At 56.7% G+C, this 65,756-nt stretch overlaps 1 protein-coding gene across 1 annotated transcript; it reads left to right on the forward strand.

The window, feature by feature from the left end:
* Window positions 1-20,515: 20,515 nt before the first annotated feature.
* On the forward strand, window positions 20,516-59,963 carry LOC144609655 (B-cell CLL/lymphoma 6 member B protein-like). The gene is given in 11 exon segments (XM_078428156.1): window positions 20,516-20,573; window positions 36,388-36,455; window positions 39,147-39,201; window positions 39,203-39,327; window positions 41,419-41,640; window positions 43,211-43,756; window positions 45,625-45,770; window positions 48,291-48,461; window positions 49,271-49,401; window positions 51,508-51,645; window positions 55,303-59,963. Coding segments are annotated over 9 exon segments (1,653 nt in total). The 5' UTR covers window positions 20,516-20,573; window positions 36,388-36,455; window positions 39,147-39,162; the 3' UTR covers window positions 55,438-59,963.
* The last annotated feature ends 5,793 nt before the right edge of the window (window positions 59,964-65,756 follow it).

Genomic DNA, 65,756 nt, shown 5'->3' on the forward strand with positions numbered 1-65,756 from the left:
ATTCCTCCTCATCTCTTTTGAAAGGTACGTCCTTTTATTCTGAGGCTGTGCCCTCTGGTACTAGACTCTCCCACTAGTGGAAACATCCTCTCCACATCCACTCTATCCAGGCCTTTCACTATTCTGTAAGTTTCAATGTGGTCTTCCATCATCCTTCTAAACTCCAGCGAGTTCAGGTCCAGTGCCGTCAAATGCTCATCATACATTTCTTGCTCAACCCGCATTGCCCAGTGTGGGGGTAGGGGAGTTGGAAGGTTCGGTTGGGGAGGGGGTTAGCAGGGAAGGGATTAGCAGGGGAAGGGAGGGCAGGGCAGTGGAGGGAGGGGAAGGCGGTAAGGCGTATGACAGGTGGGCAGGGAGTGGGGAATGGAAAGAGTGGCGGGAGAGGGAGGAGTGGGGGGGGGGGGTGAGGAATGAGGGGGTGAGAGGTGAAGGTGGGGGAGGGAGAGATGTGAGGGTGGAGTGGGGTGAGAGAGGTGGGGGAGGGTAAGGATGTGAGGAGTGGGGATGTTTTGTTTAGAGGGGGAGAGGAGGTGGGGCAGGAGAGTGATGGATGGTGTGCGGGTGAAGAGGTGTGAGGTAGGAGGCGAGCCTTGTGGGAGGGGTTGTGAGGGCGAGGGTAAAAGTGGGGGTAAGGATGGAGGGTTTGGGTGAGGGGGGGATTGAGCCTGTGAGGGGGAGGTGAAGGTGAGGGAGGGGAGGTATGGGAGGGCGAATCCTGTGGGGGGGGGGGGGGGGGAGAGTGAGGATGAGGGTGGGGGGTGAGGGTAAAAGGGTGGGAACGAGTCCTGTGAGGGGGAGATTGAGTCCTGTGAGGGGGGGGGTGAGGGTGAGGTTAAGGTGGGTGGGGGGTTGAGTCCTTTGAGGGGAGGGGGGTTGGGGGTTGTGGGGAGGGCGAGTCCTGTGGGTGGGGAGGGGGGTTGAGAGGAGGGTGAGGGGTGGGGGTGAGGATGGGGGGTGTGGGGGATTGAGTCCTGTGAGGGGGGTGAGGGTGAGGTTAAGGTGGGTGGGGGGTTGAGTTCTTTGAGATGGGTGGGGGGGAGGGGTGAGCGGGGTGGGGGGAGGGGTGGTGAGCGGGGTGGGGTGAGGGAGTGCGGTTGAGTGTGGGGGGATTGAGTCCTGTGTGAGGTGTGGGGGTGCGGTTGAGGGTGGGGGGGGGGTGTGGGGAGGCGAGTCCTGTGGGTGGGGAGGGAGAGGGGGGTCGAGGATGGGGGGATTGAGTCCTGTGTGAGGGTGCGGTTGAGGGAGGGGGGCGATGGATTAAGTCCTGTGTGAGGGGTGGGGGGTGAGGATGGGGTGTGGGGATTGAGTCCTGTGTGAGGGGTGGGGGTACGGTTGAGGGTAGGCGGTGTGGGAAGGGCGAGTCCTGTGGGTGAAGAGGGGCGGGGGTGAGTGAGGGAGAGGGGGTGAGGGAGTGAGGATGGGGGGGGGGTGAGGATGGGGGGGGGTGAGGATGGGGGGGGTGAGGATGGGGGGGTGGGGGGATTAAGTCCTGTGTGAGGGTGGGGGTGCGGTTGAGGGTGGGGGGTGTGGGAGGGCTAGTCCTGTGGGTGGGGGGATTGAGTCCTGTGTGAGGTGTGGGGGTGCGGTTGAGGGGGGGTGGGAGGGCGAGTCCTGTTGTGGGTGGGGAGGGGTGGGTGAGGGAGAGGGGGGGCGAGGATGGGGGAATTGAGTCCTGTGTGAGGGGTGGGGGTGCGGTTGAGGGTGGGCGGTGTGGGAAGGGCGAGTCCTGTGGGTGAAGAGGGGTGGGGGGTGAGGGAGAGGGGGTGAGGGGGGGGGGGAGGGGGTGAGGAGGGGGGAGGGGGGGGAGAGGATGGGGGGGTGAGGGGCGAGGATGGGGGGGTGAGGGGTGAGGATGGGGGGATTGAGTCCTGTGTGATGTGTGGGGGTGCGGTTGAGGGGGGGTGGAGGGCGAGTCCTGTTGTGGGTGGTGAGGGGTGGGGTGAGGGAGAGGGGGGGTCGCGGATGGGGGAATTGAGTCCTGTGTGAGGGGTGGGGGTGTGGTTGAGGGTGTTTGGAGGGGGGGGGGGAAGGACGAGTCCTGTGGGTGAAGAGGGGTGGGGGTGAGGGAGAGGGAGGGGGGTGAGGGGCGAGGATGGGGGGGGTGGGAGGATTGAGTCCTGTGTGAGGGTGGGGGTGCGGTTGAGGGTGTTTGGAGGGGGGGGAAGGGCGAGTCCTGTGGGTGAAGAGGGGTGGGGGTGAGGGAGGGGGGTGAGGGAGGGGGGTGAGGGAGGGGGGTGAGGAGGGGGGTGAGGGGGGGGGTGAGGGGGGGGGGTGAGGGAGGGGGGTGAGGGAGGGGGGTGAGGAGGGGGGTGAGGGAGGGGGGTGAGGGAGGGGGTGAGGGAGGGGGGTGAGGGAGGAGGGAGTGAGGGAGAGGGAGTGAGGGAGGGGGGTGAGGGGCGAGGATGGGGGGGTGTGGGGGATTGAGTCCTGTGTGAGGGGTGGGGGGGGGTGAGGGGTGGGGGGAGGGGGGTGAGGGAGGGGGGTGAGGGGTGGGGTTGAGGGAGAGGGAGTGAGGGTGGGGGGGTGAGGGAGAGGGAGTGAGGGAGGGGGGGAGTGAGGGAGAGGGAGTGAGGGAGGGGGGGGTGAGGGAGGGGGGGTGAGGGAGGGGGGGTGAGGAGGTGGGGTGAGGGAGGGGGAGTGAGGGAGGGGGGGGTGAGGGAGGGGGAGTGAGGGAGGGGGGGTGAGGGAGGGGAGTGAGGGAGGGAGGGGGGGTGAGGGAGAGGGAGTGAGGGAGGGGGGGGTGAGGGAGGGGGGTGAGGGGTGGGGGTGAGGGGAGGGGAGTGAGGGAGAGGGAGTGAGGGAGAGGGAGTGAGGGAGAGGGAGTGAGTGAGAGGGGGTGAGGGAGAGGGAGTGAGGGAGGGGGGTGAGGGAGGGGGGGTGAGGGAGGGGGGGTGAGGGAGAGGGAGTGAGGGAGGGGGGTGAGGGAGGGGGGGTGAGGGAGAGGGAGTGAGGGAGGGGGGGTGAGGGAGGGTGGGGGTGAGGAGAGGGAGTGAGGGAGAGGGAGTGAGGGAGAGGGAGTGAGGGGTGGGGTGAGGGAGAGGAGTGAGGGAGGGGGGTGAGGGAGGGGGGTGAGGGAGGGGGGGTGAAGGAGAGGGAGTGAGGGAGGGGGGTGAGGGAGGGGGGTGAGGGAGAGGGAGTGAGGGAGGGGGTGAGGGAGGGGGGGTGAGGGAGAGGGAGTGAGGGAGGGGGTGAGGGAGGGGGGGTGAGGGAGGGGGGAGTGGGAGGGAGGGAGTGAGGGAGGGGGGGTGAGGGAGAGGGAGTGAGGAGGGGGGGTGAGGGAGGGGGGTGAGGGAGGGGGGGTGAGGAGGGGGGGTGAGGGAGAGGGAGTGAGGGAGGGGGTGAGGGAGGGGGGGTGAGGGAGAGGGAGTGAGGGAGGGGGGGTGAGGGAGGGGGGTGAGGGAGGGGGGGTGAGGAGGGGGGTGAGGGAGGGGGGGTGAGGGAGAGGGAGTGAGGGAGGGGGGTGAGGGAGGGGGGGTGAGGGAGGGGGGGTGAGGAGGGGGGTGAGGGAGGGGGGTGAGGGAGGGGGGTGAGGGAGGGGGGTGAGGGAGGGGGGTGAGGGAGGGGGGTGAGGGAGGGGGGGTGAGGGAGGGGGGTGAGGGGAGGGGGGTGAGGGAGGGGGGTGAGGGAGGGGGGTGAGGGAGAGGGAGTGAGGGAGGGGGGGGTGAGGGAGGGGGGGTGAGGGAGGGGGGGTGAGGGAGGGGGGTGAGGGAGGGGGGTGAGGGAGGGGGGTGAGGGAGGGGGGTGAGGAGAGGGAGTGAGGGAGGGGGGTGAGGGAGGGGGGGTGAGGGAGGGGGGGTGAGGGAGAGGGAGTGAGGGAGAGGGAGTGAGGGGTGGGGGTGAGGGAGAGGGAGTGAGGGAGGGGGGTGAGGGGTGGGGGTGAGGGAGAGGGAGTGAGGGAGAGGGAGTGAGGGTGGGGGTGAGGGAGAGGGTGTGCGGGAGGGGGGTGAGGGAGGGGGGGTGAGGGAGAGGGAGTGAGGGAGGGGGGGGGAGGGGGGGTGAGGGAGGGGGGGTGAGGGAGGGGGGGGTGAGGGAGGGGGTGAGGGAGGGGGGTGAGGGAGGGGGGTGAGGGGCGAGGATGGGGGGGGTGGGGGGGATTGAGTCCTGTGTGAGGGGTGGGGGTGCGGTTGAGGGTGGGCGGTGTGGGAAGGCGAGTCCAGTGGGGTGAAGAGGGGTGGGGGTGAGGGAGGGGGGTGAGGGAGGGGGGTGAGGGAGGGGGGGTGAGGGAGGGGGGTGAGGGAGGGGGGTGAGGGAGGGGGAGTGAGGGAGGGGGGGTGAGGGAGGGGGGGTGAGGGAGGGGGGGGTGAGGGAGGGAGTGAGGGAGGGGGGGGTGGGGAGAGGGGTGAGGGAGGGGGGTGAGGGAGGGGGAGTGAGGGAGGGGGGTGAGGGGAGAGGATGGGGGGGTGGGGGGATTGAGTCCTGTGTGAGGGGTAGGGGGGGGGTGAGGGAGGGGGTGAGGGATAGGGAGTGAGGAGGGGGGGTGAGGGAGGGGGGTGAGGGAGGGGGGTGAGGGAGGGGGAGTGAGGAGGGGGGGTGAGGGAGGGGGGGTGAGGGAGGGGGGGTGAGGGAGGGGGGGTGAGGGAGGGGGGTGAGGGAGAGGGAGTGAGGGAGGGGGGGTGAGGGAGGGGGAGTGAGGGAGGGGGGGTGAGGGAGAGGGAGTGAGGGAGGGGGGGTGAGGGAGAGGGAGTGAGGGAGGGGGGGTGAGGGAGGGGGAGTGAGGGAGAGGGAGTGAGGGAGGGGGGGTGAGGGAGGGGGGGTGAGGGAGAGGGAGTGAGGAGGGGGGGTGAGGAGGGGGGGTGAGGGGGGGGGTGAGGGAGGGGGGTGAGGAGAGGGAGTGAGGGAGGGGGGGTGAGGGAGGGGGGTGAGGGAGGGGGGAGTGAGGGAGGGGGGTGAGGAGAGGGAGTGAGGGGGGGGGGGTGAGGGAGGGGGGGTGAGGGAGAGGGGTGAGGGAGGGGGGGGTGAGGGAGGGGGTGGGGAGGGGGGGGTGAGGAGAGGGAGTGAGGGAGAGGGAGTGAGGGAGGGGGGGTGAGGGAGGGGGGGTGAGGGAGAGGGGTGAGGGAGAGGGAGTGAGGGGTGGGGGTGAGGGAGAGGGAGTGTGGGGTGGGGGGTGAGGGAGAGGGAGTGAGGGAGGGGGGGTGAGGGAGGGGGGGTGAGGAGGGGGGGTGAGGGAGAGGAGTGAGGGAGGGGGGTGAGGGAGGGGAGGTGAGGGAGGGGGGGTGAGGGAGGGAGGGAGTGAGGAGGGGGGGGTGAGGGAGGGGGGTGAGGGGAGAGGGAGTGAGGGAGGGGGGGTGAGGGAGAGGGAGTGAGGGAGGGGGGTGAGGGGCGAGGATGGGGGGGGGTGGGGGGGATTGAGTCCTGTGTGAGGGGTGGGGGTGCGGTTGAGGGTGGGCGGTGTGGGAAGGGCGAGTCCAGTGTGGTGAAGAGGGGTGAGGGAGAGGGGGTGAGGGGGGGGGGGTTAAGTCCTGTGTGGGGGGGTGGGGGGTGCGGTTGAGGTGGGGGGGGGGGGGGTCCCTGAGCCCTGTGAGTGCGGGGCCCGGGGCCCGGGGCCGGGTGAAGCCGCTCCTCGCGCCCGCAGTGGACCGTTGGCCGTTGGCCGTTGGCCGTTGACCGTTGGCCGCTCCTCGCGCCCGCTGCCGGTTCCCGCCGTTGCCGCTGCCCGCGCCCCGCGCTCGTGCCCGCGGTGACCGTTGGCCGTTGGCCGTTGGCCGCTCCTCGCGCCCGCGCCTCCAACCGCCGCCCGGTTACCCGTCGCTCGCTGCCGCCCGCTCGATCCCCGCCCGCCCGCCCGCGGTTACCGGTCGCCGTTCGCCGCCTCCACGTCCCGGTTCCCCGCGGTTACCGGTCACCGTCGCCGCGCCGCCGCCGCCGCCGCCGGGAAAAAGTTTTTTTTTTCCGCTGGAACTTTTCTTCTGGTTGAGGAGAAGCGGCCGGTGACGTCATCGGATTCCATTGAGGTGACGCGCGGGAACTCGGCCAGCAGCTGGAGTGGGATAGCAGGGAGAGAGAGGGAGAGAGGGAGAGAGAGGGAGAGAGGGAGAGAGGAGAGAGGAGAGAGGAGAGGAGAGAGGGAGAGAGGAGAGAGGGAGAGAGGAGAGAGGGAGAGAGGGAGAGAGGAGAAGGGAGAGAGGGAGAGAGGAGAGAGGAGAGAGGGAGAGAGGAGAGAGGGAGAGAGGAGAGAGAGGAGAGAGGGAGAGAGGAGAGAGGAGAGAGGGAGAGAGGAGAGAGGGAGAGAGGAGAGAGGGAGAGAGGAGAGAGGGAGAGAGGAGAGAGGAGAGAGGGAGAGGGGGGGAGAGGGGAGAGGGGAGAGGGGAGAGGGAGAGAGGGAGAGGGGAGAGAGGAGAGAGGGAGAGAGGGGAGAGGGGAGAGGGGAGGGGAGAGGGAGAGAGGAGAGAGGGAGAGAGGGAGAGAGGAGAGAGGGAGAGAGGAGAGAGGGAGAGAGGAGAGAGGGAGAGAGGAGAGAGGGAGAGAGGAGAGAGGGAGAAGGGAGAGAGGAGAGAGGAGAGAGGAGAGAGGGAGAGAGGAGAGAGGGAGAGAGGAGAGAGAGGAGAGAGGGAGAGAGGAGAGAGGGAGAGAGGAGAGAGGGAGAGAGGAGAGAGGGAGAGAGGAGAGAGGAGAGAGGGAGAGAGGAGAGAGGAGAGAGGGAGAGGGAGAGGGGAGAGGGGAGAGGGGAGAGGGGAGAGAGGGGAGAGGGGAGAGAGGAGAGAGGGAGAGAGGGGAGAGGGGAGAGGGGGAGAGAGGAGAGAGGGAGAGAGGAGAGAGGAGAGAGGAGAGAGGAGAGAGGAGAGAGGAGAGAGGGAGAGAGGAGAGAGGAGAGAGGGAGAGGGGAGAGAGGAGAGAGGGAGAGAGGGAGAGGGGAGAGAGGAGAGAGGGAGAGAGAGAGAGTGGGAGAGAGGAGAGAGGGAGAGAGGGAGAGAGGAGAGGAGAGAGGGAGAGAGGAGAAGGGAGAGAGGAGAGAGGGAGAGAGGGAGAGAGGGAGAGAGGAGAGAGGGAGAGAGGGAGAGAGGGGAGAAGAGGAGAGAGGGAGAGGGGAGAGAGAGGAGAGAGGGAGAGAGGAGAGAGGAGAGGAGGGGAGAGGAGAGGGGGGAGGGAGAGAGGAGAGAGAGGGAGAGAGGAGGAGAGGGAGAGAGAGGATAGAGGAGAGGGAGGGAGAGGAGAGGGAGGGAGAGAGATAGAGGAGGGAGAGAGGAGAGAGGAGAGAGGGAGAGGGGAGAGGGGAGAGGAGAGGGGGAGGGAGAGAGGAGAGAGGGAGAGAGGAGAGAGGGAGAGAGGAAGAGAGGGAGAGAGGGAGAGAGGAGAGAGGAGAGAGGGAGAGGGGAGAGGGGAGAGGAGAGGGGGAGGGAGAGAGAGATTGAGGGAGGGGGAGGGAGAGGAGAGAGGAGAGAGGAGAGAGGGAGAGAGGAGAGAAGGAGAGAGGAGAGAGGAGAGAGGGAGAGAGGGAGAGAGGGGAGAGGAGAGAAGAGAGAGGGAGAGAAGAGAGAGGGGAGAGAGGGAGAGAGGGGAGAGAGGAGAGAGGGAGAGAGGGAGAGATGGGAGAGGGAGAGAGAGAGGGAGAGAGGGAGAGAGGAGAGAGAGGAGAGAGGAGAGAGGGACGAGAGGAGAGAGGAGAGAGGAAGGAGAGGAGAGGGAGAGGGGAGAGAAGAGAGAGGGAGAGAGGGAGAGAGGAGAGAGGGAGAGAGGGAGAGAGGAGAGGGAGAGAGGGAGAGAGGAGAGAGGGTGGAGAGAGAGGGGAGGGAGGGGGGGAGGGAGAAAGGGGGAGGGTGAGGGAGAGGAGAGGGGGAAGGTGTGAGAGAGGGAGAGGAGAGGGGGAGGGAGAGAGGAGAGTGGAGAGAGGGAGAGAGGGAGAGAGGAGAGAGGGAGAGAGGAGAAGGAGAGAGGGAGAGAGGGAGAGAGGGAGAGAGGAGAGAGGGAGAGAGGGAGAGAGGGAGAGAGGGAGAGAGGAGAAGGGAGAGAGGAGAGAGGGAGAGAGGGGAGAGAGGAGAGGAGGAGAGGGGGAGGGAGAGAGAGATTGAGGGAGGAGAGGAGAGAGGAGAGAGGGAGAGAGGAGAGAGGGAGAGAAGAGAGAGTGAGAGAGGGAGAGAGGAGAGAGGGAGAGAAGAGAGAGGGAGAGAAGAGAGAGGGGAGAGAGGAGAGAGGAGAGAGGAGAGAGGGAGAGAGGAGAGAGGAGAGAGGGAGAGAGGAGAGAGGGTGGGAGAGAGAGGGGAGGGAGGGAGGGAGAAAGGGGGAGGGTGAGGGAGAGGAGAGGGGGAGGGGGTGAGAGAGGGAGAGGAGAGGGGGAGGGAGAGAGAGATTGAGGAGGGGGAGGGGGGGAGAGGGTAGGGAGAGGGAAAACGGGGGGAGGGAGGGAGAAGGAGAGGAGGGGGGGAGAGGGAGAAAGGAAGGGAGAAAGAGAGAGGCAGGGAGGGTGGGAGAGAGAGGGAGGGGTTGTGGAGGTGGAGGGAGAGGATGTGAGAGGGCGGGAGAGGTATTTAGAGGGAGAGAGGGTGGGAGAGGGAAAAGGGGGGGGGAGAGGGAGGGAGAGAGGGTGGGAGAGGGAAAAGGGGGGGGGAGAGGGAGGGAGAGAGGGTGGGAGAGGGAAAAAGGGGAGGGAGAGGGAGGGAGAGAGAGAGGGAGGGAGTGAGAGGGAGGGAGAGAGGGGGAGAGGGAGGGAGAGAGAAGAGGGAGGGAAGAGGGAGGGAGGGAGAGAGAGGAGAGAGAGAGAGGGAGGGAGAGGAAGGGAGGGGAAGGAGGGAGGGGGGAGGGGGGAGGGAGAGAGGGTGGGAGAGGGAGGGGAGGGGGGGAGAGAGGGGGAGGGAGGAAGGGGAGAGAGGGAGGGGAGGAGAGAGGAGAGAGAGAGGAAGGGAGGGAGGGAGGGAGGGAGAGAGAGGGGGAGAGAGAGAGGGAGGGAGTGAGAAGGAGGGAGAGAGAGGGGGAGAGGGAGGGAGAGAGAAGAGGAGGAGAGAGGGAGGGAGAGAGAGGGAGAGGGAGGGGGAGAGAGAGAGGGAGGGAGTGAGAGGAAGGGAGGGGGAAGGAGGGAGGGGGAGGGAAAGGGAGGGAGAAGGGGAGAGGGAGGGGAGGGGGGAGAGAGAGGGAGAGGGAGAGAGGGGGGAGGGCGAAAAGGAGGGATGGGGAGAAGGAGAGGGAGAGAGGAGAGAGGAGAGAGGGAGAGACAGAGAAAGGGGGGAGAGAGGGGGAGAGAGGGAGGGGAGGAGAGAGGGAGGGGAGGAGAGAGGGAGGGGAGGAGAAAGAGAGGGGGAAGGAGGGGAGAGAGGGGGAAAGAGGGAGAGAGGGAGGGGGGAGGGAGAGGGGGGAGGGCGAAAGGGAGGGAGGGGGAGAAGGAGAGGGAGAGAGAGGGAGGGAGAGAGAGAGAGAGAGAGAGGGGGGGAGAGAGGGAGGGAGGGAGAGAGGGAGGGAGAGGAGAGGGAGGGGAGGAGAGAGGAGAGAGAGGGGGGAGAGAGAGGGGGAGAGGGAGGGAGAGTGAGAGGAGGAGGGAGGGAGAGAGAGAGGGGGAGGGAGAGAGGGGAGGTGGAGAGAGAGGGAGGGAGGATAGCAGGGAGGAGAGGGAGGGAGCGAGTGAAGAAAGGGGGAGAGAGGGTGGGAGAGAGAGAGAGAGTGGTAGGGAGAGGAGAGGAGGGGAGAGGGTGGGAGAGAGCGGTCGGAGAGAGAGGGAGTGAGGATAGCAGGGAGGGAGGGGAGGAGAGAGAGAGAGAGAGAGAGGGGGAGAGAGGGAGGGGAGAGAGGGAGGGGAGGAGAGAGGAGAGAGAGAGGGGGGGAAAGAGGGGGGGAAGGAGGGAGAGAGGGAGGGGAGGGCGAAGGAGTGAGGGGGAGAAGGAGAGAGGGAGAGGAGAGGGGAGGGAGAGAGGGAGGAGAGGAGAGGAGAGGGGGAGAGGGAGAGAGGGAGGAGAGGACGGGGAGAGAGAGGAGAGGAGAGAGAGAGGCAGAGAGGGAGAGGGAGAGAGAGGAGAGGGGGAGAGAGAGAGAGAGGAGAGGGGAGAGAGGAAGGTGGAGAGAGAGGGGGGAGAAAAAGAGCAGGGGGAGGAGAGAGTGGGAGGGAGAGGAGAGGGGGAGAGAGCAAGGAGGGGAGAGAAAGAGGAGGGAAGAGAGAGAGGGGAGGGAGAGAAAGAGAAGGGAGGGGAATGTGGGGAGAGAGGGGAAATAGTAAGGAGCAAGAGGGGGAGAGGAAGAGAGGATGGAGGGAGGAGAGGATAGGAGAAGAGAGGGGGAGAAAGAGAGGGAGGGAGAGAAAGAGGAGGGAGGGGAGAGGGGAAGAGAGTTCGGAGGATGGAGAGAAAGAGGAGGGAGGGGAGAGGATAGGAGAGGAGAGAGGGAGGAGAGGATGGAGGGAGGAGAGAGGATAGAGCGGGAGCGAGGGAGGGATAGAAAGAGGAGGGAGGGGAGAGGGGGAAGGTGGGGAGAGAGGAGGGAAGGGAAATAGAGGGGGGAGGGAAAGAAAGAGGGAGGGGATGGGGGAAGAGAGGATGGAGGGAGGATAGGAGAGGGGAGAGGGGAAAGAGAGGATGGAGAGAGGAGAGGAGTAGGCGAGAGAGTGGGAAGGTGGGGAGAGAGGAGGGGGAAGAGGAAGTAGTAGGGGAGAGGGTGGGGAGAGGAGAGGGAGAATGTGGGGAGAGGGGAAAGAGTAGCCTTCCTGATGAGTTTGTTGATCCTATTGGCGTCTGCTGCCCCAGCACAGTGAGGAGCGAGGAAGATGGCACAGGCTACCACCGATTGGTGGAACATCTGCAGCATCTTACTGCAGACATTGAAGGAGCGGAGCCTTCTCACAAAGTGCAGCCCGCTCTGTCCCTTGTACATGGCCTCTGTGCTCCTGGACCAGTCCAGCTCACTGCCCAGGCAAGGCACACTCCAAGGTATTTGTACGAGACTGCTCTTCTTTCTGTCTATAAGGGCAGTCGGTAGGGGAAAGTGGGCATGAACTATATGTCTCCATCCCCTGCACCAACTAAAGCACCCCCGGAATAACCGGCTGGGAGGTTTTTTAAAGCCTTTCACCATCTACGAGGTGGCGCAGCGGTAGAGTTGCTGCCTCACAGCACGAAAGACCCGGGTTCGATCCTGACTTGTCTTTACGGAGTTTGTCCATTCTCCCTGTGACCGGCGCAGGTTTTCACCTAGATCTTCGGTTTCCTGCCACACTCCCAAAAACGTACAGGTCTGTACGATAATTGGGCTTGGTGTAAATGTAAAGTATCCCTATTGTGCGTAGGATAGTGTGAGTGTGCAGCGATCGCTGGTTGGAGAGGACTCGGAGGGCCGATTGGCCTGTTTCCCCGCTGCATCTTCAGTTCTGGGCACCATGTTATAGGAAAGATATTGTCACGCTTGAAAGGATTCACAGAAGATTTACGAGAATGTTGCCAGGACTAGAGGGTGTGAGCTATAAGGAGAGGTTGAGTCGGCTGGGTCTCTATTCCTTGGAGCGCTGGAAGATGAGGGATGATCTAATAGAGGTATGTAAAATCATGAGCGGAATAGATCGGGTAGATGCACAGAATCTCTTGCCCAGAGTAGGGGTATTGAGGACCAGAGGACATACTGTAGGTTCAAGGTGAAGGGGAAAAGATTTAATAGGATTCTAAGGGGTAACTTTTTCACATAGAGGGTGGTGGGTGTATAGAACGAGCTGCCGGAGGAGGTACTTGAGGCTAAATGTTTAAGAAACAGTTGAACTGGTACATGGATAGGACAGGTTTGGAAGGATATGGACCAAACGCAGGCAGGCGGGACTAGTGTCAAGTCAAGTCAAGTCAAGTCAATTTTATTTGTATAGCACATTTAAAAACAACCCACGTTGACCAAAGTGCTGTACATCACTTCAGGTACTAAGAACGAACATACAATGACACACAAACATAACAACACATACATAAACAGTTCACAGCGCCCCCTCAGAGGGCCTCAAACGCTAGGGAGTAGAAATAGGTTTTGAGCCTGGACTTAAAGGAGTCGATGGAGGGGGCAGTTCTGATGGGGAGAGGGATGCTGTTCCACAGTCTAGTAGCTGCAACCGCAAAAGCGCGGTCACCCCTGAGCTTAAGCCGAGACCGCGGGATAGTCAGTAGCCTCAAGTCGGCTGACCTGAGGGACCTGGAGATAGAGAGGGGGGTTAGAAGATTTTTGATATGGGGGGGGGGGGGGGGGCAAGCCCGTTTAGGGCTTTGTATGTAAATAGGAGCTTGAAGTTGATTCTGTACTGTACTGGGAGCCAGTGGAGAGAGGCCAGAGAGGGCATGTTGGCCAGTGTGGGCATGTTGGGCCAAATAGCCTGTTTCCATGCTGTATCACTATGACTCTCTGACCAAAGTCCAAAGTGAAGGTCTTTCACCGAGTCGCTGATCCTCCAGCAACACTTGACTTCGGTCTCCTAATGTGTCCCTGGGAACAGCCCCGTAGGTCGTCTGGTCGGTGAAAAGCAGAAGTGAGAGGTGGTGAGTCAGAGGGTGTGTGGGAATCAGACTTGTTCAAACACCCACCAGCTTCCCCACACACTCTTTCATTTGTCACACCGACTTCCAGTAAATGGCAAACCCTGCTGATTACTAAAGACTTACTGGATGTGGCCACAGTGATACCAACTGGGTCACGTTCAGCTCCATGGACATTTTAGAGGGGAAAAAATTTCAGCGCCCTTGCCATTATTGTCCCTCCAATCCTCTGCCCCACTGTCCATTGCCCCATGAACGGGAAGCCTCCTGTTGCTCCTGTTGTGTATCAGGCTCTTGACTTAGCCTCACAGAGTCAAACAGCACAGAAACAGACCCTTCGGCCCAACAGGTCCGTGCCTAGCAATTCCCAGTGTACTATTGGGGCGGCAGGGTGGCGCAGCGTTAGAGTTGCTGCCTTACAGTGCTTGCAGCGCCGGGTTTGATCCCGGCCACGGGCGCTTGTCTGTACAGAGGTTGTACGTTCTCCCCGTGACCGCGTGGGTTTTCTCCGAGATCTTCGGTTTCCTCCCACACTCCAAAGACGTACTGGTTTGTAGGTTAATTGGCTTGGTAGAAGTGTAAATTGTCCCAAGTGTGTGTGGGGGAGTGTTAATGAGCGGGGATCGCTGGTTGGTGCAGACTCAGTGGGCATAAGGGCCTGTTTCCGTGATGTATCTCTAAACTAAACTACTGCTATACACATGTACTGTATCTGAATGTGTATCTAATATGTATCTGAGTGCTTATGTATAGTGATACTTGTACTGAACTGTATACAAAAATGAATTTCACTATACTTCGAAGATAGACACAAAAAGTTGGAGTAACTCAGCGGGTCAGACAACATCTCTGGAGAGAAGGAATAGGTGGCATTTTGGGTCGAGGCCCTTCAGTTATTGAACCTCGGTACATATGATTAAAAAAAAGTAGCATACCATACCATATCACCAGCAACTTGTCCTGGACCAGCCACATCGAAGCAATGGTCAAGAAAGCACACCAACGCCTCTACTTCCTTAGAAGGCTTAGGAAGTTCGGCATGTCCCCATTACTCTCACCAACTTCTACAGATGCGCCGTAGAAAGCATTTTATCGGGATGTATCGCAGCTTGGTTTGGGAACAGCTCCAGCCAAGACGGCAAGTAATTGCAGAGAGTTGTGGATGCAGCCAAGACCATCAGACATAAACCAACCTCCCTTCCACTGACTCCATCTACACCTCACGCTGCCTCGGCAAGGCCAGCAACATAATCAGGGACGAGTCTCACCCCGGTCACTCCCTCTTCTCCGCTCTCCCACCGGGCAAGAGGCACGGAAGTGTGAAAACGCACACCACCGGATTCAGGGACAGTTTCTCCCCGGCTGTTATCAGGCAACTGAATCATCCTACCACAACCTTTGGAGTGTGGGAGGAAACCGAAGATCTCGGAGAAAACCCACGGGGAGAACGTACAAACTCCGTCCAGGCAGCACCCGCGGTCGAGACCGAACCCGGGTCTCCGGCGCTGCAAGCGCTTTAAGGCAGTCACTCTACCGCTGCGCCACCGTGCGGCAGGCGTTGCCTTTTTGTTCGGGATTGCAGCATCTGCGGCATCCCGTGCCTTGGTTCAGACGGCATGGGTTCCCGGGCGGCTCGTGGCTCCGTTGCGCAATCACCAAACTTTGCCGAGTCAGCATGTTGGAGAGGGCCGCTGCTGAGGGAGGAAGTGACCACCGCCACAGTCCTCCCGAAATTAGTCACAGTCGACACTCTAGGTTCATAAGTTCTAGCAGTAGAATTAGGCCATTGGGCCCATCAAGTCTATTCAGCCCTTCAATCATGGCTGGAATACTGCAACAGCCTCCTGTATGGTTCACCCTCAAAAATCATCAACAAACTCCAACACATCCAGAACTCCGCTGCCCGTCTACTCACCCACTCCCCGATCCGTGACCATATCCCGTCCTTTACAAGCTCCACTGGCTCCCCATCCCCCAGAGAATCCAGTACAAAATCCTCCTCATGACATACAAAGCCCTCCATAACCTGGCCCCATCCTACCTGACTGACCTCCTCCACAGACACACTCCCACCCGTACCCTCCGCTCTGCTGCTGCTAACCTCCTGTCCCCCCCCCCCCCCCCCATCCGTACCAAACTCAGATCCTGGGGGGACAGGGCTTTCTCCATCGCTGCTCCCACCCTCTGGAACTCACTACCCCAAACCGTCAGAGACTCCTCCTCACTCACCACATTCAAAACATCACTGAAGTCTCATCTGTTCAGCACTGCCTTCAATCACTGACCGTTACCTCACCTTCTTTTTCCTTTTCTCTTCGTTTACTCATTTATCTATTTATTTTCTTTTATGTTTTAGTAAACCTTGTAAAGTGTCTTTGAGTGTTAGAAAAGCGCTATATAAATGTAATGCATTATTATTATTATTATCTATCTTTCCCTCTCAACCCCTTTCCCCTGCCTTCTCCCCATAATCCCTGACATCCGTACTGATCTAGAATCTATCAATCTCTGCCTTAAAAATATCAATTGATTTTTAGATTTTTTTAGATTTAGAGATACAGCGCGGAAACAGGCCCTTCGGCCCACCGAGTCCGCGCCGCCCAGTGATCCCCGCACATTAACACTATCCTACCCACACTAGGGACAATTAAAAAAATGTTTTTTTTAAAACATTTACCCAGTCAATTAACCTACATACCTGTACGTACATACCTGTACGTCTTTGGAGTGTGGGAGGAAACCGAAGAACTCGGAGAAAACCCACGCAGGTTTCTGTGGTAATGAATTCCACCCTATGACTTAAGAAATTCCTCCTCATCTCCTTTCTAAAGGTAAGTCCTTTTATTCTGAGGCTGTGCCCTCTGGTCCTAAATCCTCCTACTAGTGGAAACATCCTCAGAACTCCACAGATTCACCACCCTCTGAATAAACAAATTCCTCCTCATCTCTTGCCTAAAGGCAAGTACTTTTATTCTGGGGCTATGACTTCTGGTTCTAGACTCTCCCACTAGTCTTCTTGAGTATGGCGTGCACAGCCTAAAGTTGTAGGTCAAGGGTAGACAATCTCCCACTAGTGGAAGCATCCATTCCATTCAGGAGCTTCTAGTTTGTGGAGAAAGATTGTGAGCGTTCACTTGTATCCACGCTGATCTTGTGCACGCCACTAAATTCTTCCCTCATGGTCATAGTGATACAACGTGGAAACAGGCCCTTCGGCCCAACATGCCCACACCAGCCCACATGTCCCAGTTACACTAGTCCCACCTGCCTGTGTTTGGTCCATATCCCTCCAAACCTGTCCTATCTAACTGTTTCTTAAACATTGGGATAGTCCCTGCCTCAACTACCTCCTCTGGCAGCTCGTCCCATACACCCACCACTCTTTGCGTGAAAACACTACCCCTCAGATTCCTATTAAATCTTTTCCCCTTCCCTTTAAACCTATGCCCTCTGGTCCTCGATTCCCCTACTCTGGGCAAGAGATTCTGTGCGTCTACCCGATCTATTCCTCATGATTCTATCCACCTCAGCTCCAAAGAAAACAGTCCTGATGTACGCAAGAGAGAGTTGGATATAGCTCTTGGGGCTAACGGAATCAAGAGATTTGGGGAGAAAGCAGGAACAGAGCACTGATTCTGGATGATCAGAAGGGCCGATTCTGGCTCAAAGGGCCGATTGACCTATTCCTGCACCTACAGTACGTTTAACCTCTCCCTACAGAGCAAGCCCAGGCAACATCCCGGTGTGTCTCATCCGCACCCTTTCCATCTGAATGATGTCCTTCATGCACAGCTGGGCGAACAGAACTTGCACACAGTGCTCCGTGTGTGGTGTTGACTAATCCACAGCTGACTCAGACACTTGCTCCAAACTCACCCATGTACGTGGTCGTTGCACATTCAGTGAGGCACAACATCCCACGACACAGGATAGAGTGGATGTGGAGAGCATGTTTCAACTAGTGGGAGAGTCTAGGGCCACAGATTCAAAACGATAATTTGCAAGTCAAATCGTTAGCAAGGAAGGCAAATTCAACGCTGGCATTTATATCAAGAGAACCGGAATACAAAACCAGAGATGCAATGCTGAGGCTCTGTAAGGTGCTGGACAGGCTGCGTTTGGAGTAGTGTGAAGAATTTGGGCCCCGTATCTGAGGAAGAGTGTGCTGGCTCTGGAGAGGGTCCAGAGGAGGTCTACAAGAATGATTCCAAGAATGAGTGGGTTAGCGTATGATGAGCGTTTGACGGCACTGGGCCTGCTCGCTGGAGTTTAGAAGGATGAGGTGGGACCTCATTGAAACTTACAGAATAATGAAAGGCCTGGATAGAGTGGATGTGGAAAGAATGTTTTCCCCTAGTGGGAGAGTCTGGGACCAGAGGTCACAACCTCATAATTAAAGGTTGTTCCATTAGGAAGGAGATGAAGAGGCTTTTCTTTAGTTAGAGGGTGGTGAATCTGTGGAATTCATTTCCACAGAAGGGAGAGAGAGAATTGGGGGGGGCAGAGTGGGGATGCAAAGTTACGTGAAGTTAGAGAAATCAAAATTCCCCACTCCCCTGACTCTAATTCTGAAGTGTCCCGACCTGAAACGTCACCTATCCATGCTCTCCAGAGATGCTGCCTGACCTGCTGAGTTACTCCAGCACTCTGAAACGTCACCTATCTATGTTCTCCACATATGCTGCCTGACCCGCTGAGTTACTCCAGCACTCTGTGAAACGTCACCTATCCATGTTCTCCAGAGATGTTGCCGACCCGCTGAGTTACTCCAGCTATATGTGCCTATCTTGAAGTTTACTTGAGCTACCGACATTGTACATCAATGTTGTTGTACATCAATGTTGTTGTACACAAATGTTGTTGTACATCAATGTTGTACATCAATGTTGCTGTACATCAATGTTGTTGTACATCAATGTTGTTGTACATTGTAGGGACATACGGATTAGCGGGGGGGTCTCGAACCCTCGGTTGGGCTAACGAGTCACGGGATGCGGGAGCGCGAGGTATAGTTGTGTCTGGCGCCAAACTCAAAAGATTAGATTAGATTATGTAAGCAGTTAAGTAGTGGTGTCCAAAGTAAGTGCGCAGCTTGTTACGATTTTTGCTATGAATAAAGACCTTTGGATAATAACGCTCATTTTGGACTCACTACATTGGTGACCCCGACGTGATACGAACACGCAGCCTTCTGACAAACCGGGCGTCCATCAGGGCGACTTCGGCCATGGTGGCCGCGCGGTTTGTCTGGCATGGCCTGCGGAAGCAGGTGGCGGCCTTGGCACGGGCCTGTATTCCGTGCCAAACCTCCAAAGTTCATCGCCATGTCCAGCCCCCATACCAGAGATTCGATGTTCCCCCAGTCCGTTTTTTCCACATCCACGTGGATTTGGTGGGTCCATTGCCTTATTCCCGGGGTTATACTCATCTCCTGACGTGGTGGATCGGTTTACACGTTGGCCGGAGGCGCTCCTATTGTCGGACACCTCGGCGGCCTCCTGTGCACGGGCCCTGGCGTTGCATTGGGCGGCCCGTTTCGGCGTACCGGCTATCATCACCACAGATCGGGGAGCCCAGTTCACCTCCTCCCTCTGGGCCGTGCTGGCACAGTTGTATGGGTCTCGTTTACAGCAGACCACCGCCTACCATCCCCAATCCAACGGGATGGTTGAGCGCTTCCATCGGCAGCTGAAGGCGTCCCTCTGTGCCCGACTGACCGGCCACGATTGGGCTGACCAGCTGCCTTGGGTCCTCCTCGGCATTCGTACGGCCCCAAAGGCCGAGCTAGGCACGTCCTCGGCCGAGCTCGTCTACGGTTCGCCCCTGCGGGTACCAGGTGACATCCTCCCTTCCGCCCCCGCTTTGCCGCCGCCCGTTACGTCGGTGTTGGGTTCCCTCCGGGCACGGGTGGGTTCTCTGGCTCCAGTCCCGACCTCCTGGCACGGAAGCACGGCGGTCCACGTCCCGTCGGACTTGCGGGACTGTGATTTCGTGTTCCTGCGGAAAGATTCCCACCGCCCTCCTCTTCAGCCGGTTTATCACGGCCCGTTTCAGGTACTTAAGAGAGGGGCTGTCACTTTTACCTTACAGGTGGGTAATCGCCAGGAGCTCGTTTCAGTATCCCGGCTCAAGCCGGCCCATTTGGACCAGGACCTCCCTGTGTCGGTGGCCCAGCCACCGCGCAGTGGCCGGCCAATGGCCGCCCCCCTGGTGCCGCCAGCGGCGCCTTGTTTGCCACCTCTCAGCCCCCCGCTGCCTATGGTTGGGCCCGGGCCCCCGTTCCCGATCAAGCGCTCTCCGTCGCCTACGCCCTCCGCTTCTGCGGCCCCTCCATCGCCTCTGGCGGCGGCGGCCTCCCCGCCTCCCGTCACATTGGCGGTATCGGTTTCCCCCCTCCGTACGCGTTCCGGGAGGGAGGTCCGGGCACCCGTGAGGTATGGTTACGAGGGTTCTGGGGGGGGGGGTCATGTAGGGACATACGGATTAGCGGGGGGGTCTCGAACCCTCGGTTGGGCTAACGAGTCACGGGATGCGGGAGCGCGAGGTATAGTTGTGTCTGGCGCCAAACTCAAAAGATTAGATTAGATTATGTAAGCAGTTAAGTAGTGGTGTCCAAAGTAAGTGCGCAGCTTGTTACGGTTTTTGCTATGAATAAAAACCTTTGGATAATAACGCTCGTTTTCGACTCACTACAACATCAATGTTATTGTACATCAGTGTTGTACATCAGTGTTGTTGTACATCAGTGTTGTACATCAGGGTTGTACATCAGTGTTGTACATCAATGTTGTACATCAATTTATTCACAAAATGCTGGAGTAACTCAGCAGTCCACTGGAGATAAATGGGTCTATTGTGGATAGGATGAGCAGTTTTAAATACTTGGGAGTCCGCATCGCAGAGGATCTGACGTGGGCAACGCACATTGCCGCACTGGTGGGTAAGGCTAAGCAGCGCCTTTACCACCTTAGACAACTGAGGAAATTCAGAGTGTCTCTGAGGATCCTTCATTGCTTCTACTCTGGGGCTGTAGAGAGCATCCTGTCCGGCAACATTACAGTCTGGTTTGGGAACAGCTCTGCCCAGGACAGGATGGCCCTGCAGAGAGTAGTGCGTTCGGAACTACACTCGTCCCCCTGCAGGACCTATACATCAGGAGGTGCAGATCCAGAGCAAGCAAGATCATGAGGGACCCCTGCCACCCCAGTAACGGACTGTTCCAGATGCTACGATCAGGCAAACGCCTCCGCTGTCACGCTGTGAAAACGGAGAGGATGAGACGGAGCTTCTTCCCACAGGCCATCAGGACTGTCAACTTTTATAACCCCAGAGACTAAATTTTTGTCGACACTAATAGTAACTTACTAACTTTATTTATATGCTGTAACTGTAATTCTTCTTGTGCACAACCCGCAGGCATTGCCACTTTCATTTCACTGCACATCGTGTATGTGTATGTGACAAATAAATTTGACTTGACTTGACTTGACTAACTCAGCAGGTCAGGCAGCATCTCGGGACCCTTCTTCAGACTCAATGTTGTACATCGATGTTGTTACCTCTTGCCTGGCCACGCCTCCTACTTAACACCATGGCCTGCCTCACCTGGCGCCAAGCCCCGCCCCACGTAGCGCCAAGCCCCGCCCCACGTAAGAGCACCCGCCCTCTTAGCGCCAAGCCCCGCCCCACGTAACGCCCCTACGTCGCGTCAGGTCCGGCCCCCCTTGACGTCACTAGTGGCCCCGCCCATTCTCGACAAAGCCTTCGAAGAATTTCTGAGAATCGGCGCCGAGGGGGGCGTGGCCGCAGGTTTGTGACGTCACGCTCTCTCCCCGCCCCCTGCACGTGACCCCGGCGGGCGGACTCCACCACTCTGTCCGAGGAATAGGGGGGGATGACAGAAGTAAATAAACGGCAGTGGGAAAAGAAGGGAAATGGACGGTGGAGGAGACGGGCTCTGGTGGATTATCGGTAGCTGGCCGGTGCATTGACGAGGGGGTGTGGACGGAGAGAGGTGGGGGGTTGGGGATGGGGAAGCGTGGGGTGCATCCCCCCCCCCCGCGGGCGGCGCCAGTGGATTGGTCCGGCCCCAGTTCTAAGAAAAGCGGCTCCGGGAACGCGGCTTCCGCGAATCGCCGCCGGGCAAAGCCACAGGTGAGGGGCCGAGCGGCCGCACAGTGGGGGAGGGACTGGACAGGGAGTGGGAGTGGGAGTGGACAGGGAGTGGGAGAAGGAGTGGACAGGGAGAGAGAATGGGAGTGGACAGGGAATGGGAAGGGAGTGGGAGAGAGGGACTGGACAGGGAGTGGGGGAGAGGGACTGGACAGGGAATGGGGGAGAGAGGGAGTGGACAGGGAGTGGGAAGGGAGTGGGAGAGAGGGACTGGACAGGGAGTGGGGAGAGAGAGGGACTGGACAGGGAGTGGGGGAGAGGGACTGGACAGGGAATGGGGGAGAGAGGGAGTGGACAGGGAGTGGGAAGGGAGTGGGAGAGAGGGACTGGACAGGGAGTGGGGAGAGAGAGGGACTGGACAGGGAGTGGGGGAGAGGGACTGGACAGGGAATGGGGGAGAGAGGGAGTGGACAGGGAGTGGGAAGGGAGTGGGAAGGGAGTGGGAGAGAGGGACTGGACAGGGAGTGGGGAGAGAGAGGGACTGGACAGAGAATGGGGGAGAGAGAGGGAGTGGACAGGGAGTGGGAAGGGAGTGGGAGAGAGGGACTGGACAGGGAGTGGGGAGAGAGAGGGACTGGACAGGGAGTGGGAAGGGAGTGGGAGTGGGAGAGGGACTGGACAGGGAGTGGGGAGAGAGGGAGTGGACAGGGAGTGGGAAGGGAGTGGGAGAGAGGGACTGGACAGGGAGTGGGAAGGGAGTGGGAGTGGGAGAGGGACTGGACAGGGAGTGGGGAGAGAGGGAGTGGACAGGGAGTGGGAGAGGGACTGGACAGGGAGTGGGGAGAGAGAGGGACTGGACAGGGAGTGGGATGGGAGTGGGAGAGAGGGACTGGACAGGGAGTGGGGAGAGAGAGGGACTGGACAGGGAGTGGGAAGGGAGTGGGAGTGGGAGAGGGACTGGACAGGGAGTGGGGAGAGAGAGGGAGTGAGGGGAGAGAGTGAGGAGGGAGAGGGGAGAGTGAGGGGAGACGAGGAGGAGAGTATGGGGAGAGTGAGGGGGGAGGGAGACATTGGGAGAGAGGGAGTGCGAGAGGGAAAGAGTGAGAAGAGGATGGGGAGAGTAGGGGGTGAGAGAGTGGGGGGAGAGTAGGGGGTGAGAGAGTGGGGGGAGAGAGAGTGGGGGACAGAGAGAATGAGGAGAGAGAAGCAGAAAGAAGCAGAGGGCTAGGGGAGAAAAGGAGAGGGTTGGAGAGTGGGGAGGGGATTGAGGGGAGAGAGAGATTGAGGGGAGAGGGGGAGTGAAGGAGAGGGCTGGGGAAGAGAGAGAGAGAGGGAGGGAGGGAGCTCTGTGCCGGGGAGAGAGGGAGCTTGAGGCCGGGACAGGCGGTGGGAGACGGGGAGCTGGGTCAGGGAGGAGGGGACCGGGACGGTACAGAAGACGGGGAGAGGGCGATCTGTCACCTGGGGACGAGGGAGGGAGGGAGGGAGGGAGCGCGGCGGCCGGGGGATGGGGTCGTGGAGGAGGGAGGGGATGGGAGGGAGTGATCTAGGGATGTCCCCGCTGCTCTGTGGGGTTTGAGGCTGGGGCTAGTCGGGCTGGGGGGCTGCCGTGTATGGGCTCTTCAGGGCTGGGACTCGGCTACTTCGCGGGTTGGGATGGGGGTGGGGGGGGGGGGGGTCTGCTGGGATGTGTGTGTTGGGATTCCCATCCTCTGAGGATCTACTGCAGGGGTTGATGAAGACCTGTGTGGGAATCTGCTGGGGCGGTTGGTGGAGATATGCGGGAATCTTCCGGGGTGGTTCGAGATCTGCAGGGGTCGAACGGAGATCTGAGGGGATGTGCTGGAGGGGTTGATGGAGACCTGTTGGTACCTAGTGGGACAGTTGGAAACCTGTAGGGATCAATTGGGACGGTTGGTGACCTGTAGCGATCTACTGGAGTAGTTGATGACCTGTTGGGATCTACTGGGACAGTTGGAGATATGTAGATATGTAGGGATCAATTTGGGTGGTTGGTGACCTGTGGTGATCTACTGGAGCAGGTGATGGCCTGTTTTGATCTACGGTTGCAGTTGATGACCTGTTGGGATCAACTGGGACAGTTGGAAGCCTGTAGGGATCAATTTGGGAAGTTGGTGACCTGTGGCGATCTACTGGGACAGTTGGTGACCTGTTGGGATCTACTGGAACAGTTGATGACCTATTGGGATCTACTGGACCAGTTGGTGACCTGTTGGGCTTTACTGGGCAGTTGGTGGTGTGTGGGATCTGCTGGGGTGACCATGGGGTGATGAGAGACATTGCCATCAGTGTGATGGGGGAGTGTGCAGTGGCTGGTTTGCCTCGATGGAGATGGTGCCAGGGTTACACCTGATGTTCCACACTCCTATCTGGAACCCCTCCTCCCCTCAGCCTGCAAACTTGGTTTCCAAACACCCCCCCCCCCCCAGGACTAACGTGATACGATATCGCCCAGACGCAAATTGAAACCAGCTTTTCCGGAATGAGTCAAAATGAATGCAAAATAATTTTTTTCGATTAAACCAAAGCTCGGGTTCTTGCTCGCAGGGGAAAGTTTCACGGTTTTGGTTCCTTCCTGCCCGTCGCAAACTCTGAAAGAGGTCTGAAGTATGGGCCTCGACCCGAAACGTCACCCATTCCCTCTCGCCAGAGACGCGGCCCTTCCCGCTGAGTTACTCCAGCTTTTTTAGACGTCTATCTTGGGTTTAAACCAGGTATCACAAAATGCTGGAGTAACTCAGCGGGTCAGGCAGCATCGATGGAGAGAAGGAATGGGTGACGTTTCGGGTCGAGACTCTTCTTCAAACCAGGTTTAAACCAGCATCTGCAGTTCCTTCCTACGCACTTGTTCGGACTTTGCAGGCTTTACCTTGCACTAAACATTATTACCATATCAAATGTACCTATACACTGTAAATGACTCGATTGTAATCACATATTGTCTTGGATCGCACGCAACAAAAGGTTTTCACTGTACCTCGCTCGGTACACGCGACAATAATCTCAACTGAGTGGGTGGGTGTGAGGTGTTGTGGGTCCTTTTTCTGGTGCCTGGTCCCTGCTTCTGAAACAGAAGCTAGACACCAAAAGATGGAGTAACTCAGCGGGACAAGCCACATCTCTGGAGAGAAGGAATGGGTGACGTTTCGGGTCGAGACCCTTCTTCAGACTGAAGTCCAGATTTCTTAAGACAGTTTGTAAAGTATTGACAGCTGCAGCCACACACATTTCACGAGCGCTACACCACCTAGGTCTCTTTCAGTAAATAGTCTTGTGTTTATCAGAACCCTCTCTCTCTCTCTCTCTCTCTCGAGTGAGTGACGTCACCTAATGACAGGCCGACATAAGCATCAGTCTTTCGAGTCATTTGTGGCACGATCGAGACAGTATTACTGGAAAGCAGTAGGGCCGAGATAGTTCAGTTTTGATTTCAGAGGAACGGCCCTAAATGTTTTGTTTGGTTTCGAGTTGCAGCACGGAAACACGCCCTTCCGCCCACCGATAGACAATAGGTGCAGGAGGAGGCCATTCGGCCCTTCGAGCCTGTACGCACCGCCATTCAATGTGATCATGGCTGATCATTCTCAATCAGTACCCCGTTCCTGCCTTCTCCCCATACCCCCTGATTCCGCTATCCTTAAGAGCTCTATCTAGCTCTCTCTTGAATGCATTCAGAGAATTGGCCTCCACTGCCTTCTGAGGCAGAGAATTCCACAGATTCACAACTCTCTGACTGAAAAAGTTTTTCCTCATCTCAGTTCTAAATGGCCGACCCCTTATTCTTAAACAGTGGCCTCTGGTTCTGGACTCCCCCAACATTGGGAACATGTTTCCTGCCTCTAACGTGTCCAACCCCTTAATAATCTTATACGTTTCGATAAGATCTCCTCTCATCCTTCTAAATTCCAGTGTATACAAGCCTAGTCGCTCCAGTCTTTCAACATATGATAGTTCCGCCATTCCGGGAATTAACCTAGTAAACCTACGCTGCACGCCCTCAATAGCAAGAATTCTGATAGCAAGCAATAGCAAGAATCGGACTGAAGAAGGGTCTCGACCCGAAACATCACCCATTCCTTCTCTCCAGAGATGCTGCCTGACCCGCTGAGTTACTCCAGCATCTTGTGACTACCTTCGATTTCAACCAGCATCTGCAGTTTTCTTTCCTACACACCTTCTGCCCACCGAGTCCACGCCGACCATCGATCACTCTAGTCCCGTGTTGTTCCCACTTTCTCACCCACTCCCTACACACAAGGGGCAATTTACAGAGGGGCCGATTAACCTACAAACCCGGAGGATTTTGGGACGTGGGAGGAAGCCGGAGCACCCGGAGGAAACCAGAGAGCAGAGCTGAACTACTATCTACCTCTCTGGTGACCCACGGACTATCCTTGATCAGACTGCCAGGGGAGGTAGTTGAGGCTGGGACTATCCCAGCGTTTAATAAACAGTGAGACAGGCACATGGATTGGACAGGTTTGGAGGGACTGGTGTAGCTGGGGCATGTTGGTTGGTGTGGGCAAGTTGGGACGAAGGGCCTGTTTCAACGCTGTATCACTCTATGATTAATATTCCATCACCACGACTACACCTCGGATTATCCGGCATTCCTGTGACAGAACGGATATGGTAACTTTGGGACTCCGACTTAATCCTTTCGAAAACAAGAAGGCAACAACTTGAGAATTGTTAAAGTAAACTGACAAGTCATACCTCCCTCTTCTCCCCTCTCCCATCGGGCAAGAGGTACAGAAGTGTGAAAACGCACACCTCCAGATTCAGGGACAGTTTCTTTCCGGCTGTTATCAGGCAACTGAACCGTCCTACCACAACCAGAGAGCAGTGCTGAACTACTATCCACCTCATTGGTGACCCTCGGACTATCCTTGATCGGACTTTTCTGGCTTTGCCTTGCACTGAATGTTATCCCGTATCATGTAGACACAAAACGCTGGAGTAACTCAGTGGGTCAGGCAGCATCTCGGGAGAGAAGGAATGGGTGACGTTTCGGGTCGAGACCCTTCTTCAGACTCGAAACGTCACCCATTTTGTTCTCTCCCGAGATGCTGCCTGATCCACTGAGTTACTCCAGCTTTGTGTGTCTGTCTTCGGTTGAAACCAGCATCTGCAGTTCCTTCCAACATATATCTGTTTCTTAAACGATGGGATAGTCCCAGCCTCAGCTACCTCCTCTGGCAGCTTGTTCCACACACCCACCACCCTCTGTGCGAAAAAAAAATTGTGCCTACCTTCCGATTTAAACCAGCATCTGCAGTTTTTTCCCCCATCCCTTATGATGTGTCTGTATACTGTAAATTGCTCGATTGTAATCATGCCATTTACAGTCTTTCTGCTGACTGGATAGACAATAGACAATAGGTGCAGGAGGAGGCCATTCGGCCCTTAGAGCCAGCACCGCCATTCAATGTGATCATGGCTGATCATTCTCAATCAGTACCCCGTTACTGCCTTCTCCCCATACCCCCTGACTCCGCTATCCTTAAGAGCTCTATCCAGCTCTCTCTTGAATGCATTCAGAGAATTGGCCTCCACTGCCTTCTGAGGCAGAGAATTCCACAGATTCACAACTCTCTGACTGAAAAAGTTTTTCCTCATTTCAGTTCTAAATGGCCGACCCCTTAGCACGCAACAAAAAGCTTTTCCCTGTACCTCGGCCCACGTGACAATAAACTGAACTGAAATTGAGGAAATATAAAAAACCATGCTGTGAGCCTTCACGGACGAAAATAAAAGGGTAGTGAAACTATTATGGATTGTGTTCGGGGAATGAGAAACTGGAAGAGCAAATGTACAAACACATGGCATCTGCCTCACTAGACGCTGGAAGCAGTTTATAAATACAATGTGATCATGGCTGATCATCCACAATCTGTACCCCGTTCCTGCCCTCTCCCCATACCCCCTGACTCCGCTATCATTAAAAGCTCTATCTAACTCACTCTTGAAAGCATCCAGAGAATTGGCCTCCACTGCCTTTTGCGACAGAATTCCACAGATTTACAACTCTCTGAGTGAAAAAGTTTTTCCTCATCTCCGTTCTAAATGGCCGACCCCTTATTCTTAAACTGTGTGGCCCCTGGTTCTGGACTCCCCCAACATCGGGAACATGTTTCCTGCCTCTCGCGTGTCCAATCCCTTAATAATCTTTTATGTTTCAATAAGATCCCCTCTCATGCTTCTAAATTCCAGTGTATACAAGACCAGTCGCTCCAGTCTTTCAACATATGACAGTCCTGCCAGTCCGGGAATTAACCTGGTAAACCTACGCTGCACGCCCTCAATAGCAAGAATGTCCTTCCTCAAATTTGGAAACCAAAACCGCACACAGTACTCCAGTGCGGTCTCACTAGGGCCCTGTGAAACTGCAGAAGGACCTCTTTGCTGCTATACTCAACTCCTGTTGTCATGAAGGCCAACATGCCATTAGCTTTCTTCACTGCCTCTGGGGGACAGGCAGTGTCTCTGGAGAGAAATAGCGGGTGACCTTTCCGGACGAGACCCTTCTTCGGATTAGTTATGGATAAGAGAAACGAGAGATACAGACGGTGATGTAGAGAGATAAAGAACAACGAATGAAATAGATGCAAAAAAGACCTGACCTGAAGAAAGGTCTCGACCTGAAATGTCACCCATTCCTTCTTATCTTATCGAAACGTATAAGATTATTAAGGGGTTGGACACGTTAGAGGCAGGAAACATGTTCCCAATGTTGGGGGAGTCCAGAACAAGGGGCCACACACAGTTTAAGAATAAGGGGTAGGCCATTTAGAACTGAGATGAGGAAAAACTTTTTCAGTCAGAGAGTTGTGAATCTGTGAAATTCTCTGCCTCAGAAGGCAGTGGAGGCCAATTCTCTGAATGCATTCAAGAGAGAGCTGGATAGAGCTCTTAAGGATAGCGGAGTGAGGGGGTATGGGGAGAAGGCAGGAACGGGGTACTGATTGTGGATGATCAGCCATGATCACATTGAATGGCGGTGCTGGCTCGAAGGGCCGAAAGGCCTCCTCCTGCACTCTCAAAGGTTTACAGGAAAGCTTTAAAGAAACATGGTTACCGTTTCTAAATTATGCAAAAGCTTTAATGATTGTTTTAGAGAATGGGGATAAACCACAGTGCTGACTGTTTATATGTCCGCCTACACTCTTCCTCCCTTGTCTGTAATCAAAATTTTGGATTTTTTAATTTAATTTAATTTAATTAAAAAAATTTTTTTTTTTTACCTTGTATTTGTTTTACTAATGTCAATGTTTATCTCTGCGTCTGGGATGGGGCGGGGGGTGGGGGGTGGGGATGTATCTTTACGTGTATTGTTTGTTCATTGTTGAAATAATTGTAAAAACTAATAAACAGATTTTAAAAAAAAATTAAAAAAAGAAGGCAGTGGAGGCCAATTCTCTGAATGCATTCAAGAGAGAGCTGGATAGAGCTCTTAAGGATAGCGGAGTCAGGGGGGTACGGGGAGAAGGCAGGAACGGGGTACTGATTGAGAATGATCAGCCATGATCACATTGAATGGCGGTGCTGGCTCGAAGGGCCGAATGGCCTCCTCCTGCACCCATTGTGTATTGTCTCCTAGATGCTGCCTGACCTGCTGAGTTACTCCAGCATTTTGTGATACCTACAATTTGTACCAGCATCTGCAGTTATTTTCCTGCACATTATTAGCCAAGTACGAACAAGGAATGTGCCCTGGTGCTCCGCTTGCAAGTAACAACACAAACACACAGTCAAGTCAAGTTTATTAAGAATGAAAAACAATTAAGAATACAACATTATAATCTACACATGTGAAGAATGAAATGAAATACCAGAGCAAAAGGAGGCAACAGACTTTTGGTTGTTGAGTAGAGCTACTGCTCGTGGAAGGAAGCTGTTTTTAATGTCTGGCTGTGGCTGCTTTGACAGTCCGGGGTCGCCTTCCAGAGGGGAGTGCTTCAAAGAGTATGTGGCCAGGGTGAGAGGGGTCAGAGATGATCTTGCCCGCTCGCTTCCTGGCCCTTGCAGTGTACAGTTCGTCATGTGTGTGTGTGTGTGTGTGCGGGGTGATCGGCGCGGTGATCTAACTCCGAACTAAACATCGTCGGAATTCCCAAAATAAAGAGGCAACGGGATGAGTCAGTGCTCCTCGATCCCGAGACAGTTTCCACAACCATCCTTTTGTTCAGGGACTGAGTCACCGAGACGGATTAGGAGCCCAGAACAAATAACAGGAAGCAGCGAAGTGTAAGGTTCCTGTTCCCACAAGGGTTCCCCAGGGAGATCGGACACTGCAGGAGTCCGGGTGGGGAAGGGGGGGGGGGGTGGGGGGTGGGGGAGACGGTCAGGACCAGGGGTTGCCAACTACCTCACTCCCAAATAAGGGACAGAGGGTGACGTCACCGCCACCGCGGCCCACGTGACCTCGCCCACGTGCTCCCGCCCCACTGATGGCGGCCGGGAGGCGGGTTGCCATGCAACCTCTGTCAGGTGAGCGCACTCCGCACTCCGCCCCTCTCCCCGAACACACGCCGTTAGCCTACATTGTCCGGGCCGACAGCGGCCCGCGGGTCTAATACGGGACAAGGGCGGTCCCGTACGGGACAGACCAAAATACGGGATGTCCCGGCTAAAACGGGACAGTTGGCAACCCTAGTCAGGATAGAGGGTGTGAGCTACAGGGAGAGGTTGAGTAGGCTGGGACTCTATTCCTTGGAGCACAGGAGGATGAGGGGCGATCTTGCAGAGGTGTATAAGATCATGAGAGGAATAGATCGGGTAGATGCACAGAGTCTCTTGCCCAGAGTAGAGGAATTGAGGACCAGAGGACATAGGTTCAAGGTGAAGGGGAAAAGATTTAATAGGAGTCCGAGGGGCAACTCTTTCACACAGAGGGTGGTGGGTGTATGGAACAAGTTGCCAGAGGAGGTAGTTGAAGCTGGGATTATACCAACGTTTAATAAACAGTTAGACAGGTACATGGATAGGACAGGTTTGGAGGGATATGGACCAAGCGCAGGCAGGTGGGACTAGTCTAGCTGGGACATGTTGGCCGGTGTGGGCCTGAAACGTCACCCATTCCTTCTCTCCAGAGATGCTACCTGACCCGCTGAATTACTCCAGCATTTTGTGCCGTATCTGGGGTGGGGTGAAGACGATTGAATGGCGGAGTAGACATGATGGGCCGAATGGCCTAATTCGACTACTATCACTTGTGACCTTATGAATGAGGGGGGACCTCATTGCAACGTACAGAATAGTGAAAGGTCTGGATGGAGTGGATGTGGAGAGGATGTTTCCACTAGTGGGAGAGTCTAGGACCAGAGGGCACAGCCTCAGAATTAAAGGACGTTCCTTTAGGAAGGAGAAGAGGAGGAATCTCTTTAGTCAGAGGGCGGTGAATCTGTGGAATTCTTTGCCACAGACGGTTGTGGAGGCCGAGTCAAGGGATATTTTTAAGGCAGAGATAGATAGATTCTTGATTAGTGCGGGTGTCAGGGGTGATGGGGAGAAGGCAGGAGAATGGGGTTGAGAGGGAGAGATAGATCAGCCATGATTGAATGGGGGAGTCGACTCGATGGGCCGAATGGCCTAATTCTGCTCTTATGATCTTATGACCTCATGATGTCCTGTCGTTGTATTAGCCGGGACAACCCATATTTTGGGCTAAATTAGTTTGTCCCGCACGGGACCGCCCTTGTCCCGTATTATGCCCGGGGGGGGGGGGGGGGGGCACTGTAGGCCTGGATGCTGTAGGCCCGGAAGCTGTAAGCCCGGACGCTGTAGGCCCGGACGGTGTAGGCCCGGACGCTGTAGGCCCGGACAGTGTAAGCCCGGACGCTGTAGGCCCGTACACTGTAGGCCCGGACAGTGTAGGCCCGGAGCAGCGGGCGCTGCCTAACGGAGGTTGGCGAAGCAGCCCGCCTCCCGGCCCGGGCGGCCGCCATTGGTGGAGCGGGAGCACGTGGCCGCTGGCTGGGTGAGGTCACGTGGGGCCCTGACGTCACCCTTTGTCCCGTATTTGGGAGCGAGGATGTTGGCAACCCTCGGGACCACTGCCGAGAGAGCAGGACCTACCCGCCCTCCAGCTGGGCAGGAAGGCAGAGAGCTGGTGTGTGTGTGTGTGTGTGTGTGTGTGTGTGTGTGTGTGTGTGTGTGTGTGTGTGTAGCGGGGGGCAGGCTCGGTCTTTCTCTGGTCCCGTGCAGCTGCCAATCCCAAGGACGCCTGTCGTCACCGCATCCTCTGCAGCTCCACAATGGCAGGAAGCAGCCGAGACCCCGGTCTGTGGGGAGAGAGGAGAGAGGAGGGGGGGGTGTCAGCTGCCCAAGCAGCCTTCCAGGAAATGAAGACACAAAAACAGGGATGTAACGCTGAGAATAGCCACCGTACGATCAGTGGATCGGGAAAGAAAACTGCTGGTTTAAATCGAAGGTAGACTCAAAATGCTGGAGTAACTCAGCGGGTCAGGCAGCATCTCGGGAGAGAAGCAATGGGTGACGTTGCGGGTCTGACTGATGTCAGGGGTGGGGGCGGGACAAAGATAGAATGTAGTCGGAGACGGGAAAACTAGTGGGAGAACTGGGAAGGGGGAGGGGATGGAGAGAGAGGGAAAGCAGGGACTACCTGAAGTTAAGAGAAGTCAATGTTCGTACCGCTGGGGTGTAAAACTACCCAAGCGAAATATGAGGTGCTGTTCCTCCAATTTGCTCTGGGCCTCATTCTGACAATGGAAGAGGCCCAGGACAGAAAGGTCGGAGTGGGAGGGGGAGTTGAAGTGCTGAGCCACCGGGAGATCAGGTTGGTTGAGACGGACTGAGCGGAGGTGTTGAGCGAAACGATCGCCGAGCCTGAGCTTGGTCTCGCCGATGTAGAGACGGGACATGATCAATGATTTAAGGTTGAGATTGATAGATTCTTGATTAGTGCGGGTGTCAGACGTTATGGGGAGAAGGCCGGAGAATGGCGTTAGGAGGGAGAGATAGATCAGCCATTATTGAGTGGCGGAGTAGACTTGATGGGCCGAATGGCCTACTTCCACTCCTGTCACTCATGATCTTGTGTACAGGCTGGTCGCTGGTCGGCGCAGACTCGGTGGGCCGAAGGGCCTCTCTCCGCGCTGTGTCTCGAAAAGTTTGAAACAAAACATCTTTTCACTTTACCTCAGTGCACATCGCACTAAACCCCAAATGCTGGAGTAACTCAGCGGGTCAGGCAGCGCCTCTGGAGAGAAGGAATGGGTGACGTTCTGGGTCGAGACCCTTCCTCGGGGGTGGGAGGGGGGGGGGGAGAAGGAATCGAGAGATATAGACAGGGATGTAGAGAGATGTGGAACAAATGAATGAAAGATATGCAACAAAGTCAGGACATAAATGAAACAGGCTGTGTGCTAGGTGAGAACGAGAAGCTGGTGTGACTTGGGTGGGGGAAGGATGGAGAGAGAGAGAGAGAGAGGGAATGCAGGGCTTACTTGAAGCTAGAGGAATCAATATTGATTTAGAGAACATTAATATAGAGAATATTGATTTTGCTAACTTGTCTGTCCCGCTGAGTTACTCCAGCGTTTTGTGTCTACGGTTTAAACCAAGGTTTCATCTGCAGTTCCTTCCGACACGTACGAATATAATGCTGAGGCCCTACAAGGCGCTGGGCAGACCACATTTGGAGCATTGTGAGCAGTTTTGGGCCCCGTATCCGAGGAAGGAACTGCAGATGCTGTTTCACACCGAAGGTGGACACAAAATGCTGGAGTAACTCAGCGGGTCAGGCAGCATCTCGGGAGAGAAGGGATGGGTGACGTTTCGGGTCTCTGAGTTACTCCAGCATTTTGTGTCTACAACTTTATTCCTACTGTCCATTTAGAAAGTAGTCATAGAAACATAGGTGCATTCCAGCCAGCGCCATTATGGTCACGGCTGATTAGTACCCTGTTCCTGCTTTCTCCCCATATCCCTTGATAGCCCGACAAGCTAAATCTAACTCTCTCTTGAAAACAAGTCGACACCTTTATTGAAGCTGTCCATTTAGCAGAAGAGTCTCGACCCGAAACAATAGACAATAGGTGCAGGTGTAGGCCATTCGGCCCTTCAAGCCAGCACCGCCATTCAATGTGATCACGGCTGATCATCCACAATCAGTAACCCGTGCCTGCCTTCTCCCCATACCCCCTGACTCCGCTATCCTTAAGAGCTCTATCCAGCTCCCTCTTGAAAGCATCCAGAGAATTGGCCTCCGCTGCCTTCTGAGGCAGAGAATTCCACAGATTCTCTGGAGATGCTGCCTGACCCGCTGAGTTACTCCGGCATTTTTGTGCCTACACCTTTATTCCTACTGTCCATTTGGAAAATAGTCCACGCCTTTATTCCTTCTGCACCTTTGCTCCTATACTGCTTACGACCAATTTTGGTCAGTGAGCCTATTGCTTTTCCTGAATGCTAAAAATATTCCTCCCCCCCCCCCCCCCCCCCATTCCCAGCGTTCCTGGTGTGGGGAGGGGGAGCAGGATGTGACCGGGCTGGTGTTGTTCCGAGCAGCTTAAAGGGGGCCGGTCCCAGCCGGTGGTCAGGACTAGCTGGTGCACCGTAGCTGGGATCCCTCCCTCTGCCGATACCCGGCCTCGCCAACGCTCCACGCTCCGCGCTCCACGCCCGCTGTATATGGAAGCCGCCGCACACCCCCGCAGGCCAGGCGACACCACCGTGCTACCCAGCGGCCGAGGGAGGGCCGCCGGCTGTGGGGGGTGAGTGGGGGGCCGGGGGGAGGGAGGCTGGGGGAGTGGGCGGCCAGGGGGAAGAGAGGCTGGGAGTGGGGGGCCAGGGGGAGAGGGGAGACAGGCAGGGGAGTGGGGAGTGAGTGGGGGGGGGGGGGGGGAGAGAGGCAGGAGGAGTGAGGAACCAGGGGAGGGGAGAGAGGAGGGGGGAGTGGGGATGGGGAGGGGAGGGGGAGAGGGGGAACCAGGGGAGAGGGGAACCAGGGGAGAGGGAACCAGGGGAGAGGGAGAGAGGCAGGGGGAGTGGGGATGGGGAGGTGAGGGGGAGAGGGGAACCAGGGGAGTGGAGAGGGGAGAGAGGCAGGGGGAGAGGGGAACCAGGGGGAGAGGGGAACCAGGGGAGAGGGGAACCAGGGAGAGGGGAACCAGGGGAGAGGGGAACCAGGGGAGAGGGGAACCAGGGGAGAGGGGAACCAGGGGAGAGTGGAGAGGGGCAGGGGGAGTGGGGATGGGGAGGTGAGGGGGAGAGGGGAACCAGGGGAGTGGAGAGGGGGAGAGAGGCAGGGGGAGAGGGGAACCAGGGGGAGAGGGGAGAGAGGCGGGGGGAGTGGGGATGGGGAGGTGAGGGGGAGAGAGGCAGGGGAGTGGGGGTGGGGGGTGAGTGGGGAACCAGGGGAGGGGGAAAGAAGAGAGAGACGGGGGGAATGGGGAGTGAGGGGAGAGAGGCGGGGAGTGGGGATGGGGAGAGAGGCGGGGGAGTGGGGATGGGGAGAGAGGCGGGGGAGTGGGGATGGGGAGAGAGGCGGGGGAGTGGGGATGGGGAGAGAGGCGGGGGAGTGGGGATGGGGAGAGAGGCGGGGGAGTGGGGATGGGGAGAGAGGCGGAGGAGTGGGGATGGGGAGAGAGGCGGAGGAGTGGGGATGGGGAGAGAGGAGAGAGGCGGGGGAGTGGGGATGGGGAGAGAGGAGAGAGGGAGTGGGGATGGGGGGGAGGGGAGAGAGGGGAGTGGGGATGGGGAGAGAGGCAGGGGGAGTGGGGAGGGGGGGGGAGGGGGGAGAGAGGCAGGGGGAGTGGGGGGGGGGTGGGGATGGGGGGAGGGGAGAGAGGGAGTGGGGATGGGGTGAGAGGCAGGGGGAGTGGGGATGGGGGGGGTGGGGGGATGGGGGGGAGGGGGGAGAGGGAGTGGGGATGGGGAGAGAGGGAGTGGGGATGGGGGGGAGGGGGGAGAGAGGCAGGGGGAGTGGGGAGGGGGGGGAGTGGGGAGGGGGGGGAGGGGGGAGAGAGGCAGGGGGAGTGGGGATGGGGGGAGTGGGGATGGGGGGAGGGGAGAGAGGGAGTGGGGATGGGGTGAGAGTGGAGAGGTAGAGGGAGTGAGGGGAGAGAGGCGGGATGAGGATGAGAGTGGGGAGGGTGGGGGATAGGGATGGGGGGAGTGGAGGGTCGGGGGAGTGAGGGAGGGTGGGAGTGATGAAGAGGGGAGGGGGAGCGAGGAGTAGTGGGGAGGGGAGGGAGGGATGGGGGCGAGATTAGCCGTGGGCGGGCGGGCGGGCGGATGTGTTAGTCCCAGTCGACACGAGCGCTGGACTCTTGAGGAACTGTTGTTTAGTCTGGAAATAATACGCTGGAGTAACTCAGCGGGTCAGGCAACATCTCTGGAGAGACGGAATGGGCAACATTTTGGATCGAGACCCTTCTTCCGATTGACTCGACCCAGAACGTCACCCAATCCTTCTCTCCAGAGATGCTGCCCGTCCCGCTGAGTTACTCCAGCATTTTGTGTCTCTCTTCGGTGTAAACCAGTGTCTGCAGTTCCTTCTGACACGCTCGAAAGAAGGCCTCAGAACTGTAGATTGGTCAACAGTATTGACCATTGACGCTGGGCGTTGGAGAACGTTTAGGTTTAGTTCAATAGGGTCACGTGTGCAGTGAAAAAGCTTTTTTGTCTTGTGTGCTGGCCATTCAGTGGAAAGACTGTACGCGATTACAATCGACGATCGATACGAAACGTTGGAGTAACTCAGCGGGTCAGGCAGGCAGCTCTACAGAGAAGGAATGAATGGGTGGCGTTTCGGGTCAAGTCAAGTCAATTTTATTTGTATAGCACATTTAAAAACAACCCACGTTGACCAAAGTGCTGTACATCTGATTAGGTTCCAATGGAAAAAAAAAGAAACGTACAGTAGCACGCAAACAGTTCACAGCGCCTCCTCAATGAGCCTCAAACGCTAGGGAGTAGAAATAGGTTTTGAGCCTGGACTTAAAGGAGTCGATGGAGGGGGCAGTTCTGATGCTGTTCCACAGTCTAGGAGCTGCAACCGCAAAAGCGCGGTCACCCCTGAGCTTAAGCCTAGACCGCGGGATAGTGAGTAGCCCCAAGTCGGCCGACCTGAGGGACCTGGAGTTAGAGAGGGGGGTTAGAAGATTTTTGATGTAGGGGGGGGAATGTCCATTTAGGGCTTTATACGTGAATAGGAGGAGTTTGAAGTTGATTCTGTACCGTACAGGGAGCCAGTGGAGAGAGGCCAGAATCGGGGTGATGTGGTCCCTTTTACGGGTACCCGTCAGGAGTCTCGCTGCGGCGTTTTGGACCAGTTGCAGGCGGGACAGGGAAGATTGGCTGATCCCAGTGTATAGGGAGTTGCAGTAGTCTAGGCGGGAGGAAATGAAAGCGTGAATGTTTTTTTCTGTGTCGTCGAATTGGAGGAAAGGTTTGATTTTAGCTATGGTTCGAAGTTGGAAGAAGCTGGCTTTTACCACAGCGTTGACTTGCTTATCAAATTTTAATGCAGGGTCGAGATCCTTCTTTAGACTGAGAGTCGGGGGAGAGGGAAAGTGGAGTTACAATCGACCAGGATGCGTGTTAGGGGCCAGAGGGGGTTACGGAGAGGGGGTGGAGGGGAGGGGGGGGGTTACAGAAGAGGGGTGTAGGGGACCCAGTCTGGTCCAGTGTTCCCGAGGATGGGAGAGGGGCTGGTGACCGGTGGGAGGTTTGGGCGGGGACTCTCGGGCGGGCGGTCCCCGCTGAGAGACCACACCGCGGGCAGCCCCCTGTCCCCCTCTGCCCAGCGGGCAGTGCCCAATGCCGCGTCCAGACCTAACTGAACCTCCCTCTCCCTCCCCCTCCTCAGGTGCCGCTGGGACCTGCCGATGTCACCGTGAATCCCCGAGAGGGATCTGGAACCTTCCGCGTGAACAGGTAGGAGCGCGAGGCGAGAGGAAACTTTTCATTCCTGTAGCGCCCGTCCCGTCCCGCACTGACCTGCAGTCGACTCGAAATGCTGGAGTAACTCAGCGGGTCAGGCAGCATTTTGGGAGAGAAGGAATGGGTGACGTTTCGGGTCGAAACGTCACCCATTCCTTCTCTCCCGAGATGCTGCCTGACCCGCTGAGTTACTCCAGCATTTGTGTCTACCTTCGATTTAGACCAGCATCTGCAGTTTTTTTTTTTCCTACTCAAAGCTCCAGTGTTAGATGTGGCCGACATTCACAAGACGTAGGAGTAGAATCAGGCCATTCGGCCCATCGAGTCTACTCTGCCATTCTATCATGGTTGATCTATCTCTCCCTCCCAACCACACTTTCCTGCCTTCTCCCCATAGCCCCTGACACCCGCACTCATCAAGAATTTGTCTATCTCTGCCATAAAAACATCCGCTGACTTGGCCTCCACAGCCCTCTGTGGCAATGAGTTCCACAGATTCACCACCCTCTGATTAAAGAAGTTCCTCCTTTCTAAAAGAGCGCCCTTTAATTCTGAGGCTGTGCCCTCTGGTCCTAGACTCTCCCACCAGTGGAAACATCCTCTCCACATCCACTCTATCCAGGCCTTATCATGTATGATATATATTGCACAGAAAGATCCCACAAGACTATAGAGTAATACAGCGTAGAAACAGGCCCTTCAGCCCAACTTGCCCACACCGGCCAACATGCCCCGTCTACACTAGCTCCACCTGACTGCGTTTGGCCCCTATCCCTCCAAACCTGTCCTATCCATGTACCTGTCTAACTGTTTCCTAAACACAAAATGCCGAAGTAACTCAACGGGATGGGCAGCCTCTCTCTCTCTCTCTCTCTCTCTCTCTCTCTCTCTCTCTCTCTCGAGAAAGAATGGGTGACGTTTACTCGAAGGGTCTCGACCCGAAACGTCAGCCATTCCTTCTCTCCAGAAAGGCTGCCCGTCCCGCTGAGTTGCTCCAGCTTTTTGTGTCTATCTTCGGTTTAAACCGGCATCTGCATTTCGTTCCTGCACATCGCTGTTTCTTAAACGTTGGGACAGTCCCAGCCTCGACTACCTCCTGTTGGCAGCTCGTTCCATACACCCACCACCCTTTTGTGTGAAAAAAATCCCTATTAAATCTTCTCCCCTTCACCTTAAACCTCTCCGCTCTGGTCCTCGATTCACCTACTCCGGGCAAGAGACTCTGTGCGTCCACCCGATCTGTTCCTCTCGTAATTTTTACACACTCCTTTCCCTCCCCCCCCCCCCCCCCCCACAGTGGCTGCACCTCTTCACCCCCCCCCCCCCCCCCCACAGTGGCTGCAGCTCGCTTTCACACTATAGATATCTCTGCAGCTGCGCTCCCTCCCTCTTCCTCTCCTGGGATCCGTGAGTCACCGTTGGCGCTCGGTCCCGTCCCGGCCATTGTTTCCCGTCACCTCCTTCCTCTCCGGCAGATCACAGAACTCCCATCGTCCGGAACAACAGGAACCAGTTTCCTCTGTTGGCATCGAGGTGGGGTTGGGGGGGGGGGGGGGGGGGGGGGGGGGGGGGGGGGGAGGAAATTGCCTTCAGAGAGAGCCTGGCCTCGGACTTTAAAGAGACACAGCGCGGAAACAGGCCCTTCGGCCCACCGAGTGAATCCTCGCCAACCAGCGATCCCCCGCACATTCTAGCGCTATCCCCACACACTCGGGACCATTTACAACCTTTACCCAAGCCAGCTCGCCTACTGACCTCGCGCGGGTTTTCTCCGAGATCTTCGGTTTCCTCCCACACTTGCCCCTCTCAGCCTGGCCACAAAATCTTCGAAGCACTTCCCTCTGGAAGGCGACTCCGGACTGTCAAAGCAGACACAGCCGGACATAAAAACAGCTTTTATCCACGAACAGTTTTTCTACTCAATAACCAAAGTCTGTGGTCTCTCTTTTTTGCCCTGGTTTATTTTCACCCTCATGTTTAGACCGTAATGTTGTATCCTTATTGTTTTGATGTGTTTATGCTTTATTCTTAATTGTTAACTGTATGTTTGTGTTGTCATTTGTGAGCGGAGCACCAAGGCACATTCCTTGTATACGCACATACTTGGCCAATAAACTTATTCACTCATTCATTCATTCATTCATTCATTCATTCATTCACTCCAAAGACGTACAGGTTTCTCGGTTAATCGGGTTTCTACGCTGTATCTCCAAGCTAAACTACTAAGCCGCACGTCCTTGGAGTGTGGGGGGGAAACCGGAGCACCCGGAGAAAACCCACGCAGGACACGGGGAGAACGTGCAAACTCCGCACAGACAGCACCCCTTAGTCGGGATGGAACCCGGGTCTCTTGGCTCTGTGAGGCAGCAACTCTGCCTACTGACCCGCGTGGGTTTTCTCCGAGATTTTCGGTTTCCTCCCACACTCCAAAGACGTCCAGGATTCCTTCTAGCTCCCACAGTGGGGGGGGGGGGGGGGGGGAGGGGGTTGATCTCGGCCCCCCTGCGCCGGGCGACCTGACCCCGGGTTGGGGCTTGTCGAACCTCGTGCAGCTTCTGGAGCTCCCTGACGTCGGCCTCGGCCCGAGACCCGTGAGCTCCTCCATGTTCTTTCTGTTGACCTGTGCAACCCCTTTCTCTTTCCTCCCCCTCCCCGACCCCCCCTCCCCCCCCTCCCCAACCCCAGCCTAGCTCAGGTGACGATGGGGTCGACCGCCGAGAGGTATATCAAGGAGTTCACCCCGGCACTCCACCGACATGATGCTCAACCTAAACGAGATGCGCAGGAGGGAGATTCTGACCGACGTCCAACTCCTGGCCGAGGGGCAGCCGTTCCGGGCGCACAAGGCCGTGCTGGTGGCCTGCAGGTACTGCTCACTGCCTCTCGTGTACTGAAGTCGGGAGCTCACGTCATGATGCCAAGACAAACTCTATCTGTAGACACAAAAGGAGTCACCCATTCCTTCTCTCCACAGATACTGCTCGACCCGCTGTGTTACTCCAGCGCTCTGTGAAACGTCACCTATCCATGTTCTCCACAGATGCTGCCTGACCCGCAGAGTTACTCCAGCGCTCTGTGAAATGTCACCTATCCATGTTCTCCACAGATGCTGCCTGACCCGCTGAGTTACTCCAGCACTCTGTGAAACGTCACCTATCCATGTTATAGACAATAGACAGTAGGTGCAGGAGTAGGCCATTCAGCCCTTCACGCCAGCACCGCCATTCAATGCAATCATGGCTGATCACTCTCAATCAGTTCCTGCCTTCTCCCCATACCCCCTCACTCCGCTATCCTTAAGAGCTCTATCCAGCTCTCTCTTGAAAGCATCCAACGAACTGGCCTCCACTGCCTTCTGAGGCAGAGAATTCCACACCTTCACCACTCTCTGACTGAAAAAGCTCTTCCTCATCTCCATTCTAAATGGCCTACCTCTTATTCTTAAACTGTGGCCCCTTGTTCTGGACTCCCCCAACATTGGGAACATGTTTCCTGCCTCTAATGTGTCCAATCCCCTAATTGTCTTATATGTTTCAATAAGATCCCCCCTCATCCTTCTAAATTCCAGTGTATACAAGCCTAGCATGTTCTCCAGAGATGCTGCCTGACCCGCTGAGTTACTCCAGCACTCTGTAAACGTCACCTATCCATGTTCTCCAGAGATGCTGCCTGACCCGCTGAGTTACTCCAGCGCTCTATGAAACGTCACCTATCCGTGTCGTCCACAGATGCTGCCTGACCCGCTGAGTTACTCCAGCGCTCTGTGAAACGTCACCTATCCATGTGCTTCACAGATGCTGCCTGACCCGCTGAGTTGCTCCAGCATTTTGTGTCTATCTCCTTGTAACTCACATCTACCAGACCATAGAACAGAACGGTACAACACAGGAACGGGCCCTTCGGCCCACAATGTCGTGCCGAACACGATGCTACGTTAAATCCTTCATACACTGATAACAGACACAAAAAGCTGGAGTAAGTCAGCAGGTCAGGCAGCATCTCTAGAGAGAAGTAATGGGTGACATTTCGGGTCGAGACCCTTCTTGACAATAGACAATAGGTGCAGGAGGAGCCCATTCGGCCCTTCGAGCCGGTACCGCCATTCAATGTGATCATGGCTGATCATTCTCAATCAGTACCCTGTTCCTGCCTTCTCCCCATACCCCCTGACTCCGCTATGCTTAAGAGCTCTATCCAGCTCTCTCTTGAATGCATTCTTGTGCTGTCTGTACGTAGTTTGCACGTGATTTTAGTTGTTAGTTTTTTTTAGAGATACAGCGCGGATACAGGCCCTTCGGCCCACCAGCGATCCCCGCACACTGACACTATCCTACACCCACTAGGGACAATTTGTTAATTTACCAAGCCAATTAACCTACAAACCTGCACACCTTTGGAGTGTAGGAGGAAACCGAAGATCTCAGAGAAAACCCACGCAGGTCACGGGGAGAACGTACAAACTCTTGTACAGACAGCGCCCGTAGACGGGATCAAAGATACTAGAGGAGCAAGATAGACCACTCGACCCAAAAAACCGTGGCGCGTCACGGCGCCATTATAGTAGGCAGAAACTTACAAAAACATTTAAAAAGAAAAATAACAAAAATCTGTGAATTGATAGATGAGATATGTTCTGCATTTTAATGGTATCATCACACATTCTGTTCCCCCAAAACACTGATTACACTGCGAGAGGCAGAGCGAACGGTGGGTTTTGCTTACTAAAATGACTCCTTTGCGTACTGCACTTCAGTATAGGCGACTTCGACAGAGTGGTCCATCTTGTTCCTCTAGTATCTTTGGTCGGGATGGAACCCGGGTCTCCGGCGCTGCATTCGCTGTAAAGCAGCGACTCTACCGCTGCGCCACCGCGACGGGCAACCCTTCACTGACGGCCGCCATCTTTTTTTCTTTCCTCCCCACCCTCTCTCTCTCTCTCTCTCTCTCTCTCTCTCAGCGGCTTTTTCTACTCGATCTTCTCGGACCAGTCGAGGCGGCAGGTGGACCTGGTGAGCCTGCCGGCGGGCGTGAGCGCGGGCGGGTTCCGGCTGCTGCTGGACTTCATGTACACGTCCTACCTGCCCCTGGAGCCCGCCACGGTGGCGGAGGTCCTGACCGCCGCCGGCTACCTGCAGATGGACCACGTGGTGGAGGCGTGCTGCAGCTACGCCCACTTCAGGTAGGCACCGCCGCCAAGCCCCGCGCCACGCTTGGGACTATTGTGAGTGGTGGTCGGAGAAATAGAGCACCTGTATTGGCCAAGATGGTGGCACGGCGGTAGAGTCGCTGCCTCACAGCGCCGGAGACCCGGGTTCCATCCCGTCTACGGGCGCCGTCTGTGCGGAGTTTGCACGTTCTCCCCGTGACCTGCGTGGGTTTTCTCCGAGATCTTCGGTTTCTTCCCACGCACAGGTTTGCAGGTTAATTGGCTGGGTATAAATGTAAACATTGTCCCGAGTGGGTGTAGGATAGTGTTAGTGTGTGGGGATCGCTGGTCGGCGCGGACCCAGCGGGCCTTTTTCTGCGCTGTATCTCTAAACTAAACTAAACTTTAAAAAGTCATAGAGTTACACAGCGTGGAAACGAGACCGTCACAGGGTGGCCAATCTGTGGGATTCATGATTTTCTCTCAGGATTTTGGACACTCCGCTGTGAGGAAGGACGTGCTAGCTCTGGAGAGCAGGGTTGCCAACCGTCCCATATTAGCCAGGACATCCCGTATTTTGGGCTAAATTGGTTTGCCCCGTACGGGACCGCCCTTGTCCCGTATTAGGCCCGGGTGAGCGCTGTAGGCCCGGATGCTGTAGGCCCGGACAATGTAGTAGGAAAAAAACCGCAGATGCTGGTTAAAATCTGTGTCTACCTTCCGGACAGTGTAGGTCTGGACAGTGTAGGCCCGGAGGCCCGGGCACCGCCTAACGGAGGTTGCATAGCAACCCATCTCCCAGCCTGGGCGGCCGCCATTGGTGGAGCCAATGGGTGAGGTCACGTGGGGAGCGGGGCGGTGACGTCGCCCTTTGTCCCTTATTTGAGAGTGAGATAGTTGGCAACCCTATTGGAGAGAGTCCAGAGGAGGTCTTCGAGAATGATCCCAGGAATGAGTGGGTTAACATATGATGAGCGTTGTTGCCACCGGGCCTGTACTCGCTGGAGTTTAGAAGGATGAGACTTACCGAATCGTGAAAGGCCTGGGTCGAGTTGATGTGGAGAGGATGTTTCCACCAGTGGGAGAGTCTAGGACCAGAGGGCACAGCCTCAGAATTAAAGGACGTTCCTTTAGGAAGGAGATGAGGAGGAATTTCTTCAGTCAGAGGGCGGTGAATCCGTGGAATTCATTGTCACAGAAGTCTGTGGAGGCCAAGTCAATTAATATTTTTCAGGCAGAGATAGACAAGTTCTTGATTGGAACGGGGGTCAAGGGTTATGTGGAGAAGGCAGGAAATGGGATTAGGAGGCAGCGATCAGCCGTGATTGAATGGCGTAGATGAAGGGCCGAATGGCCTAATTCTACTCTAAAAACATGTGAATTTAAGGCAGAGATAGATAGATTCTTGGTTAGTGCGGGTGTCAGGGGTTATGGGGAGAAGGCAGGGGAGTGGGGTTAGGAGGGAGAGATAGACCAGCCGTGATTGAATGGCGGAGTGGACTTGATGGATGGAATGGCCTAATTCTCTCTCTCTCTCTCTCTCTCTCTCTCCCCTTATTCCCTCTCTCTACCTCCTCCCCCCCCCCCCCCCCCCCCCCCACAGGGCTCCTCTCGGCCTCTCCGCCCACAAGCACCAGGACCCACCTCCGGCGGCCGGGCCCTTGGCCCTCCTCACCACGGGCCCCGTCACCGCGCTGACCTGGGTACCGGGAGGCTGCGGCCCGCGCCCGGGGTCGGCCTTCCGCTTCCCGGCCGGCCCCGGCTCGCTTCCCGGGGGCCGGGTCCCGTGGCCAGGCCTCCGCCGGGGCCTCGAGCTGCCGCTGCCACCGCCGCCCCCGCCGGTCACGGGCGGGGAGAGCTGCAAGCCGTCCCCCCCTCTCCCCGACAGCCCGCGGCGCCCTGGCCTCCGGCCCAGCTCGCCCACCGAGTCGAGGAGTGCCGGCGGCGACGTCACGGGGCCCAGGCTCCAGGCCCAGGCTCAGGCTCCAGGCCCGGCCCACCAGGCCCAGGCCCCACATAAGGCCCGCAACTGGAAGAAGTACAAGCTGATCGTCCTGAACTCTCTGAGCCAGGCTGTGCAGGCCCGCAGCCCGGCCCCAGGCGCCCTGGTACAGGCCGAGGACGAGGAGGTGGAGGAGGAGAGCAGCCGGTTAGTGGGGCCTGAGGGGAGGGGCTGGGGGGGGGGGGTCCGGGGGGAGAGAGAGACGTTGGGCGTGGAGGGGCCGGAGGGTAGGGTTGCCAACTGTCCCGTATTAGCAGGGACATCCCGTGTGTAGGGGTAAATTGGTTTGTCCCGTACAGGACCGCCCTTGTCCTTCATTAGGTCAGGGGGGCGCTGTAGGCCCGGACACTGTAGGCCCGGACACTGTAGGCCCGGACACTGTAGGCCCGGACACTGTAGGCCCGGACACTGTAGGCCCGGACACTGTAGGCCCGGACACTGTAGGCCCGGACACTGTAGGCCCGGACACTGTAGGCCCGGACACTGTAGGCCCGGACACTGTAGGCCCGGACACTGTAGGCCCGGACACTGTAGGCCCGGACACTGTAGGCCCGGACACTGCAGGCCCGGACACTGCAGGCCCGGACACTGCAGGCCCGGACACTGCAGGCCCGGACACTGCAGGCCCGGACACTGCAGGCCCGGACACTGCAGGCCCGGACACTGTAGGCCCGGACACTGTAGCCCCGGACACTGTAGCCCCGGACACTGTAGCCCCGGACACTGTAGGCCCGGACACTGTAGGCCCGGACACTGTAGGCCCGGACACTGTAGGCCCGGACACTGTAGGCCCGGACACTGTAGGCCCGGACACTGTAGGCCCGGACACTGTAGGCCCGGACACTGTAGGCCCGGACACTGTAGGCCCGGACACTGTAGGCCCGGACACTGTAGGCCCGGACACTGTAGGCCCGGACACTGTAGGCCCGGACACTGTAGGCCCGGACACTGTAGGCCCGGACACTGTAGGCCCGGACACTGTAGGCCCGGACACTGTAGGCCCGGACACTGTAGGCCCGGACACTAGCCTGGTGGCCGCTGTAGGTCCGGATGCTGTTAGCCCGGACGCTGTAGGTCCGGACAGTGTAGGCCTGGAGGCCCGGGCGCCGCCTAACGGAGGTTGCCTAGCAACCCACCTCCCGCCCCGGGCGGCCGCCATTGGTGGAGCGGGAGCACGTGGCCGCTGGCTGGGTGAGGTCATGTGGGGCGCGGGGCGGTGACGTCACCTTTTGTCCCTTATTTGGGAGTGAGAAAGGTGGCAACCCGACCAGAGTGATAGAGAGGTGCAGCTAGGCCTGAGGCCTAGAGAGAATGGGGAGATAAGGACCAAGGGAGTGGAGAGAGAAAGTCAGGGGGGGGGGGGGGGGAAGAAGAAGAGGGGGGTGGGAGAGAGGTACTCCAGGGCCTATGGGTGGCTGTGGGGAGGGGGACGGCGGGGGGGGGGGGGGGGGTGGGGGGGAGGGGAGAGAGGGGCTGGAGGTTGGCCAATGGATATTTTCACGGCAGAGATGGATTGATTCTTGATTAGGGCGGGCGTCCGGGGTTATGGGGAGAAGGCAGGAGAATGGGGTTGAGAGGGAGGGATAGAGGGACGTGGAGAGGATGTTTCCACTAGTGGGAGAGTCTAGGACCAGAGGGCACAGCCTCAGAATTAAAGGACGGAGATGAGGAGGAATTTCTTTAGTCAGAGGGCGGTGAATCCGTGGGATTCATTGTCACAGAAGTCTGTGGAGGCCAAGTCAATTAATATTTTTCAGGCAGAGATAGACAAGTTCTTGTTTAGAATGGGGGTCAAGGGTTATGTGGAGAAGGCAGGAAATGGGATTAGGAGGCCACAAGTCAGTGGATATTTTTTACGGCAGAGAGAGATAGAATCTTGATTAGTGCGGGTGCGGATGGGGTTGGGATGGGAGAGATAGACCAGCCGCGATGGGCCGAATGGCCTGATTCTCACCCGCTCCGATCACGTGCCAACCAGTGCCCTCTCTCTCTCTCTCTCTCTCTCTCCCGCCCAGTTCTTCCACGGGATCTCGGGGGTCCCACAGCTACTCCGACTGCTCGGCGTGCGAGCTGAACTACGGACGCTCCTCGGAACTATGCCCCCACGTCCCGGAGACGCCGGACTACCACTCGGAATTCTCTGACAGCGGCTCGGGAGAGGGTGAGCGGATGGCGGGGGAGGGGTGGGGCGGGGGGGGGGGGGGGGGGGACTTCAGGGATGGACGGGCGACATCTCTGGAGGGAGGGAGTGGGTGACCTGAGTCACTCCAGCTTTTTGTATCGACCCTGCGGTTGAGTCCCAGGCTGGACGGCGCGGTGGCGCAGCGGGTAGAGCTGCTGCCTCACAGCGCCGGAGACCCGGGTTCCATCCCGACTACGGGCGCCGTCTGTACGGAGTTTGTACGTTCTACCCCTGGGTTTTCTCCGAGATCTTCGGTTTCCTCCCACACTCCAAAGACGTGCAGGTTTGTGGGTTAATTGGCTTTGGTAAATTGTCCTTAGTGAGAGTGTGTGTTTAGGATAGTGTTAGTGCGCGGGGATTGCTGGTCAGCACAGACTCGGTGGGCCGAATGGCCTGTTTCCATGCTCTATCTCTAAATTAAACTAAACTAATGAAGCCTCAATCATTTGGGTGAAAGGCTACACCCTCGGGACTTCAGAAAGTTAAATCTAGTTTATCGTCACGTGTACTAGGGTACATTGAAAAGCTTTTTGTTGTTGTGCTATCCAGTCAAAGAAGAAAACGATACATGATTACAATCAAGCCGTCCACAGTGTAGAGAAACAGGATCAAATGAATAATGTTACGTGCAAGGTAAAGTTCGATTAAAGATAGTCTCAGGATTATTAAGGGGTTGGACACGTTAGAGGCAGGAAACATGTTCCCAATGTTGGGGGAGTCCAGAACAAGGGGCCACACAGTTTAAGAATAAGGGGTCGGCCATTTAGAACGGAGATGAGGAAAAACTTTTTCAGTCAGAGAGTTGTGAATCTGTGGAATTCTCTGCCTCAGAAGGCAGTGGAGGCCAATTCTCTGGATGCATTCAAGAGAGAGCTGGATAGAGCTCCTAAGGATAGCGGAGTCAGGGGGTATGGGGAGAAGGCAGGAACGGGGTACTGATTGAGAATGATCAGCCATGATCACATTGAATGGTGGTGCGTACAGGCTCGAAGGGCTGAATGGCCTCCTCCTGCACCTATTGTCTATCTCCTGTGAGGTAGATGGGAGGTCAGGACCACTCTCCAGTTGGTGATAGGATGGTTTGGTTGCCTGATAACAGTTTAGTTTAGAGATACAGCGCGGAAACAGGCCCTTCGGCCCACCGGGTCCATGCCAGCCGGCGATCCCCGCATATTATCACTATCCTACACCCACTAGGGACAATTTTTACATTTATACCAAGCCAATTAACCTATAAACCTGCACGTCTTTGGAGTGTGGGAGGAAACCGAAGATCTCGGAGAAAACCCACGGGGAGAACGTACAAGCCACGTACAGACGGCGCCCATAGTCGGGATGGAACCCGGGTCTCTGGCGCTGCATTCGCTGTAAGGCGGCAACTCTACCGCTGAGCCACCGCGAGACGAGGCCGTCCCTGAATCTGGGGGGGTGCGTTTTCACACTTCTGTACCTCTCGCCCGATGGGAGAGGGGAGATGAGGGAGTGACCGGGGGGGGGGGGGGGGGGGGGGGGGGTGAGACTGGTCCTTGATGATGCTGCTGGCCTTGCCGAGGCAGCGTGAGGTGTAGACGGAGGCGATGGATGGGAGTAGGAAAAAAACTGGTTAAAGGCGAAGGTAGACACAAAATGCTGGAGTAACTCAGCGGGTCAGGCAGCATCTCGGGAGAGAAGGAATGAGCGATGTTTCGGGTCGAGGCCCTTCTTCAGACTGATGTCAGAAGAGGGGGTGGGATGTGCGTGTGTTTTTGTCTGTGTGTGTATGCATATGTATGTGTGTATGTGTGTGTACATGTGTGTGTATGTGTGTGTATGTTTATGTATGTGTATGTATGTGTGTGTGTATTTGTGTGTATATGTGTGTGTGTATGTGTGTGTATGTGTTTGTGTGGGTGTGTGTGTATATATGTGTGTGAATGTGTGTGTGTGTGTATGTGTGTGTATGTGTTTGTGTGGGGGTGTGTGTATATATGTGTGTGAATGTATGTGTGTGTATATACACTTCTTCCTCAGACGACCCGCATCTCTTTTGATGCTTCATTTTCACACCTTTCCCTTCCTTATCTCGAGCCGAAACGTCCCCCATTCCTTCTCTCCGCAGATGCCGCCTGTCCCGCTGAGTTACTCCGGCATTTTGTGTCGACCTTCCATGGAGGGGAAGGAATGGGTGACGTTTCGGGTCGAGACCCTTCTTCAGACTGAAGAAGGGTCTCGACCCGAAAGGTCGCCCGTTCCTTCTCTCCAGAGATGCTGCCTGACCTGTTGAGTTACGCCAGCATTTTGTGAATAAATACCTTCCATTTGTACCAGCATCTGCAGTTATTTTCTTACACTTCCATGGAAGGGAGGTTGGTTTGCGTGTAAGGGGGGAGTGGGGGGCGGGGAGAGGGCTGGGAGACGTGTTGGCGCTGGCTCTGGGTGAGGGTGTGGGTGAGGGTGGTGGGGGGAGAGCTGGGCTCTGCCCGTTGTCTGACCCGAGCCGCCCCCACCGTGTGCTTGCAGAGACGGGCGTGCTGTCATGCCGATCCTGCCAGGTGAAGCTGTCCGACGAGGAGTGCCTGCAGCAGCACTTCCTGCAGGTGCATCGTGACGATAAGCCCTACAGGTGCAGCATGTGCAGGGCTGCCTTCCGCTACAAGGGCAACCTGGCCAGCCACAAGACCATACACACAGGTGAGTGGGGGCCCAGGTGAGGGGGGCACAGGTGAAGCTTGCCCAAGTGAGGCTTGCCCAGGTGAGGGGGACACAGGTGAAGCTTGCCCAGGTGAGGAGGGCACAGGTGAAGCATGCCCTGGTGAGGGGGGCACAGGTGAGGTTTGCCCAGGTTAGGGGAGCACAGGTGAAGCTTGCCCAGGTTAGGCTTGCCCAGGTGAGGGTGCACAGGTGAAGCCCAGTCGCCCATGTGAGGGGGGCGCAGGTGAGGCTTGCCCAGGGTGAGGGGGCCCAGGTGAGGGGGCCCAGGTGAGGGGGCACAGGTGAAGCCCAGTTGCCCATGTGAGGGGGGCGCAGGTGAAGCTTGCCCAGGTGAGGGGGGGGGGGCGCAGGTGAAGCTTGCCCAGGTGAGGGGGGCGCAGGTGAGGCTTGCCCAGGTGAGGGGGCTGCACCTGAGGGGGGCGCAGAAGGGAGCCAAGTTGAGGAACTGCCACCCAGGTGAGGGGCGCAGGTGAGGCGGGCATAGATGAGGCCTTCCAGCGCAGGTGAATCTTGTCCACATTCGTCCCGCCCCCTCCCCTGACATCAGTCTGAAGAAGGGTCTCGACCCGAAGCGTCACCCATTCCTTCTCTCCCGAGATGCTGCCCGACCCGCTGAGTTACTCCAGCATTTTGTGTCTGCCTTCTGCCGTAAAGATAACCGCCGATATGGCGTCCATGGCCGTCTGTGTCCAGGGTGGGGGCAGAGGCGGGTCCCGTCCGATCTGGTTGGGGGGGGGGGGGGTGGGGGTGTCGTCCATTTGGTGACCGTCCCCGACCTCTCTCCCCAGGGGAGAAGCCCTATCGCTGTAACGTGTGCGGCGCGCAGTTCAACCGGCCGGCCAACCTGAAGACGCACGCCCGCATCCACTCCGGAGAGAAGCCGTACAAGTGCGAGACCTGCGGGGCCCGCTTTGTGCAGGTGAGGGGCCGGTGGGGAACCCATGCCTCCGCACACTCACACCCGCCGCACACTCACACCCGCCGCACACTCACACCCGCCGCACACTCACACCCGCCGCACACTCACACCATCCCCCCGCCTCCGCTCACACCCGTCGCACACTCACCCACCGCACACTCACACCCGCCGCACATTCACACCCGCCGCACACTCACACCATCCCCCCGCCTCCGCTCACACCCGCCGCACACTCACACCACCCCCCCGCCTCCGCTCACACCGTCGCACACTCACCCACCGCACACTCACACCCGCCGCACACTCACACCACCCCCCCGCCTCCGCTCACACCCGCCACACACTCACACCACCCCCCCGCCTCCGCTCACACCCACCGCACACTCACACCCGCCGCACACTCACACCCGCCGCACACTCACACCCGCCGCACACTCACACCATCTCCCCCGCCTCCGCTCACACCCGCCGCACACTCACATCCCCCCGCCTCCGCTCACACCCGCCGCACACTCACACCCGCCGCACACTCACACCCGCCGCACACTCACACCCGCCGCACACTCACACCCGCCGCACACTCACACCCGCCGCACACTCACACCCGCCGCACACTCACACCCGCCGCACACTCACACCCGCCGCACACTCACACCCGCCGCACACTCACACCCGCCGCACACTCACGCCCTCCGCACACTCACACCCGCCACACACTCACACCCGCCGCACACTCACACCCGCCGCACACTCACACCATCCCCCCGCCTCCGCTCACACCCGCCGCACACTCACACCCGCCGCACACTCACACCCGCCGCACACTCACACCACCCCCCCGCCTCCTCTCACACCCGCCACACACTCACATCCCCCCGCCTCCGCTCGCACCCACCGCACACTCACACCACCCCCCCCCGCCTCCGCTCACACCCACCGCACACTCACACCACCCCGCCTCCGCTCACACCCGCCGCACACTCACACCACCCCCCCCGCCTCCGCTCACACCCGCCGCACACTCACACCCGCCGCACACTCACACCCGCCGCACACTCACACCCGCTGCACACTCACACCCGCCGCACACTCACACCATCCCCCCGCCTCTGCTCACACCCGCCACACACTCGCATCCCCCCCGCCTCCGCTCACACCCACCGCACACTCACACCACCCCCCGCCTCCGCTCACACCCGCCGCACACTCACACCACCCCCCCCGCCTCCGCTCACACCCGCCGCACACTCACACCACCCCCCGCCTCCGCTCACACCCGCCGCACACTCACACCATCCCCCCCGCCTCCGCTCACACCCGCCGTGCACTTACCCCATCCTGCCCGCCTCCGCTCACACCCACCGCACACTCACACCCACCGCACATTCACCGCATCCCCCCCTGCTCACACCCACCGCACACTCACAACCCCTCCGCCCGCTTGCCCGGAGATCGCTCACCCGCTCAAGTTTCGCTTGGGCAGTTTACACCCCAGCGGTATGAACATTGACTTCTCTAACTTCAGATAGTCCCTGCTTTCCCCCTCTCTCTCCATCCCCTCCCCCTTTCCCAGTTCTCCCACAGGTCTTCCCGTCTACGACTACGTGCTATCTTTGTCCCTCCCCCTCCCCTGACATCAGACTGAAGAAGGGTCTCGACCCGAAACGTCACCCATTCCTTCTCTCCAGAGATGCTGCCTGACCTGCTGAGTTACTCCAGCATTTTGTGTCTACCTTCGGTTTTCACCAGCACCTGCAGTTTTTTTCCTGCACTCTCTCACCCGCTCCCTGCGCTTACGTGGGTCTGTACGCCGTAGACGGGCGGCCGTGGCCTTGCAGCGCTCACAGCGCCGGAGACCCGGGTTCCATCCTGACCACGGGCGCTGTCTGTACGGAGTTTGTACGTTCTCCCCGTGACCTGCGTGGGTTTTCTCCGAGATCTTCGGCTCCAAAGACGTGCGGGTTAGTAGGTTAATTGGCGTGCTGTGAGTGTAAATCGCCCCGCGCGTGCGTGTGTGCGTGCGTCTCCGTGTGTGTGTGTGTCTGCCGTGTAAACCGGCATCCGCGGTTCCGTCCTCCAACGTGTGTCGTCTTGTTGCCGCCGCAGGTCGCCCATCTGCGAGCTCACGTGCTGATCCACACCGGAGAGAAGCCGTACCCTTGTGAAACGTGCGGGACACGCTTCCGACACCTGCAGACCCTGAAAAGCCACATCAGGATCCACACTGGAGAAAAGCCCTACCACGTAAGCACCGGGGAGAGGGGAGAGCAGAGGGGAGAGGGGGGAGGGGAGAGCAGAGGGAGGAGGGGAGAGCAGAGAGGGGAGGGGAGAGCAGAGGGGGGAGAGCAGAGGGGAGAACTCTACCCTGGGCCTGGCACCTGTGTGTGTGTGTATATCTGTGTGCAGGAGTGTGTGGGTGTGTGTGTGTGCACGTGTGTGTGTGTATCTGCATCTGTGCGTGCAGGGGCCCAGAATTGCTCCACAATACTCCAAATGCGGCCCGCCCAGCGCCTTATGGAGCCTCAACATTGCATCTCTGTCTTTGTGTTCCAGTCCTCTTGATATAAATGCCAGCGTTGAATTTGCAAAGGTTTTCAAAACAGATCGAAATCTTAATGCTGTTGCTGTAAATAACCTATTCGCAGTTAAAGCAAATCAGCGTTACAAGCACTGGAAAGATTCAAACTGCCAATTTGCACAGTGTTGGGCTGAAATGCAGTCAAAACGTGCAGAGCAGTCCCTATGATAGCCAACACCTGTTCAGATTTCAGTATCAAAACATACTTTCCGTTGACCTTCAAAGAAAAGGCACAAAATGCTGGAGTAATGGAGTTGAGTTAGGAAAAGGGGACGTACAACAAGATCTGGGTGTCCTTGTTCATCAGTCACTGAACGGAAGCGTGCAGGTACAGCAGGCAGTGAAGAAAGGTGATGGCATGTTGGCCTTTGTGACAAGAGGAGTTGAGTATAGGAGCAAAGAGGTCCTTCTGCAGTTGTACAGGGCCCCAGTGAGACCGCACCTGGAGTACTGTGCGCAGTTTTGGTCTCCAAATTTGAGGAAGGACATCCTTGCTATTGAGGGCGTGCAGCGTAGGTTCACCAGGTTAATCCCCGGGATGGCGGGACTGTTGTATGTTGAAAGACTGGAGCGACTGGGCTTGTATTCACTGGAATTTAGAAGGATGAGAGGGGATCTTATCGAAATGTATGATTATTAAGGGATTGGACACGTTAGAGGCAGGAAACATGTTCCCCATGTTGGGGGAGTCCAGAACCAGGGGCCACAGTTTAAGAATAAGGGGTGGGCCATTTAGAACTGAGATGAGGAAAAGCCTTTTCAGTCAGAGAGTTGTGAATCTGTGGGATTCTCTGCCTCAGAAGGCAGTGGAGGCCAATTCACTGGATGGTGTCCGGCTGGCACTAGAGAGGGACACAGTCGTACAGTAGTTATTTAGTACGTTTGCACATAGAAACATAGAAAACAGGTGCAGGAGGAGGCCATTCGGCCTTTCGAGCCAGCACCGCCATTCACTGTGATCATGGCTGATCATCCACAATCACTAACCCGTGCCTGCCTTCTCCCCATATCCATTGATTCCACTAGCCCCCAGAGCTCTATCTAACTCTCTCTTAAATTCATCCAATGTATTGGCCTCCACTGCCCTCTGTGGCAGAGAATCCCACAAATTCACAACTCTCTGGGTGAATAGGTTCCTTCTCACCTCAGTTTTAAATGGCCTCCCCTTTATTCTTAGACTGTGTGGCCCCTGGTTCCTGACTCCCCCAACATTGGGAACAATTTTTCCTTCATCGAGCTTGTCCTGTCCTTTTGTAATTTTATACGTCTCTATAAGATCCCTTCTCATCCTTCTAAACTCCAGTGAATACAAGCCCAGTCTTTCCAATCTTTCCTCATACAACAGGATTGTAACATAGTTGTTTGAAAATTTAGGGTCTGGATATTTTGGTGATCTTGTACGATGGTGGCGGGTGTTACCACGGTTTTGTTTCGTGTCTTGATCTTAGTTAAGAACATAGACAATAGGTGCACGAGGAGGCCATTCGGCCCTTCGAGCCTGTACGCACCACCATTCAATGTGATCATGGCTGATCATTCTCAATCAGTACCCCGTTCCTGCCTTCTCCCCATACCCCCTGACTCCGCTATCCTTAAGAGCTCTATCCAGCTCTCTCTTGAATGCATTCAGAGAATTGGCCTACACTGCCTTCTGAGGCAGAGAATTCCACAGATTCACAACTCTCTGGCTGAAAAGGTTTTTCCTCATCTCCGTTCTAAATGGCCTACCCCTTATTCTTAAACTGTGGCCCCTGGTTCTGGACTTCCCCCAACATTGGGAACATGTTTCCTGCCTCCAACGTGTCCAACCCCTTAATAATCTTATATGTTTCGTTAATTCCATCCTTATTTATTCAAATATTAAAATAATATATACAATACAATAAAACCAAAACAGAACCCACCACCAGAATACTATACAAACAAATATGCCAATTGAAACTATTATACAATTATATTACAATCCCCATCCAGGATACATCCAATCCCCCGCGGTGCCCAGGGGTCCCGGAAACCCCCCAGGGTGCCCGTGGACAGCGCACAGTCCCTCTCCAGCACCACCCAGGAGCGAATGGCGGTGCTGGCTGGAAGGGCCGAATGGCCTCCTCCTGCACCTATTGTCTGTTGTCTATAAAAAAGCAAGGAGCAGCCCCTTTAGATATTGGAACGGGGGCTGCAACCTCACACACTCCGTGTACACGTGGTACACAGACTCTTCCAACCCGCAAACCTGGCAGGTGGCGGGGAGCGTCACTCTGTGTGTCGGTGTGGTGTGGAGTGGCGGGGAGCGTCACTCTGTGTGTGTGACTCTGAGAGTGTGTGACGGGGACGGTGCGGTGTAGAGGGAGCGTCACTCTGTGTGACAGGACAGTGTGGTGTAGAGGGAGCGTCACTCTGTGTGTGTGACTCCGAGAGTGTGTGGGGACAGTGCGGTGCTGAGTAGAGGGGAGCTCCACTCTGTGACAGGACAGTGTGGTGTAGAGGGGGCTTCACTCTGTGTGATGGGACAGTGTGGTGTAGAGGGAGCTTCACTCTGTGTGTGTGACTCTGAGAGTGTGTGGCAGGACAGTGTGGTGTAGAGGGAGCTCCACTCTGTGTGATGGGATGGGGCGGAGTAGAGGGAGCGTCCCTGTGTGTGCCTGACTCTGAGAGTGTGTGATGGGGCGGTGCGGTGTAGAGGGAGCGTCTCTGTGTGATGGGGCAGTGTAGAGTCGGGGGGAGCTCCACTCTGTGTGATGGGGCAGTGTAGAGGGGGGCTCCACTCTGTGTGATGGGGCAGTGTGGTGTAGAGGGGGGCTCCACTGTGTGTGATGGGGCGGTGTAGAGGGGGGCTCCACTCTGTGTGATGGGGCAGTGTGGTGTAGAGGGGGGCTCCACTCTGTGTGATGGGGCAGTGTAGAGGGGGGCTCCACTCTGTGTGATGGGGCAGTGTGGTGTAGAGGGGGGCTCCACTCTGTGATGGGATGGTGTAGAGGGGGGCTCCACTCTGTGTGATGGGATGGGGCAGTGTAGAGGGGGGCTCCACTCTGTGTGATGGGGCAGTGTAGAGGGGGGCTCCACTCTGTGTGATGGGGCAGTGTGGTGTAGAGGGGGGCTCCACTCTGTGTGATGGGGCAGTGTAGAGGGGGGCTCCACTCTGTGTGATGGGGCAGTGTAGAGGGGGGCTCCACTCTGTGTGATGGGGCAGTGTAGAGGGGAGCTCCACTCTGTGTGATGGGGCGGTGCTGAGTCGGGGGGAGCTCCACTCTGTGTGATGGGGCGGTGCTGAGTCGGGGGGAGCTCCACTCTGTGTTTCTGACACGCTGTTTTGCTCTCGTTTTCAGTGTGAAAAGTGCGACCTGCACTTCCGCCACAAGAGCCAGCTGCGGCTTCACCTGCGGCAGAAGCACGGCGCCGTCACCAACACCAAGGTCCACTACAAGGTGGTGCTGCCGCCAACGTGCCCGCAGCCCTGCTAGAGACCCCTCGCCCACCGTCCCCCCCACCCCCACCCCCTCCGCCTGCCTCACTGCGCCAGAGACCCAGGCTTCCATCCTGACCGCGGGCGCTCGCCTGCCTGCACGGACCTCGCACGCTCTCCCCGTGAACCCGCGTGGGTTTTCTCCGGGCGCTCCACAAAGACGTGCGGGTCTGTCGGCTAATTGGCCTCGGTAAATTGTCCGCAAACTTCTTCACTACATTTGAATACTAATCGGGTGGCATGCACGGTGGCGCAGCGGGTAGAGCTGCTGCCTCACAGCGCCGGAGACCCGGGTTCGATCCCGACCGCGGGCGCTGTCTGTGCGGAGTTTGCACGTTCTCCCCGTGGCCTGCGTGTGTTTTCTCCGGATTCCTGGTCTCCTCACACACTCCAAAGACGTGCAGGTTTGTAGGTTAATTGGTCTCGGTAAAATTGTAAATTGTCCCCAGTGCGTGTGGGATAGTATCGGTGTCGGTGGGCCGAAGTCCAATTCACCGGACGTTTTCAAGAGAGAGTTAGATTTAGTTCTTAGGGCTAACGTAATCAAGGGATACAGGGAGAAAGCAGGAACGGGGTACAGATTGTGGATGATCAGGGGCGATCATATTGAATGGCGGTGCTGGCTTGAAGGGCTGAATGGCCTCCTCCTGCACCTGTTGTCTATGTTTAACCGGGACGTGACTGGCTCATCGCTCGGACATTGCTACAGGTCGGGGGGGGGTGGGGGGGAGGGGGGGGAGGGAATGGGATGATCGTTTGAAACGGCCATTCGGCCCATCGAGCCTGACCTCCCCACCCCACTCTCTGAGTGATTCCTTCACTGTTCGAGAAGGATTGGAGGGGGGGAAGGAGGGAAAGGAGAGGAATCTGACTCTTGAGTCGAGACGTTGAACCATTACTCTACGGTTTGGGGTGCAGATTGGCGGGGAGCACCCATGGGTGCCCTGCCCGTTCCCCAACCACCGCCTGCTAGTGCCGCCTAGCCACCCTCCTCTTCCCCCCCCGCCGCCCACTCCCTCCCTCCCCTCCGTGATCTGCTGGCAGTTCTGTGGAGGGGCAAGGCATGGAATGATCCCAGAGACCCGGGTACCATCCCGACCACGGGTGCTGTCTGCACGGAGTTTGCACGTTCTCCCCGTGACCCGCGTGGTTTCCTCCGGGTGCCCCGGTCTCCTCCCGCACTCCAAAGACGTGCAGGTTTGTGTATGGGTAGGAACTGCAGATGCTGGTTTAAAGCGAAGATAGACACAAAGTGCAGGAGGAACTGCGGGTTTGTGGACTGATTGGCTTCGGTATTCATGTAAGATTGTCCCTAGTGTGCGTGTGGGTGTAGTGTTAGTGTGCGGGGATCGCTGGTCGGCGCGGACCCGGTGGGCCGATGGGCCTGTTTACACGCTGTACCTCCAAACCAAACTAGTGTATGAACGGGCGATCGCTGGTCAGCACGGAATTGGTGGGCCGAAGGGCCAGTTTCCCCATTGTACCTCCAAACCAAACTAGTGTGTGAAAGGGCCATCGCTGGCCAGCACGGACTCAGTGGGCCGAAGGGCCTGTTTCCGCGCCGTATCTCTAAACTAATCTAAGAATCGCCCCTCACAGCCCCATCCAACGTCGACACAAAGCGGTCAGGATGGAACAGGGAGGGGTCTCGGCAGCTGTAAGGGCAGCAACTCTACCGCCGTGCCACCTCGCTGTACCGGGCAGCTAGAGCAGGCCCACTGGTCTGGGACGCTGCAGTGCAGACAGTCCCAGAGACAGCCCGGTGGGATATTCATGGTCGTCTAGCCGAGCTCTGACCCTGCTGTTGTTTTGTCCCGGAGCTGTTGCTCACCGCTGCCCCCCAGTGTTCATCGTCATCATCGCCGCCAGCGGCGGCCGTCACTCAGAGCGAGTTTGCCTGGGCGTGACTTTGTTTAACGTGGGGAGACTGGCGCACAGACAGCCCACCACGCACACGGTCCTTGGCAGATCTGGGTCAGGGTCCAGTGGCATGGAGTCCAAGACCACCGGGGAGCCATTTCCAGCTGCGGCCTTCATCCATCTGCCTTCCCACTAAAGTCAGCCATCGTTCTCCCTCCGCCAGTTCCACCGTCGAGGTCTTGGTCGGATCGCTCTTTGTCAGGGACCTCTCTCCCCCCCCCCCCCCCCCCCTCGACCTTCCCGCCATGGGTGACCCCACCAAGAGCATACTCCAGACGGCATCGCTCTCAGGATCTCAGGACCACACAAGCTTCTCCAACACGACACGGTGACAATCCACGGAGAAGCCCCCCAGTGTCAGAGAGCGGTTGAAAACACGCCCTCTGGCCCACCTCATCCCTGGTGCCTTCCCAGTCCCGTTTGGTTCACGCCATAAGTGGCAGGGGCAGTCAGGCCATTCGGCCCATCAGCTCCACCGCCATTCAGTCGCAGCTGATCTATCTCTCCGTCCTAACTAGGGTTGCCAACGGTCCTCCATTTTGGGCTAGTGGTTTAAAAACATAGAAACATAGAAAATAGGTGCAGGACGAGGCCATTTGGCCCTTCGAGCCTGTACGCACCGCCGTTCATTGTGATCATGGCTGATCATCTACAATCAGTAACCTGTGCCTGCCTTTTCCCCACATCCCTTGATTCCACTAGCCCCTAGAGCTCTATTAACTCTCTTTGTCCCGTATTAGGCCCGGTCGCTGTGGGCCCGGTCGCTGTGGGCCCGGTCGCTGTGGGCCCGGTCGCTGTGGGCCCGGTCGCTGTGGGCCCGGTCGCTGTGGGCCCGGTCCCTGTGGGCCCGGTCACTGTGGGCCCGGTCACTGTGGGCCCGGTCACTGTGGGCCCGGTCACTGTGGGCCCGGTCACTGTGGGCCCGGTCACTGTGGCCCGGTCACTGTGGGCCCGGTCACTGTGGGCCCGGTCACTGTGGGCCCGGTCACTGTGGGCCCGGGGACTGCTGTAGGTCTGGACACTGTAGGCCCGGAGGCCCGGGCGCCGCCTAACGGAGGTTGCGCAGCAACCCGCCTCCCGTCCCGGGCGGCCGCCGTTGGTGGAGCGGGAGCACGTGGCTGCTGGCTGGGTGAGGTCACCTTGTCCCGTATTTGGGAAGTGAGGAAGTTGGCAACCCTACCCACTCCTAACCCCATTCTCCTGGCTTCTCCCCGTAAACCCTGGCATGCGTACTAATCGAGAATCTTCCTATCTCCGCCTTAAAAATATCCACGGGCTTCTGTGGCGATGAGTTCTTCCAGATCCACTTCACAAGTGTTCCCAATGCTGCAGGGATTTAGTCTTTTTTTACAAAGCACATCCTCTTACTTTGCCAAAGTTAGCCACGCAGTGAATGAATAACTCACCGGTAACCAAAGTAGAAAACAAGCAACTGCAGATGCCGATTCACACCAAAGAAAGACAGAAGTGTAAGAAATTAACTGCAGATGCTGGTACAAATCGAAGGTATTTATTTGACAAAATGCTGGAGTAACTCAGCAGGTCAGGCAGCATCTCGGGAGAGAAGGAATGGGTGACGTTTCGGGTCGTTCCTAACCGATTGTAATCATGTGCAATCTTCCACTGGCTGGATAAGGCACCACAAAAAACCTTTTCTTATAGAAACGCATATAAGGATCTTATGGAAACATATAGAATTCTTAAGGGATTGGACAGGCTCGATACAGGAAAAATGTTCCCCATGTTGGGGGAGTCCAGAACCAGGGGTCACACACAGTTTAAGAATAAGGGGTCGGCCATTTAGGACTGAGATGAGGAAAAACTTTTTTTTTTACCCAGAGAGTTGTGAATCTGTGGAATTCTCTGCACAGAGGGCAGTGGAGGCCAATTCACCAGACGTTTTCAAGAGAGAGTTAGATTTAGCTCTTAGGGCTAACGGAATCAAGGGATATGGGGAGAAAGCAGGAACGGGGGTACAGATTGTGGATGATCAGCCACGATCATAATGAATGGTGGTGGTGGCTCGAAGGGCCGAACTCCTGCGCCTATTTTCGATGTTTTCGCTGTACCTCGCTCGGTACACGTGACAATAAACTTTTAAACTGAGCCGAAAGTCCGGTCCCGATCTGAAATCTCCAGAGATGCTGCCTGACCCGCTGAGTTACTCCAGCACTCTGTGAAACGCCACCTATCCACGTTCTCCACAGATGCTGCCTGACCCGCTGAGTTACTCCAGCACTCTGTGAAACGCCACCTATCCACGTTCTCCACAGATGCTGCCTGACCTGCTGAGTTACTCCAGCACTCTGTGAAACGCCACCTATCCACGTTCTCCACAGATGCTGCCTGACCCGCTGAGTTACTCCAGCACTCTGTCTCCCCAGATGTGGCCCCTGTGTGTCTCTCTCTCTCCCCCCACCCCTCAGGGAATCTACAGGAACCCCCACCACCCTCCAAAACAAATGCTTTGTCTTCTGAACTTTCTCTGAACACTTTGAGGTGCTGTGTTTTTATTCTCTTGTGATGGGAATTTCTGTAAATGTATCTTCGGCTTTAAGCGATTTGTTGGAATGTTTTGCTGAGCAAAAAAAATCAAAGGACTTTTGAAAATAAACATATAATTTTTTTTACAAAAACGGGAATGGAGTGTCGTGGATTTTATTTCTTCAGAGTGGATGGTCTGGCCCAACGTGCAGGAAGGAACTGCAGATGCTGGTTTACACCGAGGATAGGCGCAAAGTGCTGGAGTAACTCAGCGGGACGGGCAGCATCTCTGGAGAGAAGGAATGGGTGACGCTCCGGGTCTGAAGAAGGGTCTCGACCAGAAACGTCACCCATTCATCCTCTCCAGAGATGCTGCCCGGCCCTCTGAGCCACTCCAGTATTTTTGTGTCTATCTTAGGCTAATTCTTGAGCGTTTGTCGGCACTGGGCCTGTACTCGCTGGAGTTTAGAAGGATGAGGGGGGGGGACCTCATTGAAACTTAGAGAATAATGAAAGGCCCGGATAGAGTGGATGTGGAGAGGATGTTTCCACTGGTGGGAGAGTCTAGGACCAGAGGGCACAGCCTCAGAATTAAAGGGCGCTCTTTTAGAAAGGAGGTGAGAAGGAACTTCTTTAGTCAGAGGGTGGTGAATCTGTGGAACTCATTGCCACAGAGGGCTGTGGAGGCCAAGTCAATAGATATTTTTAAGGGCAGAGTTCTTGATTAGAACGGGCGTCACGGGGAGAAGGCAGGAGAATGGGATTGGAGGTAGAGATCAGCCGTGATTAGGGTTGCCAACTGTCCCGTATTAGCCGGGACATCCCGTATATTGGGCTAAATTAGTTTGTCCTGTATGGGACTGCCCTTGTCCTGTATTAGGCTCAGGGGGGCGCTGAAGGCCCGGATGGTGTAGTCCCGGACAGTGTAGACACACAGATAAGGAGGGCAAGGTGTGAAAATGAGACATCAAAAGAGATGGTGATGGTCTGAAGAAGTGTATATACACACACACACGCACACACACACACACACACGCACGCACGCACGCACGCACACACACACATACATACACACACACGCACACACACACACACGCACGCACGCACGCACGCACGCACACACACACACACACACACACACACACACACACACACACACACACACATACATACACACATATATACACACATACACATACACACACATACATACACACACACACACACATATATACACACACACATACATACACACACACACATACACACACACACACACACACACACACACACACACACACACACACACACACACATACATGCACACACACACATACATACACACATATATACACACATACACACACATACACACACACACACATACATATACACACACACACACACATAGGTTAAAAACACACACATCCCACCCCTCCCCTGACATCAGTCTGAAGAAGGGTCTCAAATCCGAAACGTCACCCATTCCTTCTCTCCCGAGATGCTGCCTGACCCACTGAGATACTCCAGCATTTATGTGTCAACCTTTGATCAGTGTGGACTCGAAGGGCCGAAGGCCTGTTTCCATGCTGTATCTCTAAACAAATAGCCACACAAAGCTGGAGTAACTCAGCGGGTCGGGCAGCATCTCTGGAGAGAAGGAACAGGTGAGGTTTTGGGTCGAGACCCTTCTTCAGACTGGGAATGTCACCCATCCATTCCTTCTCTCCAGAGATGCCGCCTGACCTGCTGAGTCACACCCAGCATTTGTGTCATCTTGTGAATGAAATATTCTACCTCTGCTTGAGGCAAGAATTTTGGAGACGCTTCCTGGCCCCGGGCAAGTTACCTGTCGTGATGTAAAGTGTGGCTGATGTAAATTACACAGGTGAGAGAGAGACAGAGAGGGGGGAGAGGGGGGTGGGAGAGGGGGGGGGGGAGGGGGGGGGGGAGGGGGGGGGGGGGGAGGGGGGAGAGGAGAGGGGGAGAGGAGAGGGGGAGAGGAGAGGGGGAGAGGAGAGGGGGGGGAGAGAAAAACAGGGAAAGAGAAACAGAGACGGAGAGAGAGACAGAGACAGGGAGAGCGAGACAGAGAGACAGGGAGAGAGGGACAGAGAGTGTGTGTTGGTGTGTGACTGTGTTGGTGAGTGTGTTGGTGTGTGAGTGTGTTGGTGTGTGAGTGTGTTGGTGAGTGTGTTGGTGTGTGAGTGTGTTGGTGTGTGAGTGTTGGTGTGTGAGTGTGTTGGTGTGTGAGTGTTGGTGTGAGTGTGTGTTTTGTGAGTGTGTGTTGGTGTGTGTGAGTGTGTTGGTGTGTTGGTGAGTGTGTTGGTGTATGAGTGTTGGTGTGTTGGTGTGTGAGTGTTGGTGTGTGAGTGTGTTGGTGTGTTGGTGTGTTGGTGAGTGTGTTGGTGTATGAGTGTTGGTGTGTTGGTGTGTGAGTGTTGGTGTGTGAGTGTGTTGGTGTGTGTGTGTGTTGGTGTGTGTGTGTGCGTGTTGGTGAGTGTGTGTTTTGTGAGTGTGTGTTGGCAAGTGTGAGTGTGTGTGAGTGTGTGTGAGCGTGCTTTGATGTGTGTCCCGCGGTTGGCAGGTTGGGGAGGGCCGGGGCAGTGAACACCATTAAACTGTTGTTTAACTTCCTGGTGCCGGCGTGGGTCGTGCGGGTTCATTGATAACCAGGAAGGAGAGAGACAGAGAAAGAGACAGAGAGAGACAGAGACAGAGAGTGAGAGACAGGCAGAGAGGGAGAGACAGGCAGAGAGAGACAGGCAGAGAGAGACAGGCAGAGAGAGAGAGACAGGCAGAGAGAGGCAGTAGTGTTGTGAATTAGTAGTGTCTACCTTCGATCTGCAGTTTTTTCTACACACATGTACACACACACATGTACACACACACACACATGTATGCACAAACACACGCGTCCCGCCCTCTCACCTGACATCAGTCTGAAGAAGGGTCTCGACCCGAAACGTCACCCATTCCTTCTCTCCCGAGATGCTGCCTGACCCGCTGAGTTACTCCAGCATTTTGTGTCTATCTTTGATCTGCAGGTTTTTCCCCACACATACACACACACGCCCGTACACACACACAAGTACACACACATACGTACACACACACACACACACACCCGTACATACACACACACATGTACGTACACACGTACATACACACCCACACACACACGTACACACACACACACGTACACACACACACACACACACACACACACACACACACACATAGACAAAAACACACACACGTCCCACCCCCTCACCTGACATCAGTCTGAAGAAGGGTCTTGACCCGAAACGTCACCCATTCCTGCTCCCCCTCAAACCACCTGCCCCCCCCTTATCCTGTCAGCCCCTGCCTCAGTTCTCCCCAGTCTCCACCACCGACCTCTCTGACCTCTTCACAGGAATAAAAACTGCCACCTGCTCTCTGGACCCCATCCCCTCCAGCTTTGTCAAGGCCTGCCTTCCTGCTCTCTCTCCACTTATCACTGCAACAATAAACTCCTCCCTGTCCACTGGCCCGCCATCCCTCAAAATCGCTGCTGTCACCCCCATTCTGAAAAAACCTGGTCTCGACATTGACACCCCAAACAACTTCAGACCAATCTCCAACCTACCCTTTCTGTCCAAAGTTTTGGAATGTGCTGTAGCTTCCCAACTCAAATACCACCTCTCTACCAATAACCTGTATGAAACTTTCCAATCCGGATTCCGCTCCAACCACTGTACTGAAACTGCACTCCTCAAAATCACAAACGACATTCTCCTCTCCTCCGACGCTGGCAACCTCAACATCCTCATCCTACTTGACCTCAGCGCCGCCTTTGACACCATAAATCACTCCATTCTCCTCACCCGACTTGAAACCTCCTTTAACATCACCGGCACAGCCCTATCCTGGTTCAAATCTTACCTCTCTGACAGACACCAATTCATCTCCATTAACAACTGTAAATCCCCCACCGCTCCCCTCCCCCAAGGTGTCCCCAAGGCTCAGTCCTTGGCCCCCTCCTCTTCATCCTCTACCTGTTCCCCCTTGGTCAATTAATCCGCCGTCATGGTCTCAACTTCCGCTGCTTCGCCGATGATATCCAGCTCCTCATCTCCACCAAGTCAATCTCCCCCACCACACACTCTACACTGACAAACTGCATCACTGAAATAAAATCTTGGCTTCAATCAAATTTCCTCAAACTCAACTGCAACAAATCTGAAATCATCATCATTGGTCCAAAAACGCTCACCAAATCCACCCAAAACTTCATCCTCAATATTGATGGTCTCCCAGTATCCACCTCACCTCACATCCGGAATCTTGGAATCATCTTTGATCAAACCCTCTCCTTCGACAAACACATCAAACACATCACAAAGGCAGCCTTCTTCCACCTCAAAAACATTGCCCGTCTCCGTCCATCCCTCTCCTCCACAGCTGCAGAAACCCTCATCCACGCCTTCATCACCTCCCGTCTGGACGACTGCAACAGCCTCCTCTATGGCGCACCCTCAAAAATCATCAGTAAACTTCAATACATTCAAAACTCCGCTGCCCGTCTACTCACCCACACCCCGATCCGTGACCATATCACCCCCGTCCTTTACAAACTCCACTGGCTCCCCATCCCCCAGAGAATCCAGTACAAAATCCTCCTCATGACCTACAAAGCCCTCCATAACCTGGCCCCATCCTACCTGACTGACCTCCTCCACAGGCACACTCCCACCTGCACCCTCCGCTCTGCTGCTGCCAATCTCCTATCCCCCCCCCATCCGGACCAAACTCAGATCCTGGGGGGACAGGGCTTTCTCCATCGCTGCTCCCACCCTATGGAACTCACTACCCCAAACCGTCAGAGACTCCTCCACACTCACCACATTCAAAACATCACTGAAGTCTCACCTGTTCAGCACTGCCTTCAACCACTGACCGTTACCTCACCTTCTGTCTCCTTTCTCTGTTCGTTTACTTATTTATCTATTTATTCACTTCCCTATGTTCTTTAAATCCCTGTAAAGTGTCTTTGGAGTGTATGAAAAGCGCTATATAAATGTAATGCATTATTATTATTATTATTATTATTATTATTCCCTCTCTCCCGAGATGCTGCCTGACCCGCTGAGTTACTCCAGCATTTGGTGCCTACCTTCGATTTAAACCAGCATCTGCAGTTTTTTTTCCTACACACACACACACACACACACACACACACACACACACACACACACACACACACACACACACACACACACACACACACACACACACACACACACACACACACACACACACACACACACACACACATAAAAACACACACACACATAAAAACACACAAACCATAAAAGTGCATAAAGACCAAACTAATGTCCCCAGGCCCCAAACTAATGTCCCCAACTAATGTGGTTCAGAGCGCCGGAGGTCAGGCTCGAACCGGGCTGGCGGCGAGGAGCCCTGCCATGTGAGTCAATGATTGAATGACCCGGGTTGGTCAGGGCTCAGCGCTGGCTCAGGGAAAGGCAGCGGAGGGGGAATCATTGACCAGTGTGGCCGCCCGGCTCGGTCTGCGAGAGGCGATTAAAAGGAGAGCGGGACGGTGAAAGCTGACTGCACTTCACGGCAGCCGACAGATGTCTGTGGCGCTGGAACCACCGTCCGTCTGTCTGTCTGTCCGTCCGTCCGTCTGTCCGTCCGTCTGTCCGTCTGTCTGTCTGTCTGTCTGTCGTCTGTCTCTTGGCCCTGCCTGGCGCCGACATTGAGTGCTTTAACCAGAGAGAGAGAGACACAGAGAGAGAGAGAGAGAGAGAGAGAGAGAGAGACAGAGAGAGAGAGAGCAGAAGGGTTCAATGTGGAGCTGACCGCCACTTCAAGTACTGTTCAGATCCTGTTCTTTATGCCGTG

This window comes from Rhinoraja longicauda, chromosome 34, assembly GCF_053455715.1.
Source record: "Rhinoraja longicauda isolate Sanriku21f chromosome 34, sRhiLon1.1, whole genome shotgun sequence".
Taxonomy (NCBI): domain Eukaryota; kingdom Metazoa; phylum Chordata; class Chondrichthyes; order Rajiformes; family Arhynchobatidae; genus Rhinoraja; species Rhinoraja longicauda.